This window comes from Drosophila montana, unplaced genomic scaffold, assembly GCF_035044405.1.
Source record: "Drosophila montana isolate Dmon_TW-CO22-7 unplaced genomic scaffold, ASM3504440v1 contig_1543_1, whole genome shotgun sequence".
Taxonomy (NCBI): domain Eukaryota; kingdom Metazoa; phylum Arthropoda; class Insecta; order Diptera; family Drosophilidae; genus Drosophila; species Drosophila montana.
The window spans coordinates 1-72,089 of NW_026996482.1; the positions used below are offsets into that span (position 1 = coordinate 1).

At 38.6% G+C, this 72,089-nt stretch overlaps 1 protein-coding gene, 4 long non-coding RNA genes and 1 pseudogene across 7 annotated transcripts; 2 read left to right on the forward strand and 4 right to left on the reverse strand.

Annotated features, from left to right (window-relative positions):
- Positions 1-27: 27 nt before the first annotated feature.
- On the reverse strand, positions 28-893 carry LOC135439564 (uncharacterized). The gene is made up of 3 exons (XR_010438107.1): positions 717-893; positions 468-645; positions 28-288 (listed from the first exon to the last, which is right to left on the reverse strand). It is a non-coding gene; the product is annotated as an uncharacterized LOC135439564 (long non-coding RNA).
- A 2,635-nt stretch (positions 894-3,528) lies between these two features.
- Positions 3,529-11,037, reverse strand: LOC135439601 (uncharacterized). The gene is made up of 3 exons (XR_010438121.1): positions 10,884-11,037; positions 3,760-4,770; positions 3,529-3,705 (listed from the first exon to the last, which is right to left on the reverse strand). It is a non-coding gene; the product is annotated as an uncharacterized LOC135439601 (long non-coding RNA).
- A 63-nt stretch (positions 11,038-11,100) lies between these two features.
- LOC135439607 (uncharacterized) lies at positions 11,101-12,010 on the reverse strand. Its single transcript, XR_010438123.1, has 3 exons — positions 11,985-12,010; positions 11,451-11,908; positions 11,101-11,392 (listed from the first exon to the last, which is right to left on the reverse strand). It is a non-coding gene; the product is annotated as an uncharacterized LOC135439607 (long non-coding RNA).
- A 6,606-nt stretch (positions 12,011-18,616) lies between these two features.
- On the forward strand, positions 18,617-21,922 carry LOC135439589 (uncharacterized). Of its 3 annotated transcripts, XR_010438120.1 has the most exons (6): positions 18,617-18,842; positions 18,901-19,066; positions 19,141-19,157; positions 19,244-19,313; positions 19,537-19,616; positions 19,681-21,922. It is a non-coding gene; the product is annotated as an uncharacterized LOC135439589 (long non-coding RNA). The 3 variants fall into 3 exon arrangements; XR_010438119.1 differs by having other exon boundaries at positions 18,663-18,829; positions 19,141-19,313; XR_010438117.1 differs by having other exon boundaries at positions 18,671-18,842; positions 19,141-19,313.
- Positions 21,923-37,419: 15,497 nt separating this feature from the next.
- On the forward strand, positions 37,420-39,596 carry CkIIalpha (casein kinase II subunit alpha). Its single transcript, XM_064698305.1, has 3 exons — positions 37,420-37,512; positions 38,012-38,200; positions 38,302-39,596. Exon 3 carries the CDS (start codon positions 38,423-38,425, stop codon positions 39,431-39,433), a length of 1,011 nt encoding a protein of 336 aa, XP_064554375.1. The 5' UTR covers positions 37,420-37,512; positions 38,012-38,200; positions 38,302-38,422; the 3' UTR covers positions 39,434-39,596.
- A 31,493-nt stretch (positions 39,597-71,089) lies between these two features.
- LOC135439570 (cytochrome b-like) lies at positions 71,090-71,933 on the reverse strand (annotated as a pseudogene).
- Positions 71,934-72,089: the final 156 nt, after the last annotated feature.

The window sequence follows — 72,089 nt, forward strand, 5'->3', positions numbered from 1 at the left end:
ATATATATAATAAGAAAAAAATGTAATTATTTCTATCGCCCTTAGCGCCCTAGAGAGCTCTTTAGGTAGGTTAAGAGTATTTAAGCGACTTAATTCATATAAATTCTTATATATACGATTTTTGCCAACTTAAAATTTTTTCAGCGTGGTAATACATGCTTATATACATGCATGAAAGTGTGGGGAGCCAATCGATCAAATTAATATATATAAATTCATTCTCCAACGTTGTTCCCTGCGGTAATTGGCATTAGCTTGCGGTGCCGTCAATTATTTGTTGTTATTCGGCTGTAAAAAAAATTAAAATTTTGTAAATCAATACCCTTTGTAAATAATTATAAGAATATGTAAAGTTGAAAATGAATGTCCGCTTGCACGACATTGTAAATTGCTGAGTGTGGATGTTCAGCAAAGATAAATGAAATAAGAAATAATATTAATTTTTCATAATTTTAAGGTAGTACAACCAATTATATTCAAACACTGAAGAGCGAAAGGTCCGGCTAATTATCTGATGATGGGGAGAGTGGGCATGACTGCCGACACGGGCTGATGCGGGCCATCTAGTGGCCAAAATGAGGAAGACGAGATCAGGTGATTGTCTCAGGTAGGGCGGGTCCACTGGGTCGGGAACCGGGACCCGATCTGGAAGAGTAAAGTGGATTAATAGTGTTTTTTTTTTTAATTTATACTATCGTCTCACCTTTGTTGTTTACATTTACTTGTTGTCACAGCTGTTAGTGGTGTTAATTTGTTAATAGTTCCGGCTGTTTGATGATATCGATTTTGTGGTTCGTTTTGGATAGTGTTGTGTAGGTCTGTCTTGCTACGGAAGTGGTAGCTTGTTGATATCGATTGTGCGGACTGCGGGCCAGGGATGGGACTACACCCAGAGAACCGATGATCCAAGCCGGCGCGGCCCAAATAGAAACAAGCAGTTCCGTAACAATATGGTGCCCAAGTTGAAGAAACACCCGGTTTTTTTGAAATCGAAAATAAAAAAAACAAAAAAAAATATCAATGCAGGTCCAGAGAAAAGTCTCCCTTGGCTTTAGGATCTACACCGCTGATGTCATTTGTGGCTCGAGTGAGTAGTCCATAATCGCGCAGCGTCTAGTGCAATCCGAGCAGCACGACGGAGGCAGATATTATGAGAATATCCATAAGCATGAGAAGTTTTTCTTGTCGTGGTTGATGGCGGTAAGGCACGTTCGCGTGTTGGCGAAACGTTCGCGATCATTCATCATAGCCTGGTGATAGCCGCATTGACAAAGGCATCTTGTTAGATGTTATTTATTCAATTATAAGTTTTGTTTGTCTCATTCTGTGTTAATGTTTGATATGTGCTAACCGTAGGTGCAAGAGCTTCGGAGACAGGTGACCCAGGACGATGTAGAATCGAGCCTGCGCCGCATCTGTCTCACAGCATACCCCAAATTGGTCAGAAGAGCGAAAGAGACGCACCTTGACATAGTGTCCATTAACATTGGGAGTTTTCTTGTCGCGGTTGATGGCAGTATGACACGTTCGCATGATGCGTTTGCGACTGTCCATCATAGACTGGTGGTAGCCGTCAGTCAAACTGACGAACTGAGCATTTGATGAATGCTTAAATGTTGTCCATTGTCTAGATTATGCGTAGACAAGTTAGCCTGTGTTACGATTTGTCCTCTTTCCTCCGAAGTATATGAAATTGAATTAAAAATATAACAAATCGATTTTTGTGAGTTATTTTTTCGGTCGATGTTTATTTATTTCCTTATTTGTTATTGTGGCTAAGATTGTGTTGTCGATAGGGAGTCGCCGATATTTATTTATTTATTATTCAATATTAGTAAGATTTGTTGGTGGATGTGTATTTATTGATTTATTTATTTAATAGGAATTTTTTGTAAAGGTTTTTTTTGTATTAGGATTGGTTAGCCTTATAGAAGAGAGGGGTACAGTTTTCTTAAGGGATTAGTATAGCTGAGGAACAGATGTCTGACTGGGTTTCGGACGCTGACGAAGCGAATTCTGTCGAAGACTTTGTGTTCCGTCTGGAGTTCCTGCAGAGGCAGTATCAATGCCCGTGGAAGGAGGTCCTGCGTGGTTTTCACCTGCTTTTGACCGGCCGTGCCCGGGAGTGGTATTGGATGCACGTGCGGCATTCTCGGGTCGACAGCTGGATCCAACTGCGGCATGCTCTCTTAGACAGATTCCGGGCTATAAGACGGATCATGATGTGTTATGTATTTAATCAGAGGCAGATTTAAACAAATAAACTTCTTAGAAGGTAACAACTGCAATAAGAATTGACGCTAGTGTATTGAAGAAAACGGTCTTGCGGCGTTGGTAACACGGAGTTTGTCTGTGGATGCTCATTCGAGATATTGCTTCGGTTGCATTATCTTACTATTTTTATAGAAGAAAATGTGGCACACTCCTAGCATGTTGCAGGAGCTACTACAACGAGAGCAATAGACCAGCGAAGAGGTGGATGATTACATCCACATGCGTCAGCTCACCGCGCGATTCCAGAAGCCGCTGAGAGACCGTGAGCTGGTGAAAATTATAAAGCGTGGTTTGAAGGAGAGTCTAGCTAAATATATCTATGCGATGGATGTGCTCACAATAGATGAGCCAAGGGTCCATAGAAGTGGAGAGGCACATTGGTTGCAGAAGCCGGACAGGGTAGTATGCTGGAACTGTAGGCAGCTCGATCATGTCTTTAGAGACTGCCGGCCAAAGAGCGAAAGATATTCTGCTATATTTGCATTGAGCGACGAGGCTATCGATGCCGTGGAAAGTTTGAAGCAAGCCCTCACCACAGCTCCGGTGTTAGTTCCCGCTGATTTTATCCAAAGCGACGCATCTCACAACGGAGTAGAAGCCGTGATGTTCCACCGGGACGTCAACAATAAAGGCCGATCGCTGCAACTGCAAGCGTTCCCTTTTTCCATGCAGTACCGCAAAGGAGCCGACAACGTCGTCGCTGACACGTTGTCCAGAAGCGTGGAAGAGGTTAAATTGACCCCGGAGGATCTGTTTCGAGTTCAGACCCTGGAGTTCGAGAGCACCGAGTACCAAGGGCTGGTAAAGGATGTCATGAGCCAACAACGGAAATTGCCGGATCTGCGAGTGCATGACGGGCTCCTGATCAAGAGGACAGTGCACGAGAGCTTGAAGGATGAAGTCGAAGGCACGAGTTGGAAGCTCTGGGTGCCGGAGTCGCTGACTGCAGGACGAGACGTCAGCTCATGGAGGTATGAGGATACGCTGCACGCGCTGCGCAGGCGGTACTATTGGCCCAACATGGCTTTGCAAGTCAGGGACTATGTGCAGAAATGCGACACGTGTAAGGAGACCAAGGCACAAAATTACAGAATGCAGGTAGGAATTGGGGAAGAAGTGCGCACCGACCGTCCCTTCCAGAAGATATACATCAACTTCTTGGGGAAGTATCCAGGTCAAAACGAGGGCATGCATTCGTCGTCATTTTTAAAATTCACTTTCCTAAAGCCCATGAGGGAAGCCACCGCGGCGGACGTCGTCAAATTCCTAGTCCATGAAGTGTTTTTCAAATTTGGCATGTTGGAAGGGATCCATTCGGATAATGGGCGGCAATTCATATCAAAGTCGTCCGACGCAATGGTCCAGGCGTTTGGCATTACGCATTAGCATACCCCAATGTATCCGCCGAACGCGTGAACCGCACTGTGCTGTCTGCAATTAGAACTTACTCGGGCCAGGATCACAGGGAATGGGACACGTACCTACCAGAAGTAGAAGTGGCGATCCGGAATGCGGTGCACAGTGCTACGGGGGTGTCTCTGTTCTTTGCCGCCTTTGGCCAGCACATGTACCTGAATGGTTCCAGTTACAAACTGGCCCGGAAGCTAAAGTCGTTGGCGGATTAAAGCATATCTGACCTACGAGCGAAGTCGTCAACGCTATGATCAACGCGTGCGCCAACTCCATCTGGAACTGGGACAGGCAGTGTGGAAGCGCAACTTCGCACTAAGAAGCGTTAAAAGTTTTCCAGATCTCACGCAAAAGACTTACGAGCATAAGCGTAATTTGCTCACCTCCTCGCCAGGCGTTGGCGGCGGCAGCGTCCGTCCTTTTGATCAGCGCCGCAAGTATAAATTAATAGTAGTGGGTGAAAAATTCGTAAGCGTTTTCACGATTAAATAATCCAATAATTTCTAGTTAGTTAACAAATTTAACTAATAAACGACGTCTAAGAGCATTTTACCGACCGATGTCTGCTTGCAATGAAAAAACACAAGCTTTCTTCTTTACACTTTAATCGCTTCTGTTTGACTGCAAAGCTCGAGAACATATCCTGCTTACAACTATCGAAGAGGCTTGTCGCTGCTAAGACGAGTAACGACAAGAACAACGCTTAACTGTGCTTGTGAGAAACATCGCTGCACTCTACACGTTTACATTATTTGGTTTTCTTCATTTGGTTTGAGCTGTTTTAACATTCCGGCCCCGTGAAGGTCTAAGGGCTTAAACTATTAGTAGCACTGTCACCTTGTGTAGTGGCCGCTTGAAGAGTGCGGTCGGCGTCTCCACCACGCTCACTATTGTGTGTTGTCCTCGTGTACCAGAACGAGGCATCCTACTTCCAAGTTGGGCACGTCCTTGGACCATTGTCTGCGCTGCTGCAGGGTGGTCAGGTAGCTACTGCTTCGGGCCTGGAGGTCCTTCAGGACGTTCGCTGCTCCCACGAAGTTGGTGGGGTTATCGCTGTAGACCTTCTAAGGGAGACCTCGTCTGAACCTTTTAAATATAGACAGAAAACAGTCAGTGGGAAGATCAGCAACAAGTTAAAGGTGAACCGCCTTAGACGCACAACAAACAAAGATGGCTACATAAGTATTGATTGGGGCTCTCCCTCGAATCTTAAGGGTAACATAAAATGGGCCACAAAAATCAATGCCACAAACTAAGAATGGGCGAGCTTCACGCAGTCGATCAGCTGGTAAATTGCCCATAATTTGGCCTTGCAGTTTTGACTTGTACCGTTAGCAGTGCACGCACCCCTAACAATTTTGTTGCATGCTTCTCGAGCATTAAAAAGCCAGATTTGCTGTCGTAGAATTGAGACCATAACTTTGACGCCCGCACGGTAATTCCTAAGGTGGATATTTCGAAGAATCAATTCGACGAAATGAGATTTTCGAGACAGCAGTATGGGAACTTAGCATCATATCATTTAGCAATCTTCCACCAACTCGAATGATTTTGAAATTGGTTTCTTTTTCTACAATTTCATGTTCTAAGATTTTTGATTTTTCTAGTTGTACCAATTCGTGACCAAGCTCAGACATTTGCACAACTTGCACCAATTTTAGAAAGGCGAGTCGCACCTCCTGTGGTGAGAAAACTGCTTCGCGACTACGATTTTTGCTTGGAGAACACGGTTGATGTGACACGAACTAATTTAGTGAACGAGGAGCACCGGTCGATTATCAAGACTTCATTAAACTTCTGTAATGCTACAGAATGCACTGTCACTCTCTTGTTCTTCTCAGATGATTACATTTCCAGTGATATTTCAAATTGATGAAGTTGCGGCCATTTACTTGGGACTTGTCCTAAAAATTCAGGACCACTAAACCACACACCAAATCGTCCATATCTGTGCCCCTAGAAACAAAATCAGCTGGTTTTGCTTCTGACGGCACATGACGCCAGTGAACACCAACAGAAAGTTCTTGTATGTCTGCTACTCTGTTGGCTACGAAAGTTGAGCTGGGGTCTCTTTTAAGCAAGTAGAGAGTGACTTGAGAGTCTGACCAAAAATTAACGCTCTCCACCTCAAAGAGACAAGCGATTTGAGACCACAATATCACCAACAGATGAGCAGCGCATAATTCCAGTCGTGGAATCGATTTTGTTTTTAAGGGGGCCACACTAGACTTTGCCGTATATAACTTCGCAACTACTTTCCCCATATCCTGGGTGGATTGGAAAACATATCGAAGAATGGAAATTTTATGTAATTCTAATCGGGTATTTGCCCTGTTAGCATATCATCTACATAGAAATCGTTTTTGATGATTTGAGAAGCAATGCTGCGTAGAGTTCTGCTAGTTCAAAAAGGCAACGTATGGCCAAAAAGGGAGCGGAGGCAGTGCCATAAGTCACAGTGTTGAGTTGAAATGTTTGTAAACTTTCTTATCTATATTGCCTCCATTCAATTAACTGAAACTTTCGATCCTCCTTAGCAATGTCTACAGGTCGATACATTTTTGAAATGTCGGCTGCCAAAGCATACTTATTCAACTGAAATCGTACAAGGGTTATATATAGCTCCCTCTGAATAGTTGGACCTACCAACAAAGTCTCGTTTAGTGAGATTGACGTTGACGTCTTGCTTGACGCATCGAAAACTACGTGGTTCTACTATCAGGACGCAGGACGCATTGATGGGGAATGTAATAATGCAGTCCTGGAGGAGTTGACGTAAGCGGTGACATATGTCTAAGGTCACGATATTCTTTCATAAAATCGTTATACATATTTTGCAGTACGTCATCCTTTTCAAGTCTGCGCTCTAAAGCAAAAAACCGACGTAGATTAGTTTCAAAAGATTCTCCCAAAACTTTTGGACTCGTTTTAAATGGCAATTTGACCTCAAATCTGCCAGATTCCACCCTCCGCAGATTCTGTTTTAAATGTTATTCACATTCAATTTGTTCAGCTGTATATGCAGCCTTCGACTTCTCTGGGATCTGTTCTAATTCCCAAAATCGTTGTACCAGAGTGTCGAGAGAACTATTGTCACTATCAATTGCGACAGTGCTTACTAGTACTTGATATGGTACAATCCATCCTAACAATGTTTTCTGGATCGTTGGATGTTCAGAGAACAGCTTTATTTGGCCAACACAAAGTAGGTCGAAAAACTTTTCAGCAGCTAAAAGCAAGTCTACTCTTGCAGGTTTGTGGAATCGAGTTGGCCAGTTCAATATTTGGAAGTATATTCCATTGTGAGGAGTCAATCTTCTGATCAGGTTGGTATGTAGAGATAGAACTCCGAATCCAAATATCATCCCAAAAAGTATGAGAATTCAAGCGGGATTGAACCGATCGATGCAGTGGCTCCCACTGTGACACTTTTCAATCACGCATCTTCCCGACGTAGACGTAAGCGTTGTGCTAAGTCCTCTGACATAAAGTTTATTTAAGATCCGGAATCTAAAAGCGTTCTTGCGGGCTGGAAATACCCAAATCTAACTTTTAACTTTACTACAGCTGTGGCTGGGATTACTTGTTCGGCACTAAGATTATGACTTAAGCCTGTTGCTGTGGAGACGCTGTGGCGGAACTAGAGGCTTGCGTTTGCAAATTCTCGCTCTCATACCTGTGAAGTACAGGGTGGTGTGGCTTTGAACCCACTCGACATTTCGAGGCTCCACATTTTTTACTGCATGCCCCTGTTTTAAACAGTTGATGCACAAGTTGTGTTGCTTCACAAACCCAAAGCGTTGATAAACAGGAGGAGCGCTAAGCGATTGACAGTAACTGAACAATAGCTGCATTTGGTAACTGCCCTCTGATCACCCTTAGAGCACGAAAGCGATGACCTGATATGCGCCTTGTTAGCCTCTTGCCTTGGTTTCGTTTTGCCTCTAGTTGACTCTTCGGCAGCCAAATGTTGATAGCGCCGATTCAATCTGACCAAGATGGCAATCTATCATAGTCTAGCGTTTCTTCGAATCGAGATTTCGTTACCTGACCTACTTTTCACATTGCAAAGTGAATTAACATTTGCAATATCCTTGTCATCGCCTAGAGACTACAGAGACGAATATATTGGCGATATGGTATCTATAAGGCCTCTAAGACTTGAGGCTGAAGGTTTTGTGATGTGAGGAATTTCAAAGAGTTCGGAAATTGTATCAAAAAATATAAGGTATTTGTTGTCATAAACAGCCCTTAAACTTGCTAAAGCCTTTTCATAATTGTAGTCTATGATTTGAAATGCCTTTACTGTTCCTAATGCCTCATCAGACAAGCAAGAAATTAAATGGTTAAATTTCTTGACATTGTGGACAGTGTGGAATCATTGTGCACCAGACTTTCAAAAAGACAAATAAAGTTTTTAATTTCTGCATGCTTTCCATTGAACTTTGGCAACTACATTTTGGGTAGCTGTGACTTATGATGTTGATTGAATGACGCTAATAAATCGTGATGACTGGGACGTTCTACTTTGTAAATGGCCGATAAATATAAAGCCTTTGTAGAAATACATACATCTTCCACTGTTGCCCGACGTCAGCTTGAATTTCCTTTATCTTTTCAATATACCCTTCAAGTAACTCCAGTCGACTTGAAGTTGTATCTGATCAAATGAAATTGTTTTTTCTTCAAACGCGGTCCTTAACCGCTAAATATCTCCTAGAACTTTTCATGCTTTTGAAAAGTCGCTATTAATTTCGAACTAGACTTGGCGTCCTTAGCATTTCCGTCATTAAGCGTGAACATTTTGCACAAATCAATTCACAAAATTATTTATTTCAATTGAAATTGCCAGACAATTGGTTAATAACTATCCACTCGGTTCCAATATGTAAAGCAGGGAAGCAGAATAATTCCGAAAAGAAAATGGCAATGACTCCAATGCACCAATTATGCTTAGCAACAGCAGCTGCATAAAATCAGCGACAATGCTCAAACTAAATATATAACGGCTTAAGCAACAGCCGCTGAACAACTCATAAGTGCAGTGTTACCGTGCACAAATCGAATCAAAGAGCAGACCTTCATCTGAGTGACCACCTTTCTATGTATGAGTGTGCCGAATTTCAGCACCTATGATGGTGCTGTCCAAATGCACAGCCGCGCGTGCCGTGCTCGAAGCTACGATAAATTCGCCATTTTATGCCGGCCACAAGTCATCTGTCTTACTTTGGTCAAATAAAAGTTTAACTTAATCATGACAACGGGTGTGCTAAATTATAAAGCAAAATATATTAGTGCAAACATATTGCTGGAATTACAGTGTGCAAATGGCACCTAAGACTTTGATAAAACACGAAATCGTGCAACATTAAAACGACGGAAAGAAAGAATAACCTCAACACAGCGACTGAATTCCACGCCGGAGGACGCCTGCCAGGCCACCCCAGATATTCCCGGGCCGGAGATCCTAGTCGGAGCTCCCGACTAGGGGATACCCTAAACCCTCTTCTTCCAACACCAAATGCAGCTCGCGCTACGCGCTCGTTTGCTTATGTAATAAAGATATATTTAAAAAAAAAACGTTTTCTTGGCAGTGTTCGTACTCGCAACTAACCGCACAACTTGCCTCCGCCTCTACTCAAGACCCACACCAGTCAAATAAAAAAATTAAATTTCCCTCGGTAGGTCTCGAACTCGCAGTAGACCGCACTACCTGCCGCCGCCTCTACCCAACAGCCACACCAATTATAGCGTTTTAATGAAATAAAACAAATTAAAATTGCAGCACAGAACACAATACAATCGCAATTGCAATGCTGTTGATAGAATTCAAAGAAGACGCGCAGGAATGTGTGTATACAGAAATTCTTGGAATTTGCGCTAGCTGCCGCAATCACGCGAGCAGCCAAAACACATTTTCTTTTATATTTCTTCCGCGATCTTGATGTAATTTTCATCAGTAGATCTTATTGTACTTTAAAATATTCGTGTATTCTCACAATAGCATTTAAATTGTGGCTTATATTGGTGGCAGCAAATGTAAATTGGCTTATTTACTTGATTTATAGCTTTGTAGTGGAAGCGGGGAAGTGGTGATAGCTATAAAATGAAAGATACTGTTATATATATACTATTCTAGAAGCTACGTGTCAAGTTTGGCGACTCTAGCTCTGATTATCTACCCAATTTGCTCAAAAAACAGTATTTCGATATCTAATTTTCGATTACTTGGAAACGGGGCGCTATCGAATATCGGAAACAAACTCGCTCGCCCGCGCGGGCACTAGCAGGACCTACAGCTAAAATTTCAAGTCTCCAGTTTTTATAGGTTCTGATATACTTGCGTTCATACATACGGACAGACGAACAGACAGACGGGCATAGCTAGATCGACTCGGCTATTGATGCTGATCAAGAATATATACACTTTATGGGGTTGGAGATGCTTCCTTTTGCCTGTTACATACATTTACACAAATACATTAAACCCATAAAAAGAAAATTTTAAACTTAAATTGCTAGTTTACTGAATTGTAACGTAAAGTTCATCAAGTGCCAATATATTGCCGGAGTTGCGCTGTGTAAATGGCACGTAAGGCTTCCAAACACGCACACACCCACCCACAGTTGTCAATTTAACGAAAATAAAAACAATTGCGTTGCCCCAAAGAGGAGGCGACCGAATCCCACGCCGAAGGACGCCCAACCAAGATATTTCACGGGCCAGAGACCCTACGCGAGGCCAGGCCTACGGCGCCCCAAGCAAGACTAAGAAGCGAGCCACAAAAGGCTGAGCTCCTACAGGCGAAGAAGGAAAACCCCGAGTGAGTCCGTTCCAAAAGCGTTTTACCACCTTAGTCTAGAGGCAGGGACCAGGGATCCCTAAAGATAGTCCAACTCTGGGTCCCCTCTGAATTGTTGAACAATAAGAGAGAGACAGACAACTGTATTTAACAAAAACAAAGAGGAAATATATATATTAAATAGTTTACGTCAAAAGGGAGGACCCAAAGGTTATAGCCAATGACAGGGGAACCTGAAAGGGAAAAGTTGTTTTAAATTCCACAACGGCCATACATATATGTATATATATAAACAAAACAAAAATGATTTATTTCCATCGCCCTTAGTGCCCCAGAGAGCTATTCAAGCTAATTAATTCATATAAATTCTTATATATAGGAATTTTGCCAACTTACAATTTTTTCAGCGTGGTAATACATGAGAATATACGGGCATGAAGGTGTGGGGAGCCAATCGATCAATTTAATATAAATTCATTCTGCAACTTTGTTCCCTGCGGTAATTGGCATTAGCTTGCGGTGACGTCATTTCTTTATTGTTATTCGGCTGCAAAAAAAATTTAAAATTTTGTAAATCAATACCCTTTGTAAATAATTATAAGAATATGTAAAGTTGAAAATGAATGTCCGCTTGCACGACATTGTAAATTGCTGAGTGTGGATGTCCAGCAAAGATAAATGAAATAAGAAATAATATTAATTTTTCATAATTTTAAGGTAGTACAACCAATTATATTCAAACACTGAAGAGCGAAAGGTCCGGCTAATTATCTGATGATGGAGAGAGTGGGCATGACTGCCGACACGGGCTGATGCGGGCCATCTAGTGGCCAAAATGAGGAAGACGAGATCAGGTGATTGTCTCAGGTAGGGCAGGTACACTGGGTCGGGAACCGGGACCCGATCTGGAAGAGTAAAGTGGATTAATAGTGTTTTTTTTTTTAATTTATACTATCGTCTCACCTTTGTTGTTTACATTTACTTGTTGTCACAGCTGTTAGTGGTGTTAATTTGTTAATAGTTCCGGCTGTTTGATGATATCGATTTTGTGGTTCGTTTTGGATAGTGTTGTGTAGGTCTGTCTTGCTACGGAAGTGGTAGCTGGTTGATATCGATTGTGCGGACTGCGGGCCAGGGATGGGACTACACCCAGAGAACCGATGAGCCAGCCGGCGCGGCCCAAAACGAAATAAGCAGTTCCGTAACAATTTTCAATTTATTTTGCACCTGAATTGTGTGCTCTTGATTGCTTTCAATTCCAAGTTACTCTGGAGCAACGTCTTGCATATACATAATTGAATCTCGCCATTAGCTCTGTTTTTGAACCCTCTGTTGGTAAATTTAATAATGCCAACCAACTCTACAAGGTTGCTATTGACACATCCTTTATATTTATTTTTTCCATTGAGTTCATCCCACTTCTGATATTGTAGTAGCATGTAATATTAATTTATTTAACTTATTTTCGGGTTGTTTGTGTTACAAACTTCCTCTTACTTTTAGCGCTATAGACAGACTTCTCTCACACACCACATCGGTAGCATCTTTTTTTTATCGATATAGCATTTATATCCTTATCGATATCTACTTATAATACTGTTATAATTAGCATAGAAAGCGCCACTGATATAACATAGTTAGTGCTCCCTATGATGATCTTATCCTACTACAACATGTACACACACAATCATGCGCGCCTTTATTGAATTCTATCATCATTGCAATTGCGATTATATTGTTTTCCTTTTTTTTTATACTATATTATAATTTTGTCGTGAAATGTGTAACGCATAGAAGGAGACATCTCGAACCCCATAAAGAATATATATATTCTTGATCAGTATTAACAGCCGAGTCGATATAGCCATGTCCGTCTGTCTGTTTCGCATAGAAACTAGTCTCTCAGTTTTAAAGCTATCTTTATGAAACTTTGCAGAAGTCCCTCTTTCTGCTGCACGCAGTACATATGTCAAAACCAGCTGGATCGGAACACTTTATCATATAGCTACCATAGGAACGATCGGTGGAAAAGTAGGTTCTTGTATGAAAAATTATTTTGTATAGCAAGATATCTTGATCAAACTCGGCATTTTTTAGTTTTACCATGCTCCTCATATATGTGCAAAATCCTATTAATATCGGACCCCTATATCACATAGCTGCCATAGGAACGATCGGTAAAAAATTAAGTTGTTTTATGGAAATTTTTTTTATTTTTCAAGATATCTTGACCAAACTCGGCATTTATCAGTTTTACTATGGGCCTTACATATGTTCAAAATCCTATCAACATCGGAACACTATATCATATAGCTGCCATAGGAACAATCGGTCGAAAATTAAGTTTTTGTTTGGACATTTTTTTGTTTTTTAAGATATCTTGACCAAACTCGATACTCGGCATTAACTATTTTCCTTGTGCTTCTTAGATACGGGCAAAGAACTATGAGCATTATGAAAAGGTTAGGTCTGCAAGGGTATTAAATCTTCGGCGTGCCGAAGATAGCACTTCTTTCTCGTTTATGTTAGCTCTGCATAACATTAACCTAAGTGCATACATATGTTTTTTTTCTCGCCTGAAGAGAGAAGTCCATCAAATAGACATTTTTCAGCACTATCATATTAAATCAGTGCGCGGCATTTAAAATTGTAGTTTATAAACAATTTATGTTTATCTCCATATATAAAACTGCTTGTCCTGACTGACTTATTGACTGACTGAGTGGTGATCAACGCACAGCCCACACCGTAAGAGCTGGGAAGCTGAAATTTCCACTGTAGTTACCTCGGGAAATTCCACGCGCAAGTGTCGATCGGCTACAAACTCATTTTCAAAGATCGTTGTTCAAATTCATTTGGGGGGGGGTTTCACACTTTTCGAAAAATCCATTCCTCCTTGGCGGAAATAGAGGGCAAAGATTTGGTGGGTGACGTTTCGCGATCAAATTCATATCCAAGGATCTATATAAAATACAATTTGAGGCGTGTTTTATATTTTTTTAAAATCAAAGCATACTCGGGGAAAAGTACGATTCTTAGATTTTTTTTTTTGTGAAGTTTTAAGTTTTGTCCTATTTGCTTCAAACTTATTTTCAGAGCTCTACATAAGAACTTAATAAATACGAGTTTCAGTGATTTTGGAAATTCAACCCACAACAGTGGGTAATTAGTGAAAAATGTTTGTATGAAACTTTTTTGTTTACCATTCGATCGGCCTCAAACTCTTTTTGAAAATCTTTGTTCAAATTCATTTGAGGGGTGTTTCACACTTTTTCAAAAATGCATTCCTCCTTGGTGGAAAAGGGGGTCAAATATTTGGTGGTTGACGTTTCGCCCTCAAATTCATTTCCAAGGATCTACATAAAAAATCATTTGAGACGTGTTTCACGTTTTTCGCAAAATCTAAACTTCTTCGGTGGAAAGTGCATTTCAAAAATATTTTTGGTGAATTTTAAGTTTTTGATTTAATAACATACGAGCCACGGGCAAGGCCGGGTTATACCCGCTAGTATTATATACAATTATAATGTTGGAGTTGGCGACCTTTCCATTTTATAATTATTTGTTTGGCTGGCTCGAGGTTCGGCAACCGCCTTCCGGGCACTTACACAAAAACAACCAGTAAGAGGTTTTAGTCGGGAGCTCCCGACTAGGGGATACCCTGAACACCAAATACAGCTCGCGCTACGCGCTCGTTTGCTTTAGTAGTAATAAATATAAATAAAAAAAAAAAAGTTCCCTTAGCAGGGATCGAACTCGTAACTGACCGCATTACTTGCTGCCGATTCTACTCAACAGGCACACCAGCCAAAAAAAAAACATTTTCCCAGGCACTGTTCGAACTCGTAACTGACCGCGCTACTTTCCGCCGCTTCTACTCAATAGCCACACCAATAATTAAGTCTTTTTGATAAAAACAGAACAGAAATTCTTTGAATTTGCGCTAGCTGCTGCTAACAACACGTGCGCAAATCAAACATATAACTTTTGTGTTTCTTAAACGCTTTTAATGAAATTTTCGAAAGTACATCTTATTGTCACATAAAATATTTGTGTATTCTCAAAAAGTCCACTGCAATTAAATTTTGGGTTACATTGTGGGCAGCATAAATTTGGTTTATTTACTTGATTTATAGCTTAGCGGTGGCAGCGGGGAGGTGGTGATAGCTATAAAATGAAAGATACTTCATATATATGTACTATTCTAGAAGCTACATGTCAAGTTTGGAGAGTTTAGCTCTTATTATTTACCAAAATTGCTAAAAAAAAAAAAAAAAAACCGGATTTCGATATCGATATTTATCTATTACTTGGAAAAAACGGAGCAAGTTATCGAATATCGGAAACAAACTCGATCTGGGCGGGCACCAGGAGGACACACAGCTAAAATTCCAAGTCTTTAGCACTTATAGGTTCTGAGATCCTACAGATCAAACATACGGACAGACGGACGGTCAGACAGACGGACATGGCTAGATCGACTCGGCTATTGAAGCTGATTAAGAATATATATAATTTATGAGGTCGGATATGCTTCCTTCTGCCTGTTACATACATTTGCACAAATACATTATGCCCTTTTTACCTATTCTTAATTGGTTCAGGGTATAAAAACTATTAACATTAAGTTACATTAAATAAAATTAAACAATTTAAAAAACATAATTTGTTTTACACATCTACGTTCTTTTACGAGGAGGTTACTTTGTCTGGGCACACTAAAATGATCGCGGGCACCCATGGGGCTCAGTCGTTGACGATTTATCGTTGTCTTTTGTTGTCTTTTAAATAATGTTCTAATTATATTCTTCGGGAAGTCATTAATGGTCAAAAGTGCTGTATTTAAATTCATACGTTTTGGGTGGTTAGAGTTAAAGTTTAGTATTCGTCCATAGGCTATGGGTTCCGTATACCACTTAATGTTTACCAATGAGTCTAAAAATGGTAGTTTCCCGTCTTGTTCTAGTTCCGCTGTGAATTTTATGTGTTTGTGAAACGAATTTAATTCTTTTAGAATGTTTTGTACTCATGTTTTGTCCGTTACAGCAAAAAGGTCATCTACATATTTTGTCAGAAGTTTTGGTTTTGTTGTCAATTTATCAATAATATTGTCCAACAGTTCTTCCATTATTATGTTCGCTATTACTGGGGAGGGATTACTGGTGATCCCATTGGCATTCCTTTCGATTGTATGTTTATTTTGTCGTCATATTTAAAATACCAGTTCTCTTGTATACACAATTTAACATATCCCTAAATAATTGTTTAGGTATAGTTGTGTGTTCCTCCAATTTGGTCCATTTTCGTCTTTTTGTGCCCAGTACCAATCCTATTGGTATAGTGGGAAACAGGGATACTACGTCAAAAGATACTACTATCTTGTCTTCCCTGATAGTGGCGTTTTTGACTCTGACATTAAAATCTAACGGGTTCTTAATGTTGTATTTAGAGTCCATTGTCAAGTTTCTTAATATTTTTAAAACATATTTGCATAGTCCATATGACGGGGAACCGATAGAGGAGCATATTGGTCTCAGATGTATTCCTTCCTTGTGAATTTTCGGTAGTCCATATATTCTTAAATGTACCGCTGTGGTCGAAATCATCTTGTTTCTTTCGTCCTTTAAAATAAGTCCAATCTTAAATAATTGTGTCACGAAGCTATTATTTTTGTCTGTAATCTTGATGCCGGATCCTGTCTTATAGCCTTTCTCCACTGGGCTTAAAAATGTCACATTTTCAAGTTTTAAATATTGGTGTTCCACCGGTTTTCGGTAACATGTGAGTGGCAAAAGTACTGTTTCGTTAAATAAACAGCTGATCGAGTTGCTTTAATTTACATAAGCGCCGCACAGATTTCCTTCCAAAAGTCAAATAATACGGCCCCGAAGTAGGGGCTCCGTTTAATTGACTCTTTGCGAGATTTGGCCAATTTTAAATGTTAAAAACTGTGGGATTATTAAAATTTAAAATTATAATTTAAAGTTACCGCTTTCCTTCGTTGCAATATAAGCTGGTTTATGTTTACATTTTTCACAACATCGATAGAAATCTCGATTAATCATCGCAAAATACACGAAAAGTTCGGGGCGAATTTACACATTTTTAAAAAATGTGACATTTTTAAAAATGTGTGAAATGTGTTTTCTTATGGGGAAACGTACAGGCCGCATTTTACACATTTTGCAAAAATGTGACATTTTCAGAAATGTGTTCAGTGGGCAGAGGCTATTAGTGTTCTATACGCGCATAAGTCATCTAAAATATTTCTCATTTTATTTTTGTAATCGTTGATATCCATTGCTACTGTTTTTTTACCCTTGTCTGAAGTTAATATTTTGATGTTATTTTCTTGTAAGAATTTACGTGTCTGTTCCACTGTGTCCAGTATTGCTCGATCCCTTGTGCTTTGGTTGTTTTTTTCCTTTTGTATTCCTTAACTAATAAAGAGAATTTAGTGCGTGCCGACTGTGTTTCTTTTCGTTTATCGTCTGTACCAACGCTTCTCCGTCCGCAATGTATTTTAAGAGAGGGAATTCTTTCTTATTAATCGGGAGAGCGAATTTTTGCCCTTAAATTTAAAGTTTTTACGTTAGGCGGGAATGCTTTTTCGTTTTGTTTACAAGCCATTCACTTTGAGTGTTGTTTTCCGCTAAGTCGAGGTTTCGTTTATCTCGTAGCTTGTCGTGTTTCGTTTCTTACCTTTTCTTCAGTGGAATTGGAGTCATCTATGGTCATCAGTTGTTCTATGTTTGTTTTTGCAGTTTCCATATGTTTAGTTTGTTTTTGTAATAAGTTGTGTTTTTTGGAGTGAAAAAAGTGAGTGTGTCTAGTTAATGCCTTAGTTATGTCAGGGTGGATATTGTTGTCAGTAGTTCTTAATAAAATTAGGTATTAGGTTAGATTTCCTGCATTTTAAAAGAAACTTTAAGCTATTATAGATTTTAGTTTAACTAACTTTACTAATGTTATTTGAAATTTGTTAATTGTTTGCTGGATTCTTTGTACTTAGTTCTTATTTTTGCATGGCTTATGTTCGTTTTCATGCTTACGGCGTGCCTTCCGTTGGCATTTAATGTTGGATTTGGCGACCTTTCTATTTTATAATTATTTGTTTGGCTGGCACGAGGTCCGGGGCTTATTTATTTAATGTAACCAATATATTTCGGCTGCACTTCAGCAACCGTCTTGAGGGAACTAACACAAAAATAACAAGTAAGAGGTTCTATTCGGGAGTTCCCGACTAGGGGATACCCTGAATCCTCTTATTGTTATATACACCAAATGCAGCACGCGCTACTAAATTAAGATAAATTAAAAACAAACCCATTAAAAATGGGTAAAAAAGGTATAATTTTTTTGTGCAAATGTATGTAACAGGCAGAAGGAAACATCTCCGACCCCATAAAGTTTATATATTCTTGATCAGCATCAATAGCCGAGTCGATCTAGCCATGTCCGTCTGTCTGTCCGTCTGTCCGTATGTATGAACGCAAGGATCTCAGAACCTATAAGAGCTAAAAGAATTAAATTTGTTTCACAAATACATCAAATTCACAGTGGAACTAGAACAAGACGGGAAGCTACCATTTTTAGACGCATTTGTAAGCAGAGTGGACACTCAATTAAGTGGTATATGGAACTCATAGCCTCTGGACGAATACTAAACTTTAACTCTAACCACCCAAAACGTATGATTATAAATACAGCACTAAGCTGTATGAGAAGACTGACAAACATATCGGACGCAATATACCATAAATTGATCACGCAATTAAAACACAGAAGCCAACGGGATTTACAAAAATATAGAAATCTCTATCATATGTACCATGATTAGACAAGAAATAAAAGTAGCCCATAAGCCCACAAATACGTTTCAAAAATTGTTTAATAATACAAAAGCGAAAATACCAATGATGGACAAAAGTAACGTCATTTACAATATACCATGTGGCTAGGACAACAACAATATTTTCAACAGCGTGTACATCGGCACAAAAAAATCCAAGCTAAAAACAAGAATAACTCAACACAAATCGGACTTCAAATCAAGACATCAAAATAATATACAAAAAACAGCACTTATGTTACACTGTACACTGTACACTGCTTGTTTCTCGGTGGGCCGCGCCGGCTTGGCTCATCGGTTCTCTGTGTGAAGTTCCATCCCTGGCCCGCAGTCCGCATAATCGATTTCAACAAAGCTACGTCTGTAGCAAATCAGACCTACCTATACTAGACAATAGACACTATTTAAAATGATCCACATAATCGATAACAACAAACAGTCGGAACTTCTAACAAATGAACAAGACTAACAGCTGTAACAACAAGAAAAGGTAATCAACAAAGGTGAGACGCTCAATATAAATTAACAAAAAAACACTATTTATCCACTTTACTCTTCCAGATCGGGTCCCGGCTCCGGACCCAGAGTACCCGCGCTACCTGAGACGATCACCTGATCTCGTCTCCCTCATTTTGGCCACTAGATGGCCTTTAATCAGCCCGTGTCGGCTGTCATGCCCCCTCTTCCCATCAATTGAAACTTAGCAGGACATTTTTTCCCTCAATATGTGCGTATAATTACTTACATTTTCCTCAAATTAGAAACAATTAATATTATTGCTTATCGCATTTATCTTTGCAGCCCTTTTACAATCTAATGCAAGTGGACATTTCTTATAATTTTGTGCATATTCTTATAATTATTGACAATGTGTATTAAGTTCAAAAATGTTAATTTTTGCCAGGCGACGAAAACACTGCCAAAGTTATTGCCAGTCAACAAAAAAAAAACAAGGGGAAAGATACTAATATCAGGTAATTATTGCACCAATGGGGGAGCAAGTGCCCGCTGAAATAAATAAGTGTATATATATGTGTCACCAAGAAAGAAGTTATATACGTGTCAAAAGCGCTTATTATACCTTGCCTGCCTAGAGAGCTCTCTGGGAGGGGGCATGACATATATGCACATATAAGCGGGTATCGCTCGTGCACAAATTAACAATCTAATTATTTTCCTTTTTTATTTATTTGGCAGACGCAATAATCTTTGGGGCATTTCCTTCACCGTTCGCACTTTCGGAAATTTTCTTAAGTGAAACTATGCATAATGTACAGGTATGTATTCATACAATAAAACTAATTCTAATGATGGCAAAAAAAAATATCTTTTCTCCGTCAGGGGTCTCGAACATGAGTCTTCGTTTGACTCTGCTTGTAACTCGGGGCGAAGAAGGACGACATAGAACGGACTCACTCTGATGATGTGTGCGCGGTCTCGCCCGTGGCCGCTTCTTGGCCTATCCTTCTGGATAGCGTTGGTGACACGTGCGCCGAGGGTATGGCTGATGTGCGCCGCTGCGTCGAAACCTGGCCTGGGAGTGACTCTGTTGGTCCTCTCTGGTCCGAGAGCTGATCCCTTCGTTGCCGGAACACTGGGTCGTTTATTTTATTATTTGTCTTATTTGATTTTTTCGTCTCGTCTCGCATGTAAGATTTACACACGCATACATTTACGAGGCGGGCACCGATGCAGCCCATCTGCACAGCTGCACTTTAGGGTCTATGGCCCAGTTGTACGCCAAGGGCATGTCAAGGGCACCCGATCCGCTCTCCTCCTAATCTCACTATGAGCGAATCGGTTGCCCAATCATGCTCGCTCAATGGCATTACCCTTCTCTGCGCAGTGGATCGCAAGCCGGGCGTTGCCACTTTTCAATTAATTTGGCGCCACTGTGTGCCCGGTTTCACCCCCGCTACTCTGCTCATACGACAAAAAGATAATGGCGTGGCCGATAATAAAGAACGCATCCAACTAGGTAAACTATCGATGCTGCCAATTATATCAAATGCAATAACCAAATTTCGATACGACAACAATTTCACAACAAGAACAACTCTATAACGAAGGACATACATTAGAAATGTTACAAATAATAAACACACACAAATAATAAACAACAGACGACTAAACTATAAAACAGACACCGAAAACTGCGCTGACTTATACAGACATCTATTGAACTGCCAAATACGTGTAAAACAATGTATGTTTTATAAATTGTTTAAATAAATGTTTAATTTTATTTAATGTATCCTAATGTTAATTGTTTTTGTGTTAGTGCCCTGAAGACGGTTACCGAAGTGCAGCCGTAATATATAGGTTATATTCAAACAAAATTGCGTTTTCATTTTGTGTTGAATAAAAAAGCCTCGTACCTCGAGCCAGCCAAACAAATAATTATAAAATTGTAATATAATGTTGTATTTGGCGACCTTTCCATTCTTTTTTATCCATGACAAAATGAAAATGCAAATTGTTTGAAATTTAACCAATATATTCCGGCTGCACTTCGGCAACCGTCTTCAGGGCAATTGTTTTACACGTCTGCGCTCTTTGACGTGGAGGTTCAGACAATTATAAAATTGTAATATATGTTAAAAAATTCAAAAAGTATTTATTTAAATTTTTAATTATAAGAAATTATTATACTTAATTTAATTTTAATTTAATATAACTTAATTAATTTCAATTAATTTTTTTAAATAATAATTCCATACAAGATTACGTTTTTATTGTTATTAAAATTGTATAGTTTGTAAATGCCTAGGACAAAAAGTTGTCATTTATTAATAGGTCTCAGAGACAACGAGCAAGAAATCAGTTAAATAGGTCTAATTTGGAATATGCTGAACAGGAGAGGATAAACAAGATAGAGTCTCAACGAGAGCGTAGAGAAAGTGAAGATTTTAACCAAACTGAGAGAAAGAGGAATAGACAACGAAGCCAAGTTCACTGACAAGACCTAGTTTACAGGGTGAATTAACAAAGACAAAATACTGTAGATCACTCGACTCGAGTTAGGCAACTCCAGTTAGGCAACTGCAATAATTGGGTGATACTTCGCGACTATTGAGACGCAGACTAGACCTAGTTTATGGGGCAAACGAACAGAGACAAAATACTGAAGACAACAGGAGCAATTGGCGAGCTTATGGGGCAAACAAACAAGGACAAGACAATATTCGGCGAGAACGCGATCGACAAAACTTACAATGACGACTTTTAGATAGAGCTAGGGATAGAAATCAAAGGTCACAGGTTAGAGAAAACTCAATTCGTAGAATAAATGAGCAAGCATGTAATACAAGTGCAAGGCGAAGTGCTCGAATTCAAGCATGACAGGACGCTTTTGACGCAAATAGAAATTTGTCTCAGCGATTTAACCAGTTAAAATGTAATATGCGCAATACCAAGAACAGTGAAGAACGTGCAAATAGTTTTACAGAGAATAGAATTTCTCCAGCTATTAGGAATAACTTAGATTATCTGATAGCTGCATTTAATAAAAAAGGAAGCGCAGATATTTTATTTCTATCCTCTATATTTTCTTTTGTCAATAATAAATAAAGTTTTTGCAAAACATGTAGTCGAAGCATTAAATTAGGCAAAAAACCTAAGACTTCTATAACAAATGGCCTAGACTTTCCCGATCTGCCAGATTGTTTGATAGGCTTAACGCCTTAAGGCTTATTTCCCCACGTCTTACTTTTATGAATATCAAGACTTTGGGATATGGCAGACAAAATGTCATTAAAGGAGCAGTGGCCAATGTACCAATTGCTGTGGCCAATATTGTAACTTCCCTTCCGAGGGCATTTAATAAGAGCGAGGTAGTTCAGATTCATCTCAAACTTAGGACGGAATATAGCCATGATTGCATGGCTGAAACCATTAGGCCCTTTAAAGTTGCTGATGCAGTCAAATTTTCAAGTCAACACTGAGCTTTACAGAAAGCTTCAGGTTACTGTTAACGAACAGTCGGTCTTTTCGCCTGACGAAAACCCGCAGCAGATGCAAGCTGACGACAGAGACTTGGTATAGCCTCTAGTTTCCATGCAATAGTGAATGAATAAGCAGAATGATATTGCGAAGATAATAATCCAGGAGGATTATTATTGCCATGCAAAGAATAGTTATATCTCCTGGAGAAGGTCAGCGTCCTTTAGACATGATCGAAGATTTTGATTCAGGGAATCTGGCCTTCCCAACGACTCTTGCTGGCATTAAATGAATGTGTCCAGAAAGTTATACAACCATAGTTAGTTCAGAACATAGAAACTTTGATAGGAGAGGTTGTAGACAGATAAACTATTTCTCGATTGTACAAAATTGGAAATAATTTTAAAAGGCTTAGAAAATTGGGTTTTATAAAAATAGGTGCTGCAGTCAGGTAGGATTTGAGCATTACGAAAGCTTCAGTGGTATTCTGATTCCGTTCTAGAGACTTTTGTTTTTTTCAGCAATAACGGATAACTGATAATGGCATACTTTTCTACGAAGCGCCTATACCATCCAACCAGACTCAAGAACCGACGTAACTGCCTGTCCGTTTTTGGGAAAGGAAATTTACTATATTTTCTCAGAATCCATTTTGAGTTTCCGTTTCCGATGACAAAGGTATTCAATCTTTTTAATGCAGAACTAAGATTTGTTATTGTTTATAGTTACGTTTACTTGTCTTAAGCATAATGCAATCTTCTAAATTAAAATAAGCTGGGAATCGCAATCGTCTGATAAAACTAATAAAACGACCAAATGAACAGAGACTTGTGTACGCAAGTGTGCTGGAATAGCTTCATACATAAGACGACAAACTGTATGTGTAATGCACAGCCTAAATGACATTCTGAGATTCATTGGTGCAATCTTTCAACTGGGTCTTCTATTGCAAATTGATAGTCATCAAAAGACTCACTGACCCCTTGTTATCATTTCCTAATTGTTTCCCAAATTTTTGACGACAGGTTTCCCAAATAAAATTTGTATTTACGCATTGGAACTTCCAAAACCAGTCGCTGGCTTCACCATTAAAAAGCAAGTATATATGGTCTTTAATAAGCTGGTAGTTGTCACCCAAATTTTGTTTAGTTAGGGATCGCACTCATCCATACGCAAGCTTTGCTCAGTGCCAACTAATTTATTTCGCCAGTTCCAAATGATTCCTGACACCTTCTCATACTAAAGATTTGGCTGCTTCTTTCTCTACTAATACCAACATTCGCTTCACTAAATTTATCTTCCATATGAATCACTGTTTCTGGTTCACCTTCTCTGGCCGTTGAAGGGGTGGATTAATATCTAGCCCTTTAGAAGATGAATGGATGGTGGACCCCTATTTTAAATTTGAAAATTTGCAAGTTGGTTTCGAAAAGAGGTCTCGATAGATTTAGTTAAATACGATGAAATATGCTCCATCAACTGAGTTTACTGAACGTTAATCAGGTTTGTCAATTTTTATATAGTAGAACCAACAATATAAACATTAAGATGAGTAACGCCATACAAAAAAAAGCTATTATGCAGCTTGACTTTTTAAAATTTGACAACGAAAACGACATCAGTATCATTGCGCTCTCACAGCCGAAAGAGCGAAAAGCTAAAAATAGAATGTGCTCTCAGCTTCGGCTCTATGAAGGCCGTGCAAGCAATTATGTTTGTATGTGTGTGAATATACAAACATAGCAGCATATTTGAATGTGTTATTATTCTCAGCTCTGGCTTTAGCTGGCAAAGAAATAAATTTTGTTAGTTTTCTAGCGCTTATCATGCATGACCTATCCCAAATTTGTATTCACATATGAATGCATGTTGCTGAAGGTAGGCTGGCGACTAACTTTGTTGCTCGTGTCAGCATCAGCAAGCCGCGACTTCGGTATTCGTTCGTCTGAACGAACAGCAGTCGGCTAGCATGTCGTTTGAAGTCGTAAAAGCCACATAGGAAGCTAGGCTAGAAATTTTGCGTCGCATGCAAATGTATGGGTGTTACTCATCTTAGTGTTTATATTGTCTTTGGTAGAACTCTTAATACACAGGAACACAGATTGTATTTATTTGCATACCCGCCAAAAAGAAATATAATATAGAATAGTTACAAACCATACTCCGCTTTTAAGTTGGGCTCTATTTCTTATTCATGATTTAATAATAAACTAATCCAGATTTACCAAATATGTTTCCATGTGTGTGCCTAATGGTTGCCTTTATACAAAGGAAGTTAATTGTAAGAATATCTATATAAATATTGATGATCATATAATAATATCACAAGCTTACCATTGGCTAGAGTATTTATGGGTCAAACGAAATTCTACAACTGCTGATAAAAACTATTATATATCGACTAATTATTAATTTTTTTTTTTATATCTCTCGGGAGTCAACCTACTTGATTTATGCCCGAGCCAATATATGTACCAAGAGATTAGAGGCAAAGACTAAAAGGTTCCGGCAGCACCCCTGTCACGTGGGTGTTTCTATCTCTTGCACTAATTTATATTATAATTTATAATAAGTGTTTAAATTTTAAACTTCGTTTTAAAAATTACACTGTTTAATTGTCTTACTGGCGCAAGTACGTCTGTTCGTTATCGATCTGAGCTGAACACTGTCGCTTGCGCCCGTCAGTCCTATTTTTACGCTTAGCTGTAACGGTGATAAAGTCTTTCGGCGATCGCTTATGCATTATGTATGATATATTACAAATGATCTTCTTACGCGCCAGATCAAAACGTGGACATCATTGCTAAATAACCATCCCAGCAGCATCGGTGCCATTCAGACGCTAGCCAACCCGGCATCCTCCATAACCGCCAGTAGTAGGGATTAACTTCATTGTATAACATTTCTGGCATCTGGAGGATTTTAATCGAAAGAACCCCAACAGCAAGTTCTCAGAAGCCGAGATATGTGATAAACGACACTAGGTGATTTCTGGCACTAAGCATACAATACATAGAGTCGTCAAATCGACTAAATGTGGTAACATGAGTGTTCAAATATATAGCGCCGCAGCAGCGCTTGTTGGCTTGCATATATGACTTCGTCCATTCAACCAAAATAAGAAGAATCTATTTTTTTTTTTTAATATTAACTAAAGTAATAAAAACAAAACAATTATTTTTTTTAAAAAGGCCTCTTGACTTTTTGTTGTTTGATGTTGGGGTCCAATATGATTAATCAAAACACTTGTAAGCTTTATTTTAGCAAGGGTCAAACTTAAGCTTGTCGAAGCTATCTGTTTTTTTCGTATTATATTATTTTGTTACTACCTGTGAAAACTTAATTATTATTATTATTAATTATATTCCTAGTTAAGCTGGTAATCCAGAAAACCAATTCGGCCACAAAACATTTTCACATTAGCACAAAACTTACCAAAATTCGTTTCATACAAATATAGTTCAATGATTTTACATAACACATTTTCTCGAAAGCCAAAAGTGCGTACATTCATTTCAGAAAAAATTGAGATTTCGCTCTTGCTTTCTAAAAAGCTTAGAAAAGCTAAGCTTGTTAAATCAATTATCACGGACGGTGGAAATTACCTCGCTAAGCTACCGCAAATAAATAAAACACTGTAAAGTTAAATCTACGAAATGCCGGGATTGCTCTCACGGATGACGGGATGTGCCTTGCTCAAGTACTATAGATTAATACAAAATATTAGATAAGCTGTAGATTAGGTTCAACGTCGGATTGCCTCGGCATTCAGTGTTAGGAATAGTTGAAGAAATAACAAGAGTTAGTATGTTTCGATTTCATTATGTTTATTAATCTCACTACTGTTGTTTATTTATTTATATTAGGATAAGTCTATTAACAGTTCACTATTATTTACAGACCCTGCCGCACTGCTTGGAACCCTAGCGCTCCGCTTTAAAATTACTTTTCACCGCCTTTTCAAGTCATTCTAGTGAGTTTGGCCGCTATTTCCAAAGTGCCGGCTCGCTGTCAAGCCATGCTTTCGCCCTTCACCGCGGAAGTGAAGTTTTGCTCCTGTGGGCGGTGTTGACCAAAAGATCAGCAACGCACGATTGCAGCAGCCGGCGACCGTTACATTCAAAGTTAACTTCAAATATATAATTTGGCCGTTGCTTTACCCAAACTTATGATTAATATAACAATGCTTACACACTTTAAAGATAATTATGATCTGTAGGTTAACTGTCTTAGAAGCAGACGCTCCCTTCCCCCTCTTACACCAACGACGATACCATCACATTCCCGGCGGCATTCCTGGCTACGACTTCTTTGTGATATTAGCATATTTGTTAACTTATTCATTACTTAACCGTCATTACCCTGTCCCAGAAGTGCAACTGACAATCTACAAAGTTTTTTATCCGGATAAGATTAGCTTCGTCTACGGATGTTCCTGTCCCGTTCTTATTACCTCTGCATCGACGTCTACCGGGCCTTGTTCCTTCTGGTCGCCGACTGTCCCCTGAAAGAACGGTTTCAGCCGCAAATATTGGTCTCCCTTTTCTCGCATTCGCCCGGCTTCATGATACGGGCGATGTGGACAGATACAAATTTCGCATTTGCCCTAGTCTTTTGAGGATTATTCTACGCAATGGTCTTATGGTATATATACCTCAGGTTCCGTCCGATGGCCAAAATGTCGGTAAAGTTTGTCGTTTTCTTTGACATAGTCGGATCTCGGATCTCTTCGGCGATCCTGGTACGCATACTCGCGATTTTTAGGGGGCATTGACCATTAATGCTTGCTGACAGGTCTCTGGAAGATGCTTTGATAGTGCATAAGCCACGACAAATAGCTTGCCCTGCCGGTAGTGCTCATCAAAGCGGAACCGCTGGAGAGGCTCTCGATTGAGTTGACCCATTTGAGTGTAATTTGATCCGTCATTACGACGTACCCGTACCCCTCTAGGTAGTAACGGAGCTTCGCGATCGACCGCAGAATCAATAGGCACTCCTTCTCCGTGGCGAAATAGTTGGCCTCAGCAATCAGCAACTTCCGACTCACGTAAGCTATCACTCGTTCCTGTCCCTCTATCATCATCGAGGCCATACTCGCTCTAGTCAGTCTCCAAGACGAACCTGGTGGAAAAGTCGGGACTAGCTAAAACTGTCTCTCACAATTGACGCAATGTCTCCTCTATTTCACCATCCCAAAAACATTTCCTACCCTTCTTCAGGAGCGCCGGAACACTGGCGCAATACTTCAATCTTTCGTTTTTCGACATATTACTCTCGCCCCACCCTTATCACCACAATGTGGAACGCGTGCGCTCGTTGGAAGGTGGCAAGTCTAGCTGAAAAATAATGACGCATGACGCAACCGCTTAAGGATTTGATTGATCCAAGCATCCAGAATCGAATGCATTAAGTTGCCTTTAGCTGAAGCACATGCGCAATTCTCCAGTGTTCAGCTAGACAGTGCCTGCCTGTATCAGTTCATCCACCTGCTCATCAATCAACCTTTTCATGGACGGATTTTTCGCAAAATACCTCTGCTTCAAAGACTTGTCATCTTTAAGACGGGTCCAATGGTCCGCAATGTGTGAGATCTCTAGCAGGAGCTCCTTTAGTTCCGGAGCCAGATCCGCTGGCTCCTCTGACTTCTCCACGGGGGATTCACTCCGCATATTTTCTCTATCGAACACCACTCCGACGTGGCTTAAGGCTTCCCTAAGGCTTTCAGCGTGGCTTTAACCGCACCACTCTGACAACGACTCGCGGTCTTCTGCGGACCCCAATCGTTTCCCCTATTTCCTACACCTTTGGCATATTTCCACATGCCGCCTTTGTAATCAGCCATTACTGCAGCCGTAGCCGCCGCCTACTCTGTAACCAACTAGCAGCCCTGTCACTGAGTACCTCACTTATCGTCCTTGGCATGCGATCGAGGGTCCTCTAAGAACTCGAGGAGATCGGATCGGCCATCGAACTCCATTCCCGTTTTCCGAGTCACTTGAAATTGAGAAAGCATCAGACTACGGATTTGGAGAGTAGGGAAAGCTATCGGTATCAACGAGGGTCCGTCCGACCTCGGAGTAATCACTTTTATTATTCGTAGTCGGTTCGCTGTTCACCCTCGCTAACTCTTTATTCTTAACAGCTGTCAAGCAATAGACTTTCTTAATGTTTATTATTATTGGTCTGCTTATTATAACTCACGGATTTATTATTATTTGTTTTGTTCTTATTATTTACTTAACAGCATGCTTAAAAAAAAATTAATAATTGTCACCGTGTTTGCTGGCTGTACTGACGATTTGCTCTTACCGCACGCAGACTGCATTCGTCCCATTGTCACAATACAGTTCCGACAAGACGGCCATTAAGGCTCTTCAGCGCCGACGTCGACTGCGGCGAATATATGTGAACATTTTTCGTCTGACGCCCGCTAATGAATTGGTTGACCAGGGCCGGGATTGATCTCACCGACTCTCAAATTAATACAACACTCTAAAGTTAAATATTTTCAGCGAAATGCCGGGATTGTTAATAATTATTAGGTTAATACTATTTACAACTCAAGATTCTTTTCAGTTATTCTTCCGAGTCCATCGATTTACACTTCTAGTTCGTCCGCTATTTCCCAAGTTCCGACTTGCTTGGAGCACATACATTATTTGGTTCCTTGCCCTTAGCTTTAGTAATTTGAATCCTTACCGAATTGCCGAAATTGTCGCTCGTGCTTGTCTGTGCCTTCGTTGGATTCGGTTCGATTACTGGAGTTTTCCGGTTTCAATTATCGTGCGGCCCCGTATACTTTAAGTAAAAGATTTAGTAGCAAATGTTTTGTTTTCCAATTTTAACATGCGTGCGTGGCAGATTTTGCGCAGCTTAGACCAAATCTCTGTATGCATAATAGTGCAGACGCTGCTTCAAAAATTGTATACGAAGACTCAGACCCAATGGGAGGAGGCATTGACTGAGGACCAACAACAGATGAGTTTTTCGCATTTCGTGTAGTCAAAAACGGGAGAGCGTGCAACATGCCATGTAATGCCATGTGACAAATTCTCGGGTGGAAAAATCCAGTCATAATACTAACCCCAGCAAAAAGGGTGCTTATAGCCGAGACTAACCAAACCTGGTCATGAAATCTACACATTTACTGCATGTTGGATATTAGTCTCCATCCCCTCGTCATTATATAGTTTAACATCTGGCAGTTTGTTTAAACAGCCTAAACAAGCATCAAACACGGTCTTGCACGAGTAATCATTGTCGTACCTTTGAAGAAAAGCATCATACTCAGCTTCATTTTACTGGATCACCAGAAGCTAAATCGTCGACGCCATCAAATACATCGACCGCTTCGAGCGCTGCCACCTCGACTCACTTTCACTCGACTACCTCTTTAGTCTGGTGCTGTGCTTTTGACCACAGCAGTGGTAATGATAAAAAATAGTTCTGGTTCCTTAGTTCCCTGTAGGGCTTAGGCTCAGGATTCACATGGTCACATCTCGTTTCGATCAGAGGATTCAGAAGAATTTGCAATATTTGCAACTCAACACATGAATATAATTTTGTGTACCCTTTACAACCCTTTTGTAAAACAAAAAATGTAGTTTTATAATTTTAAGCCGATTCTAAAACAAATAGATGGATTCCACATGTAACATCGCGACTTGGCCTGGATAGAGCACAACACGAATAAGTTGAGATTATATACCAAATTATCCACCGATAATAGAAACCTACTACTTTTTATCTTCAAGTTTTTTGTGTCAAATTTTAAACATCAATTCTCTATCCATTTCCCTCCCATATAAATTTAAATTTATTAAATGTTGGAATCAATGTTTTCCGCTTATTTTGCTAATCCGACCTTGACCCGCACTTTTCTTGCAAGTGTGTTAGATTTGGCGAAAAGTGTGAGAAACGTAACAGAAAATTTTAAAGAATTTTTTTTTGTAAATACATAAGTTAGAAGCCAAATGATCAAAATAAAAAAAAATTTAATACTTTTAAACTGCTAATATTGTAGCCTCATTTCATAACGGGGGGATGGGAAAAGTTCGAAACACATTTCAAATGAATTTAAACAAAGTGTCGTACCAAAGATAATATAAACACTAAAATGAGTAACGCCCATACATTTGAATTGTAGTAGGACAAATACATGCATGTACATACACAAACAGATAGACACATTCTCAAGGCCATTTAGTCAACAATCTCCCGTTTGTTTTAAGCGCTCACATTCCTCATGCACTCTAATTCTTGTAAGAAGAGCTCGACAAGTCGAATCACGCCTCGTCTCGCTTACACACACATACATTTATTGTCAACTCTCCTTTAGTCTGTAAGCATGAAACGAACGCGAAGTCAGTCGCGATCGAACAGTCGAATAAAGAAGACGTATCAAGATAAATCGTGTGTTTTACTTCGAAAGCGGCATTTGTCTTCTACAAATTCAGAAGTGGTTCAACCTAGCAAAAACAATGGATTTGAACATTTTCACGGTCATCCAATTAAAAAATTGGCTATCTGGCTTAGGAGCACCGACGACAGGAAGCAAGGCGGAATTGATTGCTCGTCTAAACACATTCGCACCGAGTGTACGCGGCAGTGCCCCGGGTTTAGACGCTGACGATGTGGACATGCTGGAATCAGCTAGCTTGGGGAACAGACAGGCACGACCAAGGAGCAACAGCATAGATGTCGTGCAGCAGCAGAATATGGAAAGCAGCCAGATCGGAGCATTGACAACGCAGCAACAAGCAGAAGCCCAAAATAATTTACACATAGGCGAACTAATGGAAGTAATTAGGCAATTACAAAGTGAAGCAAATGCGAGCAAAATTGCGCTACAGCAAATTCAGCAGCAAAATGTAACGGCAAACGGCAGCGGTGGCGACAGCGGCGGCGCCAGCAGCGAAAGCCAAAGCAGAGACAACGATAACGGCGTTGCCAACAACGAATGTCGAGACAGAGACGGAAGCGCTGGCATTGAAACAGCTGCAGAAACTCTACAAACTCGTGAAAGAGATAAAACTACATCAAATCGCGGATCAGCTGCAACAATCACAATCGCGAAAGAGGCGACGTTAGAATTCGATGGAAGCGGTAGCGCACGCATGTGGGTCAATCATATTAAAAATATTGCACAAATCTATGATTTAGACGACAATTACTTGCGCATGCTGTTTACGACAAAGCTGAAAGGAAAAGCGCAACACTGGTTGCATTCCAATTCAACGCGCATTCTGGAGCCAATAGGAACATTGAGCAACCAGCTGATCGCGGCTTTCGAAGAAAAAATTTCAAAATCAGACATGCGACGCAAGTTCGAACAACGCAAGTGGCAAATACACGAAAAATTTGCGATGTATTTTGAAGACAAGATGATGCTAGCCGATACCATCAATATGGACGAAGACGAACTCTTAGAACAAATCATCGAGGGAGTTCCCTCCGAGACGTTGCGCGACCAAGCCCGGATTCAATGTTTCGCTAATCCTGAGCAGATGCATCATGCGTTTGCCAACATAGTCCTTCCAAGGCAAGAGCGGGTAACCAAACCCAGGGTGACATCAACGGCTCTGGTCAACAATGACCTACGTTGCAGAAACTGCAACTCCCGAGGTCATTATATGAAGGATTGCCGCAAACCAAAAAGAGTTCCTGGATCTTGTTACGCATGCGGCGAAATGGGCCATTTTGTAGCTCAATGTGTAATTAAGAAGAACGCAAGCGAGAGCGACAACAACTACGTAAGGCGTTTAAAAATATACTTTAATCATGATGTTAAACTATCCATCATTACAGAATGCCTCATAGACTCCGGCAGCGCAATCTCATTTGTGAAAAAATCATATATACCCAGTGAAATCCCATTAAATTCAGTTATCAATTTATATTTTGGACTAAATAAAAGCCGACTTAATGTAATTGGAAAAACGTCGTGCTATATTTTCAAAAAATCAATAAAAGTTTATTTTGAATTAATTGTTGTTGCCGATGAGTCTATGAGTCACAATATAGTATTGGGCAGGGATTTCATGAATGCATGTGGTCTGAGCATAGATCTAGACACCCTAAACCTGATTGAGGCTAAGGAAACCGAAGACATAAATGATGACATACAGGAAGGGGGCAATAAACAGCAACTGTTAAGAGACCAGACTGTTAGTGAGCAACTGTTAAGAGACCAGACTGTTAGTGAACAACTGTTAAGAGACCAGACTGTTAGTGAGCAACTGTTAAGAGACCAGACTGTTAGTGAGCAACTGTTAAGAGACCAGACTGTTAATGAGCAACTGTTAAGTGATCAAACTGCAGCTGTTAGTGAGCGACTGTTAGACGATCAGAAAATTATGATGAAAACAATGCACAACGAAACGGTTTCTTCAAATAAGCCATCGAATAATGCGTCCGACGAACAAGAATATTTTAATGACAACCTTAGAAGAAAAGCTAAGAACGACCATATTTTAGATGATGTTATGAAAGAGAATTTTGACAAAGGTATGTTTTGCATAAATGTAGTAGATGATCAATTTCCGGATTACAACTGTGGGCAAAATTTAAGCTATGGAATAAAATGTCGGTTCATAAAAATGTTTGAGGAAACGTATGTGCACGCCAAAAAGCCAAATGATCCAATCGTTAAATGTGAAATGAAAATATCCTTAGAAAACTATAAGCCTTTTAGTTGCTCACCAAGACGGCTTTCATACACGGAAAAAGACAAGCTCCAAAAAATGCTAGACGAATACCTAGAAGCCGAAATCATACGTCCAAGCGATTCAGAGTATGCCTCACCCATAGTATTAGTAAAAAAGAAAACGGGTGATTTGCGATTATGCATTGATTTTCGGAAACTGAACAAAGTACTTATAAAAGACAACTATCCGTTGCCATTGATTGATGATCTTTTAGACAAGCTCGTCAATAAAACAGTATTCTCGAAGCTCGATCTTAAAAACGGATACTTCCACGTGTTTGTTAACGAAGATTCTGTGAAATATACGTCCTTCGTGACCCCTTTGGGTCAATATGAGTTCTTGAGAATGCCAATGGGTATAAAAAATGCTTCTGCTGTATTTCAACGGTTCGTTAACAAAATCTTTGCAGATCTGATCAGAGAGAACAAGGTTATTGTATACATGGACGACATTATGGTTGCAAGCAGAGATATTGAGGACCATTTAGACACATTGAGGGAAGTCTTCGAAAGATTAGTTCAAAATAAGCTCGAGTTACGATTAGACAAATGCGAGTTTATGCAAACCAAGATAAAATATTTGGGATTTCTCATAACAAGTGAAGGCGTAAGAGCAGACGACAAGGGAATCGAAGCAATCAAAAACTTCCCAGTACCAGATAAAACACAGACGGTACAAAGTTTTTTAGGTTTGTGCTCATATTTTAGGCGATTCATCAAAGATTTTTCAACAATAGCTAAGCCATTGTACGACCTTTTGAAAAAAGAAAAACAATTCTCATTTAATGAAAAAGAATTGGAATGTTTCCTCACTCTCAAAGAAAAACTTATTCAAGCACCAGTGTTAGCAATTTATGATTACATAGACGAGATTAAATTACATTGCGATGCTAGTTCTCTTGGCTTTGGAGCCGTGCTAATGCAAAAGAAAGAGGATGGCAAGCCGCATCCAATATTTTATTTTTCTAAACGAACGACTGAAGTTGAGTCAAGGTACCACAGTTTCGAACTAGAAACGTTAGCAATCATTTATGCACTCCGAAGGTTTCGAATTTACTTACAAGGGAAACGTTTTAAAATAGTCACAGATTGCAACTCATTAACGCTTACTTTAAACAAAGTCGAACTGAATCCTAGAATTGCCAGGTGGGCGTTGGAATTACAAAACTATGATTACGAATTAGTCCACAGAGCTGGGAACAAAATGCAACATGTAGATGCTCTAAGTAGATGCATGAATATTTTAATAGTAGAAACAAATAGTTTTGAAGACAATCTAATCATTTGCCAGGCAAAAGATTTAAAGCTACAAAAGATAAAAAAGCTTTTAGAGAAAAATGAACACAAGATGTTTGAAATGAGAATCGGGATTATTTATAGGAAAACGAACGACGGCAGGTTACTGTTTTGCGTGCCAGAAGACATGGAAAACCAAGTATTACATAAGTATCACAATGAGTTGGGGCACATAGGCAGAGACAAGATGTTGGACACGATTTCAAAGAGTTATTGGATAGCGAATGCCAATAAATACATTGAAAACTGTCTTAAATGTGTTGCGTTTTCACCAAAAAATTGCAAAGCGGAAGGATTCTTACATAGCATACCCAAAGGAGATAAACCATTTGAGTCACTACATGTAGATCATTATGGGCCAGTAGCTACAGGAAGAGCGAATAAACACATATTTGTAATAGTCGACGGGTTCACCAAGTTTGTCAGGCTGTACACAACCAGAACCACAAATACAAAAGAAGCCATAAAAGCACTAAGAGACTATTTTAGGGCATACAGTAGGCCAAAATGCATAGTTTCAGACAGAGGCAGTTGTTTCACATCCAGAGAATTCGAGCAATTTTTGTCAGATTCCAACATAAAACACATGAAAATAGCCACAGGCTCCCCACAAGCAAACGGACAAGTTGAGCGTATAAACAGGAGTTTAGGTCCAATGATCGCCAAGCTTACAGAGCCAGAAAAAGGAATCCATTGGGATTCGGTTATCGAACATGTAGAACATTCTTTGAACAATACTTTACACCGCAGCATTAAACAGATACCAAGCAAGGTACTTTTTGGAGTAGAGCAAAAGGGCGAAGTTATAGATGAACTAAGGGAAAAACTGGAAGAAGTCAATGAAGCACCCAGGACGAAAGAAAGTTTAAAGGAAATTAGAAAAGCGGCCAAGGAAAACCAATTACAAGCACAATCTTATAATGAATCATATTATAACAAAAGGAAGAGAAAGGCAACAGCTTATAAGAAAGGACACTACGTAATGGTAAAAAACTTTGATAGTACGGTAGGAGCTGCCAAAAAACTAATTCCTAAAAATAAAGGACCATATGTAATAGAAAAGGTATTGCGAAATGACAGGTTTCTGTTAGAGGACGTCGAGGGTTTCCAAGTTTCTCGGAATCCTTACAAGGGTGTATGGAGTGCTCAGAACATAAGACCATGGGTAGGAAATAAGAAATAAACTAAGAAAAATTGTAATATTATTTTAGCTTTAAGAATCATTAATGGATAAATTAATCATATTCAAACAAAAAGTAACTGAGATCAGGGGATCTTGATCGCAGGATGGCCGAGTTGTAGTAGGACAAATACATGCATGTACATACACAAACAGATAGACACATTCTCAAGGCCATTTAGTCAACAATCTCCCGTTTGTTTTAAGCGCTCACATTCCTCATGCACTCTAATTCTTGTAAGAAGAGCTCGACAAGTCGAATCACGCCTCGTCTCGCTTACACACACATACATTTATTGTCAACTCTCCTTTAGTCTGTAAGCATGAAACGAACGCGAAGTCAGTCGCGATCGAACAGTCGAATAAAGAAGACGTATCAAGATAAATCGTGTGTTTTACTTCGAAAGCGGCATTTGTCTTCTACAGAATGCGACGCAAAATTTCTAGCCGGGCCTTTCCCAATCCACACGACATGCCTACCGACGGCTGTTCGTTCCGACGAGCGAATGCCGAAATCGCGGCTTACTGATGCTGACACGAGCAACGAAGTTACGCGAGCCTGCCTGCCTTCAGCCAAGCTGGTCGATTGTACTTTGCGTCGCTGTGTTTCATTGAGCGAAAAAGTTTAAACTTACGATCGACGTATAGTACTGTTGCTTCATCTATGAAATGTATGCTTTATTTGAATGATACATTATTGAGATACAAATGATAAATTTTACAGGAAAATTTATAAATAAAAAAAAGCGCACCTTGTGCAATAACAATGTTCACAAAATGGCACACATACATTGATTTTATTTTTGTTTTTGGACAGTGTATGCTGGAGAGAAATTCTTGTCTCAGCCAATGGCGTGCGAACACTTATGTATGTATGAATTATGCATGCATAACTACATCAAAATATGTATAAATGTGTTGTTATTCACTGCTCTGGCATTGGCTGGTAAAATTAATAAATTAAGAAATAAAAGAGTGCTTAATAATAATTTAATGGCCTCTTCACGGTGTTCCCTGGGTACCGATTTTGCATCGGTAGCTAATTCGAGCGGCGTCTTTGTACATTATAACTCAAATAAAAAAAAACTTAATCAAAAAAAAAAATAACACAATTAAAATTTATATCTTTAAAAACAACAAATTTGCACACTTTTATTTCATAATTTATTTTTTATTATTTAAAAATAATAATAATTAAGTAATTAAATTAATTTAAAGAAATTATATAAATATTTCCACCGACTTAAAAATACAGATTTCCTACGGAGCCAACCTCAGTACAGAACATGCATTCATATGTGAATACAAATTATGAATAGGTCATGATCAGCGCTAGAAAACTAAAAAAAATTTATTTCTTTGCCAGCGAAAGCCAGAGCAGTGAATAACAACCCATTCAAATATGATATTATGTATTCACACACATACAAACATAATTGTTTGCACGGCCTTCCTAGAGCCGAAGCTAAGAGTATATTCTATTTTGAGCTTTTCGCTCTTTCGGCAGTGAGAGCACAATGATACTGATTTCGTTTTCGTTCTCAATTTTCAAAAAATCAAGCTGCATAGTAGCATTTTGTTTTATGGCGTTACTCATCTTACTGTTTATATTGTCTTTGGTCATACATTAGGCTTAATTGTCCTTAAGCCCCGCCATAGCGTGCACCTTTATCACGTAAGGTAATTACAGTAAATATTTAATTTTTCTAGCTCCTTTCGTTGGGCTGTGCGTTGGTCACCAGTCAGTCAATACACTCATAATGTTTCATATCGGTAGGTGACTTAAACGGCTACAGATCCTATTAATTCTAGGGATAGTAAGATGATCTGTCCATGCTGCATAGATTCAGTTCAATTTACATAAAAATCAATCAAAAGTCGAAAAAGTTCTCATATATCAGATAATTTAAGCGATAGTCCGTGTAAACGCAAAAATGTATAAAGCGATTCGTAGAAATGCCGAACTAGTTCAATGAACCACTACTGATATCAGCCTACCGACGAAAATAATGAAATTTTCACGTCATCCACGCTGTCTGACATAGAATATGTGAGTACTGTATTTGAAAGACACAAGTATTAATCTCATTTTCTTCATTGTTATACCTGTACGAATATATTTTCTGTTGTGTACCTTCAGTTTTTAAAGTAAATTGCTTTGTTGTTTTTATTGGCAAACTCAGAACGCCGCGAAATCAGTTTACTTTTTAAATTATACCTACAACAGCAGTGCATAAATATGTAACTTAATTGTACGTCTTGGATCATAGTAGTTAATTAAACTAGAAGGCTTTCGTATGCAATCTAAACTGGATAGTGGCTAGATATATGCAAACATATGTGGTATATGTAAGCACTCACACATGCATACATACGTATGTATATCCATATGTACATTCAATTTTTAAGTAATTGCAATTGTTCAATGTAAACGGTTTAACTGCGTAAAAAGATCTTTAATTTAAATAATGCTTGTGCCTGTATGTACATATTTAGTTCTGTAAAAAATAATTATTACAATTATTATTTTTCTATATTATATAAATTAGTGCAACATTCAAAGTGCTTGCCGTCCACCGTCAATTGGCTTTTCCTTGCTTATTACGTCGATTGCCTACGACAATTTTGTTTGAAAATTTCACAAATATTCCCCCAAGACTGAAACTTTCAATTGCAACTACAAGTAGGTCCCAAAAGGGGCCGCAGTATTTTCAGCCAAGGCACCCTCTTCTGCTTGGGTATGTTATTGTCAAATGTTAAAATTAAACTAAAGCTATGTACAATGAAAAATTATGTATTTTAGATGCTATAATTAATTTTAATCGAATTTATTTTCCAGTCAGTTTTATAACATTAACCTTGCTGCGTGGACCCATCCAAGCACAACAGAGTCATCTGAAGAACTCACAACTAAATCAATTTCAGAAGAGAAGCATAAAGTAGAAAGTAAAGCGGCGGAGATGACCCTACCAAGTGCCGCTCGCGTTTACACAGACGTGAACGCCCACAAGCCAGATGAATATTGGGACTACGAGAATTATGTTGTCGACTGGGGAAACCAAGACGATTATCAATTAGTGCGCAAGTTGGGGCGAGGCAAGTACTCTGAAGTGTTCGAGGCTATCAACATAACAACAACTGAGAAATGTGTTGTGAAAATATTGAAGCCTGTTAAAAAAAAGAAGATAAAGCGCGAAATTAAGATATTAGAAAACTTGCGTGGGGGAACCAACATTATCACGCTTCTAGCCGTTGTCAAAGATCCAGTGTCCCGCACCCCAGCACTGATTTTTGAGCATGTGAATAATACCGATTTTAAACAACTGTACCAAACATTAACGGACTATGAGATTCGCTATTATTTGTTCGAGCTACTTAAAGCACTCGATTATTGCCACAGTATGGGCATAATGCATCGCGATGTGAAGCCACACAACGTAATGATAGATCATGAAAATCGAAAGCTGCGACTTATTGATTGGGGTCTTGCTGAATTTTATCACCCGGGTCAAGAGTACAATGTAAGAGTGGCTTCCCGCTACTTTAAAGGTCCCGAACTACTTGTCGATTATCAAATGTACGATTATTCACTGGACATGTGGTCGTTGGGATGCATGCTTGCATCTATGATTTTTCGCAAGGAGCCATTCTTCCATGGTCACGATAATTACGATCAACTTGTGCGAATTGCTAAGGTGCTGGGCACTGAAGAACTATACGCGTATCTGGATAAATACAACATCGATCTGGATCCGCGATTTCACGATATTTTACAACGTCATTCCCGTAAGCGTTGGGAACGATTTGTTCATTCTGATAACCAACATCTGGTTTCGCCAGAAGCATTAGACTTTCTTGATAAACTATTGCGTTATGATCACGTTGACCGTCTTACAGCTCGTGAGGCAATGGCGCATCCATATTTTTTGCCTATTGTTAACGGTCAGGTAAATCCCAACAGCCAGCAATAGACATGGATTTACAATGTAGAGTATATAAACTTGTATCGCAACAGCACGGTAGAAGTTACAAAGACCTCTTAGAGCACTTTGAAAGGAGAAAGCATTAAGTGCTAATGCTGAAAAGATTAATTAAGAACAAATTCAATAAAATGCATCGGCTCACAATTCAGAACCATAACACCTTTTTCATATATAGAACAATAGTAACGTTATAATGAAGGGGAAGATTATTCAAATTATAGTTTTACAAAATATAAACAGAGTGATTCTAAAAGTACTAATTTTCATATACGAATAAAATATTTCTGTTTACAAATTCACACATGCACATGCTAAAAATTAACATCAAGCATCATTATAAGTAACAAATATTTATAAAAATATTTAAAAATATAATCCAATAAATCTCCATTTCATACAAAACCGTTGAAGCTAATGAAATTAGACGTTAAAAAGTCATCATAAAGCTATCTTGCAAAAAACATTTTTTGTTAAACTTAACTTTTGCAATGTAAGTGCATTTTGTAAGGGGAAAAAATATCCGTTCACAACTGTAGAGTACACATAAAAACGAATAACAAGAGTGCTCTAATCGGGAGTGCGCAACTAAGGATTACCCTGAAGTTTCTTCTATCAACACCAAATGCAGCTCGAGCTCGTTTACTTTAGCATACCAAAAATAAAAGATTTAAAAAAAATGCAGTCCACTGTACCAGAGCCGAACTTGCGACTCTTCTCAACCGAACGAATTATTTTCCACCGCCTTATTACAGTGTTATACCAAGAATTTGTTTCTTGCGAAATAAAATCTATGCTATACGATAGCTATGAAATGAAAGATACTTGATCTACATATACTATTATAGAAGTTACTTGCCAAATTTGGTGACGCTAGCTCTTAAGACCTTAGAGATTTGCTTAAAAGCGGTATTTCAACATTAATTTGTATCAATTCTTTAGAAACAGGGAATGTTATCGATTATCAGAAACAAACTCTTACTGCGCGGGCACTAGGAGGACCCTTCAAAGTTTCTCTGAGATCCTTGTTTTCATACTACCGGACAGACAGACGGACATGGGTAGATTGACTTGGCTATTGATGTTGATCAAGAATACATATACTTTATGGGGTTGAAGATGCTTCCTTCTACCTGTTACATACATTAACACAAAAATATTTTTACCCATTTTTAATGGATATAATAAGTAGAAGGCTCTAGTCAAAAACTCCCGAGTAGGGGTACCCAGAACCAAAGACAAAATTAGTGTTTACTAACGCCATACAACAAAATGCTACTATGCAGCTTGCTTTGTTGAAAGAACGAAAACAAAATCAGTATCATTGCGCGCTCACAGCCGAAAGAGCGAAAAGCTAAAAATATAATTCTCAGCTTCGGGTCTATGAAGGCTGTGGAAGCAAATATGTTTGTATGTGTGTGAATATATGTATATACATAGCAGCATATTTGAATGTGTTGTTATTCTCAGCTCTGGCTTTAGCTGACAAAGAAATAACTTTTCTTAGTTTTCTAGTGCTGATCATGCATGACCTATCCCAAATTTGTATTCACATATGAATGCATGTTCTGTACTGAGGTTGGCTCTGTAGAAAATCTGTTTTTTAAAGTCTATGCAAATATTTATATTTCTTTAAATTAAATGATAATTTTTTTATTTTATTACAAAATAAAAGAGTGCCAAAAAATACAAAAAGGGTAAAATAAATACGTCAACAGCTAGTTCGACCGGCAGAGTAAAAAATAATTGAAACAAAAAAAATTGATAAAATGAATCTTTAGAAACAAAAAATTTGCACTCTTATTTTAACTTGCACTTAACTTTGCACTTATTTTAAAGTTAATTTAAAGAACTTATATAAATATTTGCATCGACTTTAAAAGCCTCAGTACACAACATCCATTCATATGTGAATACAAATTTGGGATTGGTCATGCATGATCAACGCTAGAAATCTAACCAAAATTAATTTCTTTGCCAGCCAAAGCCAGAGCAGTGAATAACAACACATTTGTATGTATATACATACATATTTTAATGTAGCTATGCATGCACAATTCACACATACAAACATAGGTGCTTGCACGCCATTGGCTGAGACAAGAACTTCTCTCGAGCATACACTATCCAAAAACAAAAGTGAAATCAATCTATGTATGTGTGCTATTTTCCTAACTTTGTTATTGTACAAGATGCGCTTTGTGAAAAAATTATTTTATCCTTAAATTTTCCTGTAACATTTATCGTTAGTATCTAGGGTAATGTATCATTTAAATAAAGCATGCATTTCATGGATAAAGCAGAAGTACTTTGCGTCGATCGTAAGTTTAAAACTTTTCGCTCAATGTACAAAGAAAACGAAGCGACGCAAAGCACCATCGACCAGCTTTGCTGAAGGTAAGCTAGCGACTAACTTCGTTGATCATGTCAGCGCATCAGCAAGCCGCGACTTCGGCATTTGTTCGTCTGAACGGCAAGGATGTCGTGCGAAGCCTCAAAGACCAGATGAAACGTTAGGCTAGAAATTTTGCGTCGCATGATAATGTATGGGCGTTACTCATCTTAGAGTTTATATTGTCTTTGCCTGAACCCTCTTCTATCAACACCAAATGCAGCTCGCGATACGTTCTCGTTTGCTTAAGCAATAATAAACAAAAATATAGTTCCCTCGATAGGATTCGAATTCGTAGCTGACCACATTATCTTTTACTCTACACAACAGCCAAACAAACAACTAATCGATGCTGAAAAAAAACAAATAAAATAGCGGCACATACCCACAGTACAGAAAACAATACAATCGCATTTGTTGATAAAATTCCAAAAAGACGCGCATGAATTATTGCGCCTTGCGCTAGCCGCCGCGTGTCAGCGGCTCGCAATAGATATATATATCTATTGGGAGCCGCTGACACGTATATATATATACATATATATATATATATATATATAACCACACGTTCTCTTTAATAACTTCTGTGTTTCTTAACAGATCTTAATGAAATTTTCAACAGTAGATCTTATTGTTCTATAGAATATTGCATTACAATTTTGGCATAAATTGGTGGGTAGTTCCAAGTGGATTATTTAACTTGATTTGTAGCTATGTGGTGGTAGCGGGGAGGTGGCGTAAGTTATAAAATTAAAGATACTTGATAAATATATACTATTCTAGAAGCTACATGTCAACTTGGTGACTCAAGCTCTTAAAAACCTGAGATTTTATCAAAAATAGGATTTCGATATCGATTCTTATCGATTATTTGGAAACGGGATAAGTTATCGACCATCGGAAACAAACTCGTACCACTAACCAAACAACATATAGATGAGACATCCACCACAATTAATGTGGACATTCATCTGGTCCAAACTCATCTTCCTGTTTGTTCGGGTACGAGACGTTCTCACTTGCTCAGCGAGCAAGAGAGTAAGAAATACATATGATTTGTGCGAAAGAAAGGCAACGCTGTTTTTTATCTCGCTCCCATTACAGGAAACTGCTTTGGCTTACTCTCAGTGCTTTCTCATTATGTCTAGGGATCGCTTAAATGTATTTGTGTATGTGTCCGCACAAGCAACAATACGCACAAATGCATTTTTTTTCTCAAATGTCGGAGGCATTTCTTCCCTTTTTAAGGGACGAGTAATATGAATTAATGAAAGGGTTTGTCACGTCGATGTGAAACTCTTGCATTTTACCTCGGTATTGTTGGTAATGGTACCTAAGCAAATGTACTTCTTAATCTCTTGCTCGTTGAGCAAGTAAGCGGGTCTCGTACCCGAACAAAAACGAAGGTGAGTTTGGACCAAATTTTAGCAATTTTAAATGGGCACATTAATTGTACTGGATGTCGCATCTATGTATATGTTGTTTGCTTAGTGCTCGCACTGCGCGGGCATTAAAGGAGTAAGGACCTACATTCTACAGTAGGACGACCTACATTTCAAATTTCAATCTCTAGCTCTTATAGCTTCTGAGATTCTTGCGTTCATACCTCAGGGAAATAATTATATGTGCATATTTTTCTTCTCTCATTTCAATTATATAACTTCAACTTTTTTTTTAAGTTTACCAAGTTTTGTGTTATGTGTTATATTTGTTTTCTGTGTGATAGTCCTCTTTACTGTTATCATTAAATTGTGTGATGCGTCTTAATTTTCTTAGGAAATAAGTATATGTACAATATAAGTACATGTGAGTTTTGTGTGGAAATTCGGGTTAACAAGAGGAATATAGGGACGTGCATATATATATATAAACATATATATATATATATACTAGCGGGTATAACCCGGCCTTGCCCGTGGCACGTATGTTATAAAATCAATGTTTTCAAAAAGCTTTGAAAATGATCGGACGGGAATCAAACAAACTTAAAATTCACCAAAAAAACTTTGAAATGCATTTTCCACCGAAGGAGTTTAAATTTTGAGAAAAATGTGAAACACGTCTATTATGATTTTTCTTATAGATCTTTGGAAATAAATTTGAACACAAAACGTTATCCACCAAATCTTCGACCCCCATTTGCACCAAGGAGGGATGGATTTTTCAAAAAGTGTGAAACACTCCTCAAATGAATTTGAACATAGATCTTTGAAAATGAGTTTGGGGCCGATCGGATGGTAAACAAAAAACTTTCATACAACCGTTTTCCGCCAATTTACTACTGTTGCGGGTGGAATTTCCCTATTCGATGAAATACGTATTCATTAAGTTCTTATGAAGAGCTTTGAAAATAAGCTTAAAGCAAATCGGACACAACTTATAACTTCGCACAAAAAATCTTTGAGTCGCATTCCACCCGAAAAAGTTTGGATTCTGCGAAAAGTGTGAAAGACGTCTCAAATGATTTTTCTTATAGATCTTTGGAAACGAATTTGAGCGCGAAACGTCACCCACCAAAGTGTGGGCTCCATTTCCACCAAGGAGGGATGCATTTTCCAAAAAGTGCGAAACACCCCTCAAATGAATTTGAACAAAGACCTTTGAAAATAAGTTTGAAGCCGATCCGATGGTAAATAAAAAAGTTACATACAAACGTTTTTCGCGATTTTTCCACACTTGCACGTGGAATTTCCCGAAACCCCGCCTTAACGTGCACCTACATTACATAAGGTGAAAATTACATAACAGTGAAAATTGCAGCTTCCTATCTCTTACGGTTTGGGCTGTGCGTTGATCACCAATCAGTCAGTCAGTCAGGACAAACAGTTTTATATATAGAGATATATAATTAAATATTAAAAACATTTAAGAGTAGGCAATAGATGCGGACAATATACTTTCGAATAAGTCAACATTTATTTTATTATACCCTGTTACCCATTTTTAATGGGTTCATTATTACAACACAGTTGACTTAGGTGATATTTCGCCAAGCCTGGTTGAGTCCTTAGGCTTTATCGTAGACAAACGTCAAAGGCGGCTTTTTGTGAATAAGGTGCATCGTCACGTAGGTAGTAAGGGGACTCTGGGGCGTCTCCTATGTCGTTGTTGAAGGAGGTCCTTGAACGAGCGTCTCTTGAACCTCCTGACTGCACACCTCCAGCGAGGGCTCTAGCTACCTGGTTGCAGTGTCGCTGCAAGCGTTCGTTGTACCGGTTGGCAAATGCTCCGACTTGGCTGTCCATGGTTGCCATTTTGAGGTCCCTGTGCCAGGTGGAATTTCTGACGTACCAGTCAACACCGGTAATTCGGCGCAAAGCCAAGTTTTGGAGTGTCTGAATCCGTCTTCGATTTGTCCGAGATGCAATGCCCCAAACCTGAATACTGTATCTCCAAGTCGGTGCCACCACGACGTTGTAAACTGCCCGTTTGCAGCGAAGTGGCAACGGACTGTTGGGACTCAGTAGCCAGTTGGCCTTGGCCATCTTATAGCGGCACTGCTTAAGACGGCTGTCGATGTGCGCCCGAAAACTAAGCCACTTATCCAGCACAATTCCATTTAGCCAGACTGCTGGAGCCTTGCCACGCCTCAGTGTGTAGTTGACCGCATGGCACTTCGAGGCATTGAGCTTAATGTTCCAAATGCGTGTCCAGCTCTCAAGCAAGTTGATGTATTTCTGGGCCCCGTCAGTGGCATTTACTCGCAGTGGGCGGAGTAAAATATTGCCACGTCATCGGCAAATGTGGCCATCAAGTATTTGTCTGGAGTGGCAAATTCGTGTAGGTCATCCGGAGTGGGGATGTCTGCCGTGTAGAGAAAGGGGCCCAGTACGCTGCCTTGGGGGACACCCGCCTTCATTTTGCGAGCAGGAGAGATTGCCGCTCTAACTTTGACTTCGAACTTTCGCTCCATTAGATAAGAGCGCAGAAGAAGAAAGAAGGGGGCGGGTAGACTCATCTTGATTTTCTGGCGCAATCCATCAATCCAGACTCGGTCGGAGGCCTGCTTAACGTCTACAAAGACTCCATAGCAGTAGTAAGCCTTAAGAATATGGTTAATCACTCTGTGAACCTGTTCAACAGCGCCATGGCCTCCCCTGAATCCAAATTGGTGATCAGCAAGGATGGCCATGTGATCCATAACCCTTGAAAGTCGGGCGACAATCAGTCTTTCCCAGACCTTCGACAAGGAAGGCAGGAGACTGATCGGCCGATATGACTCAGGGTCATATTCCGGCTTGCCCGACTTATGGATCATATGGATCCTCGCTAACTTCCACTGGGCAGGGAAGTGTTGCGTCCTTAATATGGCGTTGAAGATCAACGTTATAAAAAGGAGCGCGCGCATTGGTAGGGCCTTCAGAGTGGTGTGGCATATTCCATCATGGCCCGGTGCTTTAGCCCTGGGAAGGACTTTAACGACGTTGATCACCTCCTCCACGCGGAAGGGGTCGATAGCTGGTGACATCTGTAGCGGTGTTTCCAACGCTCGGGTAGTTTCAGCGAGCTCTTCTGGGAAGGCCAGATCGAAAGGTGTAAACCGTTCCTCCAGGTGGCTGGCGAAGGTATCAGCTTGCTCTTCGTCTGTAAGGCAGTATTTACCATTGTGGCGAAGAAGGGGAACGGTTCTCCAGGGTTGGCGGTTCAGGTTTTTAGTTGCTCGCCAGAGCGAGTATCCTGAGTCATGGGTATAGTCCATGCTCTCCAACCTTCTAGAGAAGGATGCGTCTTTGTGTCTGCGAAGGGCCTCCTTGAGTTGCCGCTCCGCTCTTCGCCACTCCGCCTTGTCCCACGGATGCTGTGTCGTCTGGAACCTGCGTCTGCTCCGCCTTTTGATCCTGAGCAGGTTGTCTATGTCTGCGGGCAGCCCGTTACCAGCATTGTCCAGCCGCCTGGCAACTGGTGGGGAGGTGGCTTCGGCTGCTGCTGCGCGAATCTTTGCGTTGATCAGCTCTACATCCTACATACCTGGTGTATACTTTCACTCATCTGTCTCTGGAAGACACGACGTCTGCTCATTTGGTCTGCAATAGACTGCTACCAGCATCAGTGGAGACTTTCACAGTCGAGTATTGGTAAATACGGTTAGTAATACTCAATTGCGAAAAATGAACCAAGTTACTCCGGAAAAGGACAGCGCAGCCACCGCTAGCTGAGCGATTTTGAGTCCAGTGGACAGGGTATTCCTCGAAGCCAAAGATTTTGGGGAAAGTTGGACCGTTGGTTTTAGTTTCTGACAGTAGAATTATTCCGATTGCGTGTTTTTGTACTAGGGCCTCCAGCGCTAGTACTTTACCTGAAATGCCATTGGCATTCCAGATTGGCACCTTAAGTTGTGTGTTCATTTGGATAGTAACGTGGTTAGAAAGGTAAGGATTTGCTGTTGCATACCCAAAACCGGCTGTTGCATTTCTGCCATCCTCTCGATAGCTTGGCTCATGTCCTTGATGGCAGAGGAAAGTCCTTCCCCGTTTCCAGATATCTGTTGTTTTTGTTGATGCGCAGTCAGCCTCTCCTGTTGCTGTTCCCTCAGCAATCTATGTAGCCTAGCTTGCGCTGGTCCTTCTCGCTGGCTAGCGCTGGGGACGTTGTTCTCTTTGCTGAATGCAGCTAGTCCTCTTCTGGTGGCAGCGGCGTATGAAAACCCTTTTAATTGTTCAGTGGGTGCTGTACGGGGGAAGACGTTGACATCAACGCGGAGGATTTATTAGCAGCTGTTGCTAAGCGGCTGTAAGGCATTGAGGTGCTCTTCGGCGTAGCGGCGTCAGCATTTAGTTGGCCTACCTCATTAGTTCAAGACGGCCCAAGGTTACTAATTGTGGGTGCATTGCTGTTGTCAGCACTCACTGGCATGGTTGGTCTATTGGCATTGCCGCTGGTTTTGTGCATGTCAGCACGGCAACGCAGCCGACTTGCTCAATTTGTGACCACCTTATTTTGTGTTTGATTTTGTTTTGATCCACCTAAAACAAATTGTTTTGTCAGCAATTAGTTTTGTATTAATTTTTTTTTTGTGAAATTATTGGTGCTTTGCACTCTTTGTGCAGAGTTGCAATAGCCGATTTGGCCGTTTGGGCGCGCACTCGAAGTTTGGTTTTCAATTGTTTTCCGCGAGCACGTCCGTTCACCTTGAACACCTAAAAGTGGCTCCTTTTCTGTTCTGCTATTTTAATTCGTTTTTTTCTCATTAAGACTTAATTATTGGTGTGGTTATTGAGTAAAGGCGGCGGAATGTAGCGCGGTCAGTTACGAGTTCAAACCGAGCTGAAGAAACTATTTTTTTTTTTGCGAGTTCAAACCCTGTCAAGGGAACTTTTTTTTTATACCCTGAACCAATCAAAAATGATTAAACAGGGTATATCGTGTTTGTGCAAATGTATGTAACAGACAGAACGAAGCATCTCCGAACCCATAAAGTATATATATTCTTGATCAGCATAAATAGCCGAGTCGATCTAGCCATGTCCGTCTGACTGTCTGTCCGGCCGTCCGTCCGTATGTATGTCCGTATGAACGCAAGGATATCAGAATCTATAAGAGCTAGAGACTTGAAACTGTAGGTCCTCCTAATGCCCGCGCAGATCGAGTTTGTTTCCGATATTCGATAACTTGCCCCGTTTCCAAGTAATCAATAAAAATCGATATTGAAATCCTGTTTTTTGAGCAATTTCGGCAAATAATATGAGCTAGAGTCACCAAACTTGACATGTAGCTTCTAGAATAGAATATATATATATCAAGTATCATTCATTTTATACCTATCGCCACCTCCCCGAACCACCACAAAGCTATAAATCAAATTAATTATCCAACTTGTATTGCCCATTAATTTAGGCCACAATATATATGCAATTGAATTATTGAGAAAACATATATATTACTGTCGATGTACTGTCGAAAATTTCATCAAAATCGCAAATTCCAAGAATTTCTGTACACATGTACACACACATTCATGCGCGTTTGCTTTGAATTCTATCAACAGCATTACAATTGCGATTGTATTGTTTTCAGTGCTGCTATTTAAGTTCGTTTTTTCTCATTAAAACTCAATTATTGGTGTGGCTCTTGAGTAGAGGCGGCTGCAAGTGTTGTGGTTAGTTCCGAGTTCAAACCCTGCCAACGGAACAATTTTTTTAGTATTTTAAATTTTTTTTGCTACTACTAAAGCAAACGAGAGCGTAGCGTGAGCTGCATTTGGTGTTGGAAGAAGAGGGTTCGGGGTATCCCCTAGTCGGGAGCTCCCGACTAGAACCTCTTACTTGTTGTTTTTTGGCTAGTGTGGCTGTTGCGTAGAGCCGGCAGCAAGTAATGCGGTCAGTTGCGAGTTCGTGCCCTGCCAGGGGAACTTTGTTTTTAATTTATCTTTATTATTACTAAAGCAAACGAGCGCGTAACGCGATCTGCATTTGGTGTTGGAATAAATGGGTTCAGGCACAGAGAATATAAACACAAAGATGAGTAACGCCATACAACAAAATGCTACTATGTAGCTTGATTTTTTACGTCGACATTAGTATCATTGCGCTCTCACAGCCGATAGACCGAAAAACTAACAATAGAATGTACTCTCAGCTTCGGCTCTATGAAGGCCGTGCAAGCAATTATGTTTGTATGTGTGATACATACATAGATCAGCATCAACAGCCGAGTCGATCTAGCCATGTCCGTCTGTCTGTCCGTCCGTCCGTATGTGTGAACGCAAGGATCTCAGAACCTATAAGAGCTATAGGTCCTCCTAGTGCCCGCGGAGATCGAGTTTGTTTCCGATATTAGATCTCTTGCCCCGTTTCCAAGTAATCAATAAAAATCGATATCGAAATCCTGTTTTTTGAGCAATTTTGGTAAATAATAAGAGCTAGAGTCACCAAACTTGACATGTAGCTTCTAGAATAGAGTATATATATATCAAGTATCTTTCATTTTATACCAATCGCCACATCCCCGCTACCACTACAAAGCTAAAAATCAAGTTAATTATCCATCTTGTATTGCCCATCAATTTAAGCCACAATTTGTACGCAATTGAATTTTTGAGAATACACAAATATTCTTTATTCTATTCTACAATAAGATGTACTGTCGAAAATTTCATTAAGATAGGTTTAGAAACACAAAAGTTTTGTGAGCACGTGTTAGCAGCATAGCTGCTTCGCAAACTCCTAGAATTTTTGTATACATGTACACACACACACATTCATGCGAGTCTGCTTTGAATTCTATCAACAGCATTGCAATTGCGATTGTATTGTTTTCTGTGCTGCTATTTTAATTGGTTTTTTCTCATTAAAGCTCAATTATTGGTGTGGCCCTTGAGTAGAGGTAAGTGGTGCGGTTAGTTGCGAGTTCAAACCCTGCCAAGGGAAAAATTTTTATTTTTTTATTTTAATTTTTCTTTATTACTACTAAATCAAACGAGCGCGTAGCGCCAGCTGCATTTGGTTTTGGAAGAAGAGGGTTCAGGGTATCTCCTAGTCGGGAGCTCCCGACTAGCACCTCTTACTTGTTTTTTTTTTATTTATCTTCACTACTACTAAAGCAAACGTGCGCGTAGCGCGTGCTGTATTTGGTGTATATAAGAATAAGAGTGTTCAGGGTATCCCCTAGTCGGAAGCTCCCGACTAGAACCTCTTACTTGTTTAATTTGCTTTTTTTCTCATCAAGACTCAATTATTGGTGAGGATGATGGGTAGATGCGGCGGCAAGTAGTGCGGTCTGTTACGAGTTTGAGCCCTACCGTGAAAACTTTTTCTATGCCCCGAACCCATTGAAAATGGGTAAAAAGGGTATAATGTTTTTGTGCAAATGTATGTAACAGGCAGAAGGAAGCATCTCCGAGCCTATTAAGTATATATATTCTTGATCAGCATCAACAGCCGAATCGATCTAGCCATGTCCGTCTGTCTTTCGGTCCGTCCGTATGTGTGAACGCAAGGATCTCAGAACCTATAAGAGCTATAGGTCCTCCTAGTGCCCGCGGAGATCGAGTTTGTTTCCGATATTAGATCTCTTGCCCCGTTTCCAAGTAATCAATAAAAATCGATATCGAAATCCTGTTTTTTGAGCAATTTTGGTAAATAATAAGAGCTAGAGTCACCAAACTTGACATGTAGCTTCTAGAATAGAGTATATATATATCAAGTATATTTCATTTTATAGCTATCGCCACCTCCCCGCTACCACCACATAGCTATTAATCAAGTTAATAATCCAACTTGTATTGCCCTCCAATTTAAGCCGCAATTTAATTAAATGCAATAGACTTTTTGAGAATACACAAATATTTTATGGGACAATAAGATGTACTGTCGAAAATTTCATTAAGACCGGTTAAGAAACACAAAGGTTATATGTTTTGGTTGCGCAGGTGTTAGCAGAAGCTAGCGCAGATTCCAAGAATTTCTGTATACATGTACACACACACATTCATGGCCGTCTGCTTTGAATTCTATCAACACTATTATACCCTGAACCCATTAAAAATGGGTAAACAGGGTATAATGTATTTGTGCAAATGTATGTAACAGGCAGAAGGAAGCATCTCCGACCCCATAATGTATATATATTCTTAATCAGCATTAATAGCCGAGTTGATCTAGCCATGTCCGTCGGTCTGTCCGTCCGTCCGTCCGTCCGTCCGTCCGTATGTATGTCCGTATGAACGCAAGGATATCAGAACCTTTAAGAGCTAGAGACTTGAAATAGCTGTAGGTCCTCCTAGTGCCCGCGCCGATCGAGTTTGTTTCCGATATTCGATAACTTGTCCCGTTTCCAAGTAATCAATAAAAATCTATATAGAAATCCTGTTTTTTGAGCAATTTTGGTAAATAACAAGAGCTAGAGTCACCAAACTTGACATGGAGCTTCTAGAATAGAAAATATATATATCAAGTATCTTTCATTTTATAGCTATCGTTAGTAAACCAACTTGTATTGCCTATCTAATTAAGCCACAATTTAAATGCAATTGTTATTTTAGGAATACGCGAATATTTTATAGTACAATAAGAATTACTACTGAAAATTTCATCAAGATCAGTTAAGAAACACGAAAGAAAATGTGTTTTGGCCTGCAAACACGTGCAGCAGCAAGCGCAAGTTCCAAGAATTTCTGTACATGTACACACACACATTCATGCGCGTCTGCTTTGAATTCTATCAACAGCATTGCATTTGCGATTGTTTGTTTTCTGTGCTGATTTTTTAATTTGCTTATTTTCTCATTAAGACAATTATTGGTGTAGATGATGGGTAGATGCGGCGGCAAGTGGTGCGGTCTGTTACGAGTTCGAACCCTACCGTGGAAACTATTTTTATTTTTTGGCTGGTGTGGCTGTTGCGTAGAGCCGGCAGCAAGTCATACGGTCAATTGCGAGTTCGAACCCTGCCAAGGAAACTTTTTTTTTATTTGTCTTTTGTACTACTAAAGCAAACGAGCGCGTAGCCCGATCTGCGTTTGTTGTTGGAATAAGGGGGTTCAGGCAAAGACAATATAATACAATATAAGATGAGTAACTCCATACACCAAAATGCAACTAAGTAGCTTGATTTTTTAAAATTTGAGAACGAAAACGACATTAGTATCATTGCGCTCTCACAGCCGAAAGAGCGAAAAGCTAAAAATATAATGTACTCTCAGCATCGGCTCTATGAAGGTCGTGCAAGCTATTATGTTTGTATGTGTGTGAATATACAAACATAGCAGCATATTTGAATGTGTTGTTATTCTCAGCTCTGACTTTAGCTGGCAAAGAAATCAATTTTCTTAGTTTTCTAGCGCTGATCACGCATGACCTATCCCAAATTTGTATTCACATATGAATGCATGTTCTGTACTGAGGTTGGCTCTGTAGAAAATCTGTTTTTTAAAAACGAAGCAAATATTTATATAATTTCTTTAAATTTAATGATTATTTATTTATTATTATTTTTTTTTATTAAAGAATAAAAGAGAGAAAAAAATAATTGAAGCAAAACAAAAATTGATAAAATGAATCTGTAGAAACAAAAAATTTGCACTCTTATTTAATTTATTTGTATACCCGGAACCCATTGAAAATAGGTAAAAAGGGTTTAATTATTTTGTGCAAATGTATGTAACAGGCAGAAGGAAGCATCTCCGACCCCATAAAGTATATATATTCTTGATCAGCATCAACAGTCGAGTCGATCTAGCCATGTCCGTCTGACTGTCCGTCCGTATGTATGAACGCAAGGATCTCATAAGCTATAAGAGCTAGAGACTTGATATTTTAGCTGTAGGTCCTCCTAGTGCCCGCGGAGATCGAGTTTATTTTCGATATTCGATATCTTGCCCCGTTTCCAAGTGATCAATAAAAATCAATATCGAAATCCTATTTTTGAGCAATTTTGGTAAATAATAAGAGCTGGAGTCAACAAACTTGACATGTAGCTTCTAGGATAGAGTATGTTTATCAAGTATCTTTCATTTTATAGCTATCACCACCTCCTCTCTACTACCGATCAATATAAGCCGCAATTAATAAGTAATTGACTTTTTGAGAATAGATAAATATTCTATGGCATAATAAGATGTACTGTCGAAAATTTCATTAAGATCGGCTAAGTAACAAAAGTTATGTGCGCACGTGTTGGCAGCAGCAAGCGCAAATTCTAAGAATTTCTGTGTGCATGTACACACACACATTCATGCACGTCTGCTTTGAATTCTATCAACAGCATTGCAATTGCGATTGTATTGCTTTCTGTGCTGCTATTTTAATTGGTTTGCTTCTCAGTGCGTCCCAGTTATTGGTGTGGCTCTTGAGTAGAGGTGGCGGCAAGCGGTGTAATATGTAGCGAGTTCGAACCCTATGGAGGACTCTTTTTTTTTGGTCTGGTGTAGCTGTTGAGTAGAGGAGGCATCGAGGGAACTTTTTTTTAAATTAATCTTTATTATTAATAAAGCAAACGAGCGCGTAGCGCGATCTGCATTTAGTGTTGGAGTAAGAGGGTTCAGGGTATCCCCTAGTCGGGAGCTTCCGACATGAGAGGTACTTGTTATACCCTGAACCCATTGAAAATGGGTAAAAGGGGTATTATGTATTTGTGCAAATGTATGCAACAGGCACAAGGAACCATCTCCGACCCTATAAAGTATATATATTCTTGATCAGCATCAACAGCCGAGTCGATTTAGTCATGTCCGTTTGTTTGTCCGTCCGTCCGTCTGTCCGTATGTATGAACGCAAGGATCTCAGAACCTATAAGAGCTAGAGACTTGCAATTTAAGCTGTAGGGCCTCGTGGTGCCCGCGGAGATCGAGTTTGTTTTCGATATTCGATATATTGCCCCGTTTCAAAGTAATCAATAAAAATCGATATCGAAATCCTGTTTTTTTAGCAATTTCGGAAAATGATATGAGCTAGAGTCACCAAACTTGACATGAAGCTTCTAGAATTTTATATATATATCAAGTATCTTTCATTTTATAGCTATCGTTAGTAAACCAACTAGTATTGCCCATCTAATTAAGCCACAATTTAAATGAAATTGTTATTTTGAGAATACACGACTATTTTATAGTACAATAAGATCTACTTCTGAAAATTTCATCAAGATCGGTTAAGAAACACGAAAGAAAATGTGTTTTGGCCTGCAAACACGTGCAGCAGCAAGCGCAAGTTCCAAGAATTTCTGTACATGAACACACACACATTCATGCGCGTCTTCTTTGAATTCTATCAACATCATTGCAATTGCGATTGCATTCTTTTCTGTTCAGCAATTTCAATTCGTTTTTTTCTCATTAAGACTTAATTATTGGTGTGGCTTTTGAGTAAAGGCGGCGGAAAGTAGCGCGGTCAGTTACGAGTTCGAACCCTGCTGGGGAAACTATTATTTTTTTTTTGGCTGGTGTGGTTATTGCGTAGAGGCGGCAGCAAGTATTGCGGTCAGTTGCGAGTTGAAGCGCTGCCAAGGCAACTTTTTATACCCTGAACCCATTAAAAATGGGTAAACAGGGTATATTGTGTTTGTGTAAATGTATGTAACAGGCAGAAGGAAGCATCTCCGAGCCCATAAAGTATATATATTCTCGATCAGCATAAAAAGCCGAGTCGATCTAGCCATGTCCGTCTGTCTGTCTGTCCGTCTGTCCGTCCGTCCGTCCGTATGTATGAAGGCAAGGATATCAGAACCTATAAGAGCTAGAGACTTGACTTTAGCTGTAGATCCTCCTAATGCCCGCGCAGATCGAGTTTGTTTCCGATATTCGATAACTTGTCCCGTTTCCATGTAATCGATACAAATCGATATTGAAATCCTATTTTTTGAGCAATTTTGGCAAATAATATGAGCTAGAGTCACCAAACTTGACATGTAGCTTCTAGAATAGTATATATATATATCAAGTATCTTTCATTTTATACCAATCGCCACATCCCCGCTACCACTACAAAGCTAAAAATCAAGTTAATTATCCATCTTGTATTGCCCATCAATTTAAGCCACAATTTGTACGCAAATTTTTGAGAATACACAAATATTCTTTATTATATTCTAAAATAAGATGTACTGTCGAAAATTTCATTAAGATAGGTATAGAAACACAAAAGTTTTGTGAGCACGTGTTAGCAGCATAGCTGCTGCGCAAACTCCTAGAATTTCTGTATACATGTACACACACACAAATTCATGCGAGTCTGCTTTGAATTCTATCAACAGCATTGCAATTGCGATTGTATTGTTTTCTGTGCTGCTATTTTAATTGGTTTTTTCTCATTAAAGCTCAATTATTGGTGTGGCCCTTGAGTAGAGGTAAGTGGTGCGGTTAGTTGCGAGTTCAAACCCTGCCAAGGGAACAATTTTTATTTTTTTATTTTAATTTTTCTATATTACTACTAAATCAAACGAGCGCGTAGCGCGTGCTTTATTTGGTGTATATAAGAATAAGAGTGGTCAGGGTATCCCCTAGTCGGAAGCTCCCGACTAGAACCTCTTACTTGTTTAATTTGGTTTCTTTCTCATCAAGACTCAATTATTGGTGAGGATGATGGGTAGATGCGGCGGCAAGTAGTGCGGTCTGTTACGAGTTTGAGCCCTACCGTGGAAACTTTTTTTATGCCCCGAACCCATTGAAAATGGGTAAAAAGGGTATAATGTTTTTGTGCAAATGTATGTAACAGGCAGAAGGAAGCATCTCCGAGCCTATTAAGTATATATATATTCTTGATCAGCATCAACAGCCGAATCGATCTAGCCATGTCCGTCTGTCTTTCGGTCCGTCCGTATGTGTGAACGCAAGGATCTCAGAACCTATAAGCGCTATAGGTCCTCCTAGTGCCCGCGGAGATCGAGTTTGTTTCCGATATTAGATATCTTGCCCCGTTTCCAAGTAATCAATAAAAATCGATATCGAAATCCTGTTTTTTGAGCAATTTTGGTAAATAATAAGAGCTAGAGTCACCAAACTTGACATGTAGCTTCTAGAATACTATATATATATCAAGTATATTTCATTTTATAGCTATCGCCACCTCCCCCCTACCACCACATAGCTATTAATCAAGTTAATAATCCAACTTGTATTGCACTCCAATTTAAGACGCAATTTAACTGCAATAGACTTTTTGAGAATACACAAATATTTTATGGGACAATAAGATGTACTGTCGAAAATTTCATTAAGACCGGTTAAGAAACACAAAAGTTATATGTTTTGGTTGCGCACGTGTTAGCAGCAGCTAGCGCAGATTTCAAGAATTTCTGTATACATGTACACACACACACATTCATGCGCGTCTGCTTTGCATTCTATCAACAGCATTGCAATTGCGATTGTTTGTTTTCTGTGCTGATTTTTTAATTGGCTTTTTTTCTCATCAAAACTCAATTATTGGTGTAGATGATGGGTAGAAGCGGCTGCAAGTAGTGCGGTCTGTTACGAGTTCGAGCCCTACCGTGGAAACTCTTTTTGTTTTTGGCTGATGTGAAAATTTGATGTGAAATAAGAGGGGTCCTTGTATCCCCTAGTCGGGAGCTCTCGACTAGAACCTCTTACTTATTGTTTTTTGGCTGGTGTGGCTGTTGCGCAGAGCCGCCAGCAAGTAATGCGGTCAATTGCGAGTTCGAGCCCTGCCAAGGGAACATTGTTTTTAATTTATCTTTATTACTAATAAAGCAAACGAGCGCGTAGCGCGAGCTGCATTTGGTGTTGGAATAAGGGAGTTCAGGCAAAGACAATATAAACACAAAGATGAGTAACGACATACAACAAAATGCTACTATGTATCTTGAGTTTTTGAAATTTGAGAACGAAAACGACATCAGTATCATTGAGCTCTCACAGCCGAAAGAGCGAAAAGCTAAAAATAGAATGAACTCTCAGCTTCGTCTCTATGAAGGCCGTGCAAGCAATTTGAATGTGTTGTTATTCTCAGCTCTGGCTTTAGCTGGCAAAGAAATAAATTTTCTTAGTTTTCTAGCGCTGGTCATGCATGACCAATCCCAAGTTTGTATTCACATATGAATGCATATTCTGTACTGAGTTTGGCTCCTTAGAAAATCTGTTTTTTAAAGACGGTGCAAATTTTTATATTTCTTTAAATTAAATGATTATTTATTTATTATTATTTTTATTTTATAAAAAAATAAAAAACAGCCAACAAATACAAATAGGGTAAATTAAATACGTCGGTGGCTAGTTCGACCGACAGAGAAAAAAAATAATTGATAAAATGAATCTTTAGAAACAACAAATTTGCACTCTTATTTCATTTTTTTTTATACCCTGAACCCATTGAAAATGGGTAAAAAGGGTATAATGTTTTTGTGCAAATGTATGTAACAGGCAGAAGGGAGCATCTTCGACCCCATATATATTCGTGATCAGCATCAACAGCCGAGTCGATCTAGCCATGTCTGTCTGTCCGTCCGTCCGTATGTATGAACGCAAGAATCTCAGAACCTATAAGAGCTAAAGACTTGATATTTTAGCTGTAGGTCCTCCTAGTGCCCGTGGAAATCTAGTTTGTTTCCAAAATTTGACATCTTGCCCAGTTTTCAAGTAATCAATAAAAATCGATATCGAAATCCTGTTTTTGAGCAATTTTAGTAAATAAAAAGAGCTAGAGCCACCAAACTTGACATGAAGCTTCTAGAATTGTATATATATCAAGTATCTTTCATTTTATAGGTATCGCACCTCCCCGCTACCACCCCAAAGCTATAAATCATGTTAGTAAACCAACTTGTATTGCCTATCTAATGAAGCCACAATTTAAATGAAATTGTTATTTTGAGAATACACGAATATTTTATAGTACAATAAGATCTACTACTGAAAATTTCATCAAGATCGGTTAAGAAACACGAAAGAAAATGTGTTTTGGCCTGCAAACACGTGCAGCAGCAAGCGCAAGTTCCAAGAATTTCTGTACATGAACACACACACATTCATGCGCGTCTTCTTTGAATTCTATCAACATCATTGCAATTGCGATTGCATTCTTTTCTGTTCAGCTATTTCAATTCGTTTTTTTCTCATTAAGACTTAATTATTGGTGTGGCTTTTGAGTAAAGGCGGCGGAAAGTAGCGCGGTCAGTTACGAGTGCGAACCCTGCTGAGGAAACTATTTTTTTTTTTTTGGCTGGTGTGGCTGTTGCGTAGAGGCGGCAGCCAGTATTGCGGTCAGTTGCGAGTTCAAACCCTGCCAAGGGAACTTTTTATACCCTGAACCCATTAAAAATGGGTAAACAGGGTATATTGTGTTTGTGCAAATGTATGTCAGGCAGAAGGAAGCATCTCCGACCCCATAAAGTATATATATTCTTGATCAGCATCAATAGCCGAGTTGATCTAGCCATGTCCGTCTGTCTTGCCGTCCGTCCGTCCGTATGTATGAACGCAAGGATATCAGAACCTATAAGAGCTAGAGACTTAAAATTTTAGCTGTAGATCCTCCTCCTGCCCGCGCAGATCTAGTTTGTTTCCGATATTCGATAACTTGTCCCGTTTCCATGTAATCGATACAAATCGATATTGAAATCCTATTTTTTGAGCAATTTTGGCAAATAATATGAGCTAGAGTCACCAAACTTGACATGTAGCTTCTAGAATAGTATATATATATCAAGTATCTTTCATTTTATACCAATCGCCACATCCCCGCTACCACTACAAAGCTAAAAATCAAGTTAATTATCCAACTTGTATTGCCCATCAACTTAAGCCACAATTTGTACGCAATTGAATTTTTGAGAATACACAAATATTCTTTATTCTATTCTACAATACAATTCTACAATCAGAACCTATAAGAGCTAGAGACTTGAAATTTTAGCTGTAGATCCTCCTACTGCCCGCGCAGATCTAGTTTGTTTCCGATATTCGATAAATTGTCCCGTTTCCATGTAATCGATACAAATAGATATTGAAATCCTATTTTTTGAGCAATTTTGGCAAATAATATGAGCTAGAGTCACCAAACTTGACATGTAGCTTCTAGAATAGTATATATATATCAAGTATCTTTCATTTTATACCAATCGCCACATCCCCGCTACCACTACAAAGCTAAAAATCAAGTTAATTATCCAACTTGTATTGCCCATCAACTTAAGCCACAATTTGTACGCAATTGAATTTTTGAGAATACACTAATATTCTTTATTCTATTCTACAATAAGATTTACTGTCGAAAATTTCATTAAGGCCGGTTTAGAAACACAAAAGTTATGTGCGCACGTGTTAGCAGCATAGCTGCTGCGCAGACTCCTAGAATTTCTATATACATGTACACACACATTCATGCGAGTCTGCTTTGAATTCTATCAACAGCATTGCAATTGCGATTGTATTGTTTTCTGTGCTGCTATTTTAATTGGTTTTTTCTCATTAAAGCTCAATTATTGGTGTGGTCCTTGAGTAGAGGTAAGTGGTGCGGTTAGTTGCGAGTTCAAACCCTGCCAAGGGAACAATTTTTATTTTTTTATTTTAATTTTTCTTTATTACTATTAAATCAAACGAGCGCGTAGCGCCAGCTGCATTTGGTGTTGGAAGAAGAGGGTTCAGGGTATCCCCTAGTCGGGAGCTCCCAACTAGAACCTCTTACTTGTTTTTTTTTTAATTTATCTTCACTACTACTAAAGCAAACGAGCGCGTAGCGCGTGCTGTATTTGGTGTATATAAGAATGAGAGTGTTCAGGGTATCCCCTAGTCGGAAGCTCCCGACTAGAATTTCTTACTTGTTTAATTTGCTTTTTTTCTCATCAAGACTCAATTATTGGTGAGGATTATGGGTAGATGCGGCGGCAAGTAGTGCGGTCTGTTACGAGTTTGAGCCCTACCGTGGAAACTTTTTTTATGCCCCGAACCCATTGAAAATGGGTAAAAAGGGTATAATGTTTTTGTGCAAATGTATGTAACAGGCAGAAGGAAGCATCTCCGAGCCTATTAAGTATATATATTCTTGATCAGCATCAACAGCCGAATCGATCTAGCCATGTCCGTCTGTCTGTCCGTCCGTCCGTCCGTATGTATGAACGCAAGGATATCAGAACCTATAAGAGCTAGAGACTTGAAATTTTAGCTGTAGATCCTCCTCCTGCCCGCGCAGATCTAGTTTGTTTCCGATCTTCGATAACTTGTCCCGTTTCCATGTAATACAATACAAATCGATATTGAAATCCTATTTTTTTAAGCAATTTCGGCAAATAATATGAGCTAGAGTCACCAAACTTGACATGTAGCTTCTAGAATAGTATATATATATCAAGTATCTTTCATTTTATACCAATCGCCACATCCCCGCTACCACTACAAAGCTAAAAATCAAGTTAATTATCCAACTTGTATTGCCCATCAACTTAAGCCACAATTTGTACGCAATTGAATTTTTGAGAATACACAAATATTCTTTATTCTATTCTACAATAAGATTTACTGTCGAAAATTTCATTAAGACCGGTTTAGAAACACAAAAGTTATGTGCGCACGTGTTAGCAGCATAGCTGCTGCGCAGACTCCTACAATTTCTATATACACACACATTCATGCGAGTCTGCTTTGAATTCTATCAACAGCATTGCAATTTCGATTGTATTGTTTTCGGTGCTGCTATTTTAATTGGTTTTTTTCATTAAAGCTCAATTATTGGTGTGACACTTGAGTAGAGGTAAGTGGTGCGGTTAGTTGCGAGTTTAAACCCTGCCAAGGGAAAAATTTTTATTTTTTTATTTTAATTTTTCTTTATTACTACTAAATCAAACGAGCGCGTAGCGCCAGCTGCATTTGGTGTTGGAAGAAGAGGGTTCAGAGTATCCCCTAGTCGGGAGCTCCCGACTAGAACCTCTTACTTGTTTTATTTTAATTTATCTTCACTACTACTAAAGCAAACGAGTGCGTAGCGCCAGCTGCATTTGGTGTTGGAAGAAGAGGGTTCAGGGTATCCCCTAGTCGGAAGCTCCCGACTAGAGCCTCTTACTTGTTTAATTTGCTTTTTTTCTTATCAAGACTCAATTATTGGTGAGGATGATGGGTAGATGCGGCGGCAAGTAGTGCGGTCTGTTACGAGTTCGAGCCCTACCGTGGAAACTCTTTTTGTTTTTGGCTGATGTGAAAATTTATTGTGTTTAAAAAAGAGGGGTCCGGGTATCCCCTAGTCGGGAGCTCTCGACTAGAACCTCTTACTTATTGTTTTTTGGCTGGTGTGGCTGTTGCGTAGAGCCGGCAGCAAGTAATGCGGTTAATTGCGAGTTCGAGCCCTGCCAAGGGAACATTGTTTTTAATTTATCTTTATTACTAATAAAGCAAACGAGCGCGTAGCGCGAGCTGCATTTGGTGTTGGAATAAGGGAGTTCAGGCAAAGACAATATAAACACAAAGATGAGTAACGCCATACAACAAAATGCTACTATGTAGCTTGATTTTTTGAAATTTGAGAACGAAAACGACATCAGTATCATTGCGCTCTCACAGCCGAAAGAGCGAAAAGCTAAAAATAGAATGAACTCTCAGCTTCGCCTCTATGAAGGCCGTGCAAGCAATTTGAATGTGTTGTTATTCTCAGCTCTGGCTTTAGCTGGCAAAGAAATAAATTTTCTTAGTTTTCTAGCGCTGGTCATGCATGACCAATCCCAAATTTGTATTCACATATGAATGCATATTCTGTACTGAGGTTGGCTCCTCAGAAAATCTGTTTTTTAAAGACGATGCAAATTTTTATATTTCTTTAAATTAAATGATTATTTATTTATTATTATTTTTATTTTTTAAAAAAATAAAAAACAGCCAAAAAATAAATTAAATACGTCGGTAGCTAGTTCGACCGACAGAGAAAAAAATAATTGATAAAAAAAAAAAAAAAAAACAGAAATTCTTGGAATTTGCGCTTGCGCAGGGTTCTGCTGCTTTTTTGTGCACATACTCCAAGTGCTCTCTGAATGACATCCTTGTGTCTAGCATAAATATTTTGAATTCTAGATGTTTTTAAAGTTAACTTACGTAATAGTAACGGCGCATTTTCGTCTGGTAAGCCAAAGTCTGTTGTAGTATATTTGCTTCTTCTATGCAAATTGCTTCTTAAGTCCCCATTCTTAGTACCGTCATTATACTTTTCTGTGGCGGGACTTGATTTTTACAAGAAATAAATATTAGTGCAAACCGAGATCAGCGTGCATTTGGCAGTAGTACTGAGCAATCTTATAAATATTTGATAATTTTTTATATCGGTAACATTATAACAACCGAAGAATAATTAGACTATCAGGGATTTTTTTTTGTGTCATTTCTCTATGGTGTCTACAAATGGACTAATTTCTGTAATTTCCATCTTAATGTTTACACTAGACGGGTTAACCAAATTTTAGCGAAAAATAAAAACCTTAAATATACTTTGCGGGAGCCTTTACTAAGTTTATTGTCATACGACATAAAGGCTCGATTGATGTTTGCCGAAAGAATCAAATTTTGGACAGATGAATTACGAAAAGCGGTATTTTCCGACGAAAAAAAATTGGGTGCCCCAGATGGCACCCCCAGATGGCGGGACTTAAGATACCCATGACAAACCCGAAACCACGGCGGCGGATCAATAATGATTTGGGCTGCTTTCGGGTAAGCAAAAAAGTCCCGGATATGTTTCACCCCAACTAGAAGTAACTCAGATATTTATATTTCAAAGTTGGAGGAGGAACTTATTGAATTTGCGGGTAACTTTTACGAGGCTCTTATAGATCTTTCAGTGTGCATTGTGGTGTTGTCTTATTGGAATATCCAGTTTTCAACGCCACAATTCACACTGCACAGTCTACAATATCCTCCCTATTCTCCAGAAAAATGCCAGTTTTAGAGTCGCCAGCATTAGCCCGGACTGGAAGTCGATTGATGACCTCTGCGGAATACTGTCAGACAACGTTTTCAGGAATGCTCAATGGTCAAAGTCGTTTTGATTGTAGAGTGGGAAAAATAAGCAATTTCACTCTGTGCCACTTAATTCCATGCCTAAGTGTCTTAATGATGAATGTTTAAGAAATCGAAAACATACATATTAGGATACAAAAAATCATGAAAATTTAAAAAATGAAAGTCATATGGAATATGAATTCCTATGACTTTTATATATTTAATTTAATAATTTAATAAGCCTAAACAAATATAGCCATGACCGTCTGTCCGCCCGTATATAAACGCGTCGATCTCAGAAGCTATTACAGCTAGAGACTTGAAATGTAGGTCCTCCTAGTGCCCGCGGAGATCGAGTTTGTTTCCGATATTCGATATCTTGCCCCGTTTCCAAGCAATCGGTAAAAATCGATATCGAATTCCTGTTTTTTTTTTCTGCTACTTACACGCATTGTATGCATAATTACATAAAAATTCGCGTGCTGTTGAGAACTTTGATTGTATTTGAATGAAATAGGAAGGATTGAGAAAATCACAGAACAGGGACTAGAAAAAAAAGATTAGTGGCTGATGTTGTTGCTAATATGCAGAATATCACTCAAAAGTAAACTCATATAAAAAGAGTCGGTTCTAAGGTGGATTAAAACATAAAGTTAAATATGAAGAGATTTAAAATGCATGCTAAAAACACTTATGATAGTGGCTCCGAATTGGGAATTACTAATTATCTTCTTATAATAAATAAAACGTGTATATTTTAAACGGTTTAAAATTTGAGAAAAATAATCGAAATGTGCAAATTTTATAAGTCAATTCAGTTTCAGTTTATTTTAATCACATTCAAACCTAAGCTCTTCAAATCTTTTTCTTTTAATTCCATTTCAGAGATGAAAATTCTGAACGGAGTCTTCTCTTCCTCGTGGAAAGTCATATATTCTAAACTATTTAGAAATTAGATAGTCTAGCCTATAGTCTTAGTTGGTATTCGTATTTAGACTTCGTACGCCTCGTTCCGTACATTCCACGACGGCGCCCCTCGGCCGGTTGGCTGTGAGGTGCGATGCAGCACATTGTATCGGTATTCGACTAAAAAAAGAGACCTGGTAGACATGTCGAATGTAGACGCCTTGAGAAATTTATCCGAAGCTGCATATTGCAATCTGTACCAAAAACCAAACAAAATAAGACACTGCATAGTTTATCCCATAGTATACCCAAGCATTGCCTCCCGTTCCATACACTTCATATTACCGAGCATAAATTCAGAAAGAAAACACCGTTTAATGGTAGTGGATAGCTTTACAAAATTTGTAAAACTTTAGTAGAAGTACCCGAGAGTCTATAGATGCGTTAAGTAAATATTTTGAATTCTAGATTCTTTTTTAAAGTTAACTTACGTAATAGTAACGGCGCATTTTCATCTGGTAAGCCAAAGTCTGTTGTAGTATATTTGCTTCTTCTATACAAATTGCTTCTTAAGTCCCCATTCTTAGTACCGTCATTATACTTTTCTGTGGCGCGACTTGATTTTTACAAGAAATAAATATTAGTGCAAACCGAGATCAGCGTGCATTTGGCAGTAATACTGAGCAATCTTATAAATATTTGATAATTTTTTATATCGGTAACATTATAAAAACCGAAGAATAATTAGACTATCAGGGATTTTTTTTGTGTCTTTTCTTTATGGTGTCTACAAATGGACCACTTTAGACAACCGGTGCAAAAGGTGCAAACGGGAAACTCGACTCAGAAAGAAATGTTCTGTAATGAAATAAGATCCTTTTTCCATCTTGATGTTTACACTAGACGGGTTAACCAAATTTTAGCGAAAAATAAAAACCTTAAATATACTTTGCGGGAGCCTTTACTAAGTTTATTGTCATACGACATAAAGGCTCGATTGATGTTTGCCGAAAGAATCAAATTTTGGACAGATGAATTACGAAAAGCGGTATTTTCCGACGAAAAAAAATTGGGTGCCCCAGATGGTTGCCATAAATATTGGTGGGACTTAAGATACCCATGACAAACCCGAAACCACGGCGGCGGATCAATAATGATTTGGGCTGCTTTCGGGTAAGCAAAAAAGTCCCGGATATGTTTCACCCCAACTAGAAGTAACTCAGATATTTATATTTCAAAGTTGGAGGAGGAACTTATTGAATTTGCGGGTAACTTTTACGAGGCTCTTATAGATCTTTCAGTGTGCATTGTGGTGTTGTCTTATTGGAATATCCAGTTTTCAACGCCACAATTCACACTGCACAGTCTACAATATCCTCCCTATTCTCCAGAAAAATGCTAGTTTTAGAGTCGCCAGCATTAGCCCGGACTGGAAGTCGATTGATGACCTCTGCGGAATACTGTCAGACAACGTTTTCAGGAATGCTCAATGGTCAAAGTCGTTTTGATTGTAGAGTGGGAAAAATAAGCAATTTCACTCTGTGCCACTTAATTCCATGCCTAAGTGTCTTAATGATGAATGTTTAAGAAATCGAAAACATACATATTAGGATACAAAAAATCATGAAAATTTAAAAAATGAAAGTCATATGGAATATGAATTCCTATGACTTTTATATATTTAATTTAATAATTTAATAAGCCTAAACAAATATAGCCATGACCGTCTGTCCGCCCGTATATAAACGCGTCGATCTCAGAAGCTATTACAGCTAGAGACTTGAAATGTAGGTCCTCCTAGTGCCCGCGGAGACCGAGTTTGTTTCCGATATTCGATATCTTGCCCCGTTTCCAAGCAATCGGTAAAAATCGATATCGAATTCCTGTTTTTTTTTTCTGCTACTTACACGCATTGTATGCATAATTACATAAAAATTCGCGTGCTGTTGAGAACTTTGATTGTATTTGAATGAAATAGGAAGGATTGAGAAAATCACAGAACAGGGACTAGAAAAAAAAGATTAGTGGCTGATGTTGTTGCTAATATGCAGAATATCACTCAAAAGTAAACTCATATAAAAAGAGTCGGTTCTAAGGTGGATTAAAACATAAAGTTAAATATGAAGAGATTTAAAATGCATGCTAAAAACACTTATGATAGTGGCTCCGAATTGGGAATTACTAATTATCTTCTTATAATAAATAAAACGTGTATATTTTAAACGGTTTAAAATTTGAGAAAAATAATCGAAATGTGCAAATTTTATAAGTCAATTCAGTTTCAGTTTATTTTAATCACATTCAAACCTAAGCTCTTCAAATCTTTTTCTTTTAATTCCATTTCAGAGATGTTTTTGAAAAGGGTTTTTTTCTTCTTTGAATTTAGTCTGACTTTGTCTTTATAAAAGAGAGTTTTAATTTAGGATAAATAATACCACTTACGTACATACCATCCATCTCCAAAAGCGCTTTCGTAGATGTACAACGACGACTTGCAGAAAAAAAATGTACACAAAAAGGCACAAAAAGAAAAATTATGAAAAGCACTGGTCCTATGTAGCTGAGCTATCTTTTCTCTCGCGCTGGTTACTCTTTTTTTTTTGCACTCTTCATGAAATTGCTCTCTTGACCAACATGGCTATCATCGCAAAGGAGAGAAGGAGAGAAAAAAGATAACAAGAGAAGAAAAAAAATGGAAAATGAATGGACCGATTGAAAAATTACCTGTGGTCTTTATGAGACAATAAAATTGTTGAATTTAAGACGATTTAAAAAGTTTTTGGCGTGATGCGCTTGGCGATGATGGCGATCATGATACAGTAATTTCTGACTGTTACACTTATATTTTTGAGACGATAAAATAATTTGTTCTTTACACGGCGCTACTAAAGAAGCTCATATTATTTTTATCACCCAGCCAATAAAATTATCACACACATAACAAAATTCCGAAACATATGCAGCTTCACCGCCGACGTTTGCTGCTAAGGCGCGGAGTAATACTGATTTGGCGATAATGCAGCGACGATAGTCTCTCCCTGGAGCTCCACTATACGGCGGCGAATTCGCTGGGAGCGCATTAACTGACCGCTAGAGGGAACATCTGATTAGGGGTTCGCAAGCATCTTAGGCGAATTCAATGATTTGTTTTTTCGGCAGCAATTAAGTCTGCACTACATTCGACTGGTGCTTAACTTAGCCTGGTACTAAATTCAGTCTGGTATAAAGCGTTAGTCTAGTACTACTACTGGAACTTATATGGGCGGCAAAACAACTGTCTATGGCGCGATTTAAAGTTTTCGCACTGCTAACAAGACAAACACAATTTTAAAATATTAATTTTTTTTTTTTGTGTTTCTCGCGAGCACAACGATCTTCAATGACAAACAGAATATAAAATGAGTGCTTAGTAGCAAGGTTCGGCTAAACGAAAACTATTAACATAAGATAGTAGAACATACGCCATTTACAATTTCTTAACATAATATGAAAACTACTCTCTCCATTTCCACTTTTTCCTTACTTGCACCGCTGATCCTGACTTAACGGTGGCATTATCTACATATACGATATTCGATTTTGTTTTTTAACCGCAGTAGTGAACAAAATCGTGAGTTTCATATTTCCATATATATATATGTATTCAAATAAACAAACAAAAATTGTTCTTTCACTTCAAGCGTCAATACACTATAGTCAATTCGGCCAGAATTGTTTTGGGTTTCATCAGGCGATGGTCAAAGGCGTTTGACCATCCGTACACGAAAAACACCCTTATTATATTTCTGGTGCGTCCTATTCTAGAGTATGCCTCTAGTATCTGGTCGCCACAATATTGTATTCATCAAGACAGAATTGAATCTGTACAGAAACAATTCTTGTTTCCTTCTTTAATTAATCGTAGAACGATGCATGGTGAAGTATTTATTCATAAGTTGATAACGGGTGATATTAACTCTTCTAGGTTGACTAGCCTATTAAACTTCTCTGTTCCTACTATTATTAATTATACACCTGTAATTATACACCACTAGAATTTTGTTCAACTAACTATGCCTAGCATGAACCGTTCCGGGTCCTATTTAATAATTACAAAAGGATTACAGAAAATTCTGAACGGAGTCTTCTCTTCCTCGTGGAAAGTCATATATTCTAAACTATTTAGAAATTAGATAGTCTAGCCTATAGTCTTAGTTGGTATTCGTATTTAGACTTCGTACGCCTCGTTCCGTACATTCCACGACGGCGCCCCTCGGCCGGTTGGCTGTGAGGTGCGATGCAGCACATTGTATCGGTATTCGACTAAAAAAAAGAGACCTGGTAGACATGTCGAATGTAGACGCCTTGAGAAATTTATCCGAAGCTGCATATTGCAATCTGTACCAAAAACCAAACAAAATAAGACACTGCATAGTTTATCCCATAGTATACCCAAGCATTGCCTCCCGTTCCATACACTTCATATTACCGAGCATAAATTCAGAAAGAAAACACCGTTTAATGGTAGTGGATAGCTTTACAAAATTTGTAAAACTTTAGTAGAAGTACCCGAGAGTCTATAGATGCGTTAAGTAAATATTTTGAATTCTAGATTCTTTTTTAAAGTTAACTTACGTAATAGTAACGGCGCATTTTCATCTGGTAAGCCAAAGTCTGTTGTAGTATATTTGCTTCTTCTATGCAAATTGCTTCTTAAGTCCCCATTCTTAGTACCGTCATTATACTTTTCTGTGGCGCGACTTGATTTTTACAAGAAATAAATATTAGTGCAAACCGAGATCAGCGTGCATTTGGCAGTAATACTGAGCAATCTTATAAATATTTGATAATTTTTTATATCGGTAACATTATAAAAACCGAAGAATAATTAGACTATCAGGGATTTTTTTTGTGTCTTTTCTTTATGGTGTCTACAAATGGACCACTTTAGACAACCGGTGCAAAAGGTGCAAACGGGAAACTCGACTCAGAAAGAAATGTTCTGTAATGAAATAAGATCCTTTTTCCATCTTGATGTTTACACTAGACGGGTTAACCAAATTTTAGCGAAAAATAAAAACCTTAAATATACTTTGCGGGAGCCTTTACTAAGTTTATTGTCATACGACATAAAGGCTCGATTGATGTTTGCCGAAAGAATCAAATTTTGGACAGATGAATTCCGAAAAGTGGTATGCCCCAGATGGTTGCCATAAATATTGGCGGGTTTTAAGATACCCATGACAAACCCGAAACCACGGTGGCGGATCAATAATGATGTGGGCTGCTTTCGGGTAAGCAGAAAAGTCCCGGATATGTTTCACCCCAACTAGAAGTAACTTAGATATTTATATTTCAAAGTTGGAGGAGGAACTTATTGAATTTGCGGGTAACTTTTATGAGGCTCTTATAGATCTTTCAGTGTGCATTGTGGAGTTGTCTTATTGGAATATCCAGTTTTCAACGCCACAATTCACACTGCACAGTCTACAATACCCTCCCTATTCTCCAGAAAAATTCCAGTTTTAGAGTCGCCAGCATTAGCCCGGACTGATTGATGACCTCTGCGGAATACTGTCAGACAACGTTTTTAGGGATGCTCAAGGGTCAAAGTCGTTTTGATTGTAGAGTGGGAAAAATAAGCAATTTCACTCTGTGCCACTTAATTCCATGCCTAAGTGTCTTAATGATGAATGTTTAAGAAATCGAAAACACACATATTAGGATACAAAAAATCATGAAAATTTAAAAAATGAAAGTCATATGGAATATGAATTCCTATGACTTTTATATATTTAATTTAATAATTTAATAAGCTTAAACAAACATAGCCATGACCGTCTGTCCGCCCGTATATAAACGCGTCGATCTCAGAAGCTATTACAGCTAGAGACTTGAAATGTAGGCCCTCCTAGTGCCCGCGCAGTACGAGCTTGTTTGCGATAATCGATAACTTACCCCGTTTCCAAGCAATCGGTAAAAGTCGATATCGAAATCCCCGTTTTTTTTTAAACAATTTTTTTAGGTTTTAAGGAGTAGTCACCAAATTCGCCATTTAATTTATAGAATAGTATAAACAGATAAAGTATCTTTCATTTTATAGCTGCCGCCGCGCGCAACTCTTCCCCCCACCACGATGTGCGTTTCGTGTTGGTAGAAGAAGGTTCAGGTTCAGGGTTCAGGCACTGCCGACTAGAGAGCACTGTTGCTTGTTTGTATTCTTGTTTCATAGATATCAAATACAGAATACCCTCCACCAAATCGAAAATTCGATATTCAGCTCTCGGCAACTTTTAATGGCTTATATTCGATAAAAACGAAATAAGCTAAGTTCCGCCGCCGGAAATCAAATCTTGAGAAAAATTACGTGATTTTGACAGCACGCCCGTCCCGAAGAATTATCCAGCAATGGTGAGATTCTTAATAACAAAAAATTACGAACCCAGGCGTACTCTCGCTTTCAGTATATTTATAGCCTATAGCATTAGTTTGGTTAACTATTTCTTTATCTGAAACTAATCGAAGTCCTTTTGATTTTGCTGAAGGAGAATCCGAATTAGTTTCAGGGTTTAATGTAGAGTATAGAAGAGGAGGATTTGCATTAATTTTTTTAGCTGAATATGAATGAATTTTATTTAACAGAATATTATTTTGTGTAATTGTTTTAGGGTGTGACGTATTCAATTTATTAATTTATTTAAAATTAATATCAATTTCATTTAATTTTCTTTGTGTTCGTGGTACTTTACCTCGGTTTCGTTATGATAAACTAATATATTTAGCATGAAATTGTTTTTTATCTTTTTCGTTAAATTATTTATTATATTTTATTGGGTTAAAAATTTTATTATTTTCTTTGTTATTATGAATAAAAATTAGTAATTAATTAAGTTAATAGAAAGTAATATTTCTATCTTATGTTTTCAAAACATATGCTTGTTCAAGTTCATTAACTTATTTAATAAATTATCTCATCATTTATTTACTAAAGGGTTTAATAAAATTGTTAATTGTTAAATGGTAAAATTATTAAAATTGCAATTGAAAGAACTTGGGCGATTACTCCTCCGCATTTATTAGGAATATATCGAAGAATTGCGTAAGCAAATAAAAAGTATCATTCTGGTTGAATATGAGCTGGGGTTACTAAAGGGTTGGCTGGGATAAAATTATCTGGGTCTCCTAATAGGTTAGGGTTAATTAAAATTAAAGAGATTAGTAAAAAAATTATAATAATAAACCCAACAATATGAACCGGTTTGGTGTAGAAATAATAAATGAATTATAGTTATTGCTAAAACAATAAAAGGTAAAATAAAATGAAATATAAAAAATCGAGTTAAAGTTGCGTTATCAACAGCAAATCCTCCTTAAACTCATTGTACTAAATCAATTCCTAATCAATCCCAAATACTGCTGATAATAAATTTGTAATAACTGTTGCTCCTCAAAATGATATCCTATAAATGCAGTTCCTATTATTAAAAATAAAATAATTACTCCAACTATTCATGTTGGGGTAAATAAATAAGATCCGTAATAAATTCCACGTTCTACATGTAAATAAATACAAATAAAAAAATAGAAGCACCATTAGCATGTATTGTTCGTAATAATCATCCATAGTTTACATCACGACAGATGTGATTTACTCTATTTAAAGCTAAATTTACATCTGCGGTGTAGTGTATTGCTAAAAATAAACCAGTTAAAATTTGGATAATTAAACATAATCCAAGAAAAGATCAAAAATTTCATCATCTTGAAATATTAATAGGAGCGGGTAATTCAACTTATGCATTATTAGCAATTTTAAATAAAGGATGGGAGGTTCGTAAAGGTTTATTCATTAACTTATAATTCGTAAGGGTCCTTTGAATATTTTAGTAATTTTAACAATAACAATTAGGGTAATTAATAAATAATTTATTAAAAGAATTGTAACTAAATATGTTGGAAAATTGTAAAGTTTATTTAAAGATAAAGAATTCTCTATAAAATAAGAA

Coding starts and splice junctions, on each gene's coding strand:
- CkIIalpha (XM_064698305.1), top strand. CDS start 38,423: ATGACCCTACCAAGTGCCGCTCGCGTTTACACAGACGTGAACGCCCAC.